Source organism: Colias philodice, chromosome 20 (assembly GCF_061535455.1).
Source record: "Colias philodice isolate Cphi_HAF_F1 chromosome 20, ilColPhil1 Martin Lab GWU primary, whole genome shotgun sequence".
Taxonomy (NCBI): Eukaryota; Metazoa; Arthropoda; class Insecta; order Lepidoptera; family Pieridae; genus Colias; species Colias philodice.
The window spans coordinates 8287597-8359685 of record NC_143105.1 but is presented as its reverse complement, the minus strand read 5'-3'; the positions used below and the strand labels follow the sequence as shown (position 1 = coordinate 8359685).

The 72089-nt window shown below is 31.9% G+C and overlaps 7 protein-coding genes across 8 annotated transcripts; 4 read left to right on the top strand and 3 right to left on the bottom strand.

Moving 5' to 3' along the window:
• Positions 1-8936: 8936 nt before the first annotated feature.
• LOC149479589 (uncharacterized) lies at positions 8937-11837 on the bottom strand. The gene is made up of 4 exons (XM_089708312.1): positions 11754-11837; positions 10306-10485; positions 9627-9741; positions 8937-9073 (listed from the first exon to the last, which is right to left on the bottom strand). The coding sequence occupies exons 1-4, from the start codon at positions 11835-11837 to the stop codon at positions 8937-8939; spliced, it is 516 nt and encodes a 171-aa protein (XP_089564438.1).
• A 1747-nt stretch (positions 11838-13584) lies between these two features.
• On the bottom strand, positions 13585-17209 carry LOC149479588 (B2 protein-like). Its single transcript, XM_089708297.1, has 4 exons — positions 17120-17209; positions 14994-15104; positions 14287-14401; positions 13585-13938 (listed from the first exon to the last, which is right to left on the bottom strand). The coding sequence occupies exons 1-4, from the start codon at positions 17162-17164 to the stop codon at positions 13808-13810; spliced, it is 402 nt and encodes a 133-aa protein (XP_089564423.1). The 5' UTR covers positions 17165-17209; the 3' UTR covers positions 13585-13807.
• An 8735-nt stretch (positions 17210-25944) lies between these two features.
• Positions 25945-28059, top strand: Teh3 (tipE homolog 3 phospholipid transfer protein). Its single transcript, XM_089707902.1, has 2 exons — positions 25945-26049; positions 26603-28059. Exon 2 carries the CDS (start codon positions 26749-26751, stop codon positions 28057-28059), a length of 1311 nt encoding a protein of 436 aa, XP_089564028.1. The 5' UTR covers positions 25945-26049; positions 26603-26748.
• A 576-nt stretch (positions 28060-28635) lies between these two features.
• Teh2 (tipE homolog 2 phospholipid transfer protein) lies at positions 28636-31164 on the top strand. Its single transcript, XM_089707903.1, has 2 exons — positions 28636-29402; positions 30197-31164. Exons 1-2 carry the CDS (start codon positions 28636-28638, stop codon positions 30246-30248), a joined length of 819 nt encoding a protein of 272 aa, XP_089564029.1. The 3' UTR covers positions 30249-31164.
• Positions 31165-52935: 21771 nt separating this feature from the next.
• tipE (temperature-induced paralytic E) lies at positions 52936-59282 on the top strand. Of its 2 annotated transcripts, XM_089707775.1 has the most exons (3): positions 52936-54013; positions 54303-54349; positions 55310-59282. In XM_089707775.1, the coding sequence occupies exons 1-2, from the start codon at positions 53046-53048 to the stop codon at positions 54328-54330; spliced, it is 996 nt and encodes a 331-aa protein (XP_089563901.1). In that variant the 5' UTR covers positions 52936-53045; the 3' UTR covers positions 54331-54349; positions 55310-59282. The 2 variants fall into 2 exon arrangements, with proteins under 2 accessions (XP_089563901.1, XP_089563902.1); XM_089707776.1 differs by lacking the exon at positions 54303-54349.
• A 1379-nt stretch (positions 59283-60661) lies between these two features.
• On the bottom strand, positions 60662-67741 carry Gas8 (Growth arrest specific protein 8). Its single transcript, XM_089708241.1, has 6 exons — positions 67066-67741; positions 66663-66850; positions 66380-66498; positions 65967-66078; positions 65485-65627; positions 60662-60746 (listed from the first exon to the last, which is right to left on the bottom strand). Exons 1-6 carry the CDS (start codon positions 67724-67726, stop codon positions 60662-60664), a joined length of 1308 nt encoding a protein of 435 aa, XP_089564367.1. The 5' UTR covers positions 67727-67741.
• Positions 67742-70079: 2338 nt separating this feature from the next.
• Positions 70080-71326, top strand: LOC149479583 (uncharacterized). The gene is made up of 4 exons (XM_089707771.1): positions 70080-70319; positions 70526-70642; positions 70817-70921; positions 71111-71326. Exons 1-4 carry the CDS (start codon positions 70080-70082, stop codon positions 71324-71326), a joined length of 678 nt encoding a protein of 225 aa, XP_089563897.1.
• The last annotated feature ends 763 nt before the right edge of the window (positions 71327-72089 follow it).

The window sequence follows — 72089 nt, the reverse complement described above, 5'->3', positions numbered from 1 at the left end:
AACACATGCTTTATAGAAATACTAATTTTGGCCCCGGGTTCGTCTGAGGGTGAAACCGCGCGGCACAGATATTATTAAGTCACTGATAGCCTATTTCACACTATTTGACATAGTACTATTGTGACATTTTTACAGACAAACTATAAATAACACATCCAAAAGTTATGACCTGTGGTTATGACAGTAATACAGATAACACATCCAATTAAAAACGGAAGTTCAACCCGTCTTTGTAAGCGAATTATCATCCACCTGTACAAAATTAATCACAAACAATAACATGGAGTTTGTCGTATTTTGCTGATAATGTGGTCTAATTATAAGTAATTGTTATATGCAAAGGTGGAGTGTAATTGCCGACGTTGAAGAACGCATGCCAAGTACGGTTTTTCATTACGAGGTGAAAATATTCATTGATCATTTGTTTGGGATCCTTGAGACGGTATTTTGTGCTGATAAACTTGGATTTGGACATGTAGGTACCTAATAATTGTACATGATTTATTTTGCGTTCTTGTTGTAATAATATTAATAACTAGCGGTCCGCCCCGCCTTCGCCCGTGGTACATATTACGCAATAAAAGGTAGCCTATGTTCATTCTTAGGGTCTAAACTCTAAAGATTGTCTCATGTCTGTGCCAAATTTCATCAAAATCGGTTGAGAGGTTTAAGTGGGAAAGCGTAACAGACAGACAGACAGAGTTACTTTCGCATTTATAATATTAGTAGGGATTGGTATGTTTTTATCTTGTTTTAATTTAGAACCATCTGAATTAAACAATTTTTATTTATTTATTTGGTTCTTCCTAATTAAGTGTACCTATATAATTATAAATTTTTAACAGTAGATAAATTGCTATTATTTCTACGCGGTTTTCACTTTCTCGATTATAATGTTTCAATGTTTTTAGAGTCACGTATCCATCCGCTAACATTTAAAGATTTTTAATATTTTAATTTTCATCGAAAAAAATATTTTATTTGAATAATTGACAATAGATTTAATAAATTTTCACGTATTACGTTAACTTTTTACGTTTTTAATTTTAAGCCATTACTGTTTTCCTTTTCGGAATTCACAACAAATTTTGATAAATTTCACGATAATCTATACCTATATTAGATGAAGTATGAAATTAGGTACCTAAAGGTAAGCGATGAAAATTAGAATGCACCTATGTACCTAATTAGAAATTCATACAAACCAAAATGCATCTAAGAAAGGAGTAAACCACAACACAAATCAAAAAATGATTATTAAAATGTACTGAACCTTTTTGCTTGTTTTCTTTATGCTCATGATTTCTCTCACCATTTAAGGTAAGGAATGGCTGGTGCGGTAATCACGCATGCTAATATTTCTCTGTATTGGATGACTCTCCATTTTAATTCTATTGAAAAACCATTGATATAGAATAATTATAACGGATAATTCATGGTCCGTGGTTTTATTGTTGAAATTTCTAGGAAAAGTTTCGTTTTTGTGTAGTTTTCTCTTGTATGTTGTATTTAAATATGTAGCATATTTATACATGTGGATGCAAATGGGTACTTTATGCTTTATTAGGTATGTCATGTTTACATTGCTTCCAGTGCTTCCACAATAAGTTTGTTATTTCGAACTTCCGTGATCTGCTTTCCAAAAAAATATATGTACATAGGTAGTTATGTGATAGGTATATAAAAATATATCACATACCTTGTTATATTATTATTTACATATTACTATAATATATTATGATGTTACATAATATGTAGTTTGTAAAATTGTAAAACTGACATGATTAAAAAGAGCAACTATGGAGTTTCTTGCCGATTCTTCTCCGTAGATACTGCTTTCCGAATCGGTGGTAAATGTTAAAAATATGTAGGTACCTAATGACGTTTCAAAAGTGCTTCTAGAAGAAGTCTAATTGAATAAATAAATGTTTGAGTTTGAGTTTGAGTTTGAGTTTAGGTGTACCTACTACCTACATCAAGCTATGTGATATATTTGGAACTGTTACCTACAGACTATATTAAGAGCTACTATACCTAGTTATTATTTTGTTTGTTTTCGTTTGTTTTATTGATAAATTGTAAATTATAAAAATGAGAAAATAATAACATATATAACAAGTTGGGAACATTCTTAAAAAAAACCAGCCAAGTGCGAGTCGGACTCGCGCACCGAGGGTTCCGTACAAACCTGCAAATTGCTGTTTCTTTTGATTGCGTTGACAACTTGACATAGAAGTTTGATTTTGTTACAGCTTAAAGGTATTATAGACCTGAGTATTTGGTATGAATTTCAATTTAATACCTCTACGCGTTTATGAGGAAATGGGTAGTAAGTTTAAAATTATTAAAAAAATATATATTATGTGATGTAACTAAAAATTTATGGTTTTCGTAATTTTTCCTTTATCTATGCTATAAGACGTTGCTTCGTACCAAATTTCAAGATTCTGAGTTCACGGGAAGCACCCTGTAGGTTTTGATTCCCTTGCAAGTGTCGAAAATTTGCGGCATAAACGGCTGTATCTTTTGATTGCGTTGGCTTAGAAGTTTGATTTTTTCACAGCTTCAAGGGACAGTAGACCTGAGTAATTGATATAAATTTCAGCTTCATACCTACACGCGTTCCTGAGAAAAAGGGTCTTGACAGACGGACGGACGGACGGACGGACAGACGGACAACAAAGTGATCCTATAAGGGTTCCGTTTTTTCCTTTTGAGGTACGGAACCCTAAAAAGGTAGTTTTTAAGTCCTCATTACTATGACTTGAATTGAAACTTAAAAATGGGTGGTCAACAGCATTGTATCCATATTGTATCAATAAAGATAGGTAACAACAAACAACCATAACCAATACATTAATGAGACGAAAATAATACAGATACGTATCGAAGTGTCAGCCAAACGTTTTAAATAACAGTTGAATTAATTCTTTTATCAATTATCATATCACCTTGCATTTATCGACAATCCTTATAAGGTAGGGTAGGGCGGGGCTAGTTGAGCATAGGGGCAAGTTGGGCAATCGAAATATCTCGCAAACTATTCACCATACGTATAGGCATCGTATGGCGGAAAGAAGGAGTCGCGGGAGGGGTAATCACCACGCGATCACTAGAGGCGGCTGGACGAACGAGTGAAGCGCCCGTGCGTTTTGTTTATTTTGTGCCCAAAAAGTAAAAACGTCGTTTATTGCAAGTTTTCGTCTATATTAATCAATTGTTGTCTGTTTTCAATCAGGTAAGTGTAAATCTTCCAGATAATTATTGTACTTTTGATATGTAGAGAGGTTCTGGGTATAACTCTTACGATTTTTTTATAACCTCACTTTTGTTCTAAAATTCCGGGTTGGGGTTAGTTGAGCTATAGTTGCTCAACTTACCCCACGACTCAAACAACTGAAGTAATTAATGTTTTATTTTTTGTTAGGATACGGACTTACAAGAGGAAGACTACAAGATGTTCTTACACTACTGAAGATTTAAAAAATGCTGCAAAGGCTGTCAATGATGTTGTTGTGTTAATGCCGCCGCTAAAGAATTTGGTATCAAACGGATGACTTTGACGAGATTTTTGAAGAAATTAAATGAAGGTGGTGATTCATCCATGGGCTGAAGTGAAGAAAGTGATGATAATGATTATTCCTGTCTGATTTGTTGCGAAGACTATGCTGAAAGTTTACCAGGAGAAAATTGGATCCAGTGTCAAGCTTGCAGGGAATGGGCACATACAAAATGTGTTCCAGGTGCTGGTCTTACTTTCGTTTGTGTCAATTGCAACAGTGACAATGACGATTAAGTTGCTAAGATCTTATTAATATATTTTTTTAAGATATTTAAGTCTGATTTTAAACAGAAAGACTGAATCTAATCCTAAAGTTAGTCTTAAGATACGTTGATGTTTTGTTTATTCTATTTTCAGTTAATTATCCAAAGAAAATTATTTTAAGTTTTGTTTTTCTGTCACTAAAAGACTATAAATAAAGAACTGATTGTCGAACACATATTTCACTTCTCTAGTCAACATTGAACCCATGGTTTGGTTAGACATTCTTAGTGCTCAACTTGCCCCATACCCTTGCTCAACTTACCTCACCTATGGGGTACATTGAGCGTACTTGACTTTCTGCATTTAAACAGCTGTAGCTCTTAAATTCGACTTGTTACAAAAAAATTACTATGGACACTTTTGCTAAGGGATAAATTACTAATCCATCAAGCCGCATAACGACTCATTGAGACTTATTATTGAGGAGCTATATCCGCTTAAGTGAAAAATTGCTCAACTAGCCCCGCCCTACCCTAAGGGCTCAATCAATAGAACAATTTGTGTCTTGTTATTATTTATACATTATTAATTTTTATTGCGTACAGTTGAATAATGTAAGAATGTTATTCGATTTGAAGAAATGTTGATTTTGAATGTATTGATCGTTAAATTACTAAGGAATGTTATTGTGTGGCTACACACTTACTTACCTATAGGTATGTATAATTGACACACAATTTTAACATTACAAATTGCGTAATAAATGTATTTTTCAAAATAAATATTAAATATATACTTAATGTAGGTACCTAGTAAAGGAGGTTTTCCCATTTCCGGATCTTTTTTTAGGTATTAGGTATTTCTTGGTATTTTTTCAAATTACCATTTGGTCGAAAATTAGCAATAGCATATAGGTAGGTAGGTAGGTAGGTACTTACCTAACTACTGTCCTTATTTGGCATGGAAAAACTTACTTAATCCGGGTAAAGTTGCGGAGCATTCCTACATTTTTATAGATCGTAAAATTTTACAGCAAATGTAACATTGTATCGTCTAAAGTCTAAACCAATTTAAATTCCACATTTCATACAAAATTTATTATCATTGCAAAAACGGTTAGCAAATGCAGCATCTCAATTTGTCCTCATAAAAAAGAGTTATTGTTGGTGAAATTGTAAACAACACAACAAGGTAAAAGTATAAAAATTAATTTGACAATCTGTATTCAGACTGGTGTCCTCAGTTGACCGTCGTTTGCAATATTAATGCCTACAGGACAACAGGAAGGATATACATACATAAAGTATGTAAAAAGCACTATCTAAAATCTAGATAAGGACGTAATTACACACACCGGGCTACGGAACGTTTTCAGAATTTAAAGTGTAAAAAACCACCGCCATTAAAACAACTTATAACCATTATGGGCATTTGGAAAAAACTGTATTAAAAATTATATCTGCGCTCCCGTGGAATAAGGACGCAAGTCGCAAGCTTTGACGAGCTGAATTGAACTGTAATGGCTTGAAAAAAGGGTTAAAGTTAAATAGCAGATAAATGGATAAAGCTAACAAATTTTACCAATAACGTAACGTAGAAAAACCGCGTTAGCAATAAACTTTCTGTAATCTCGTCTGTAATAATCTATGCGAACGAATGAGAGGGTTGACCCCGTGGGTGTAAAAGGGATAGATATATTTCGAAGATTACTCAGCAAGTTATGACCGGTAGCCAATCGGAAGGCCGTTAGGGCGGTGCCCACAAAGAAATAGGAATTCGATATTTGAAATGGTTGGAATTGGTTCGAATGTGCTATCATTTTGATCAGAAAAACGTTAGGATTTTTGATGTAATTTTTTAATTTGGATTTGGGATCGATAGATAGGACCTTTACAAGCCTGTGTGTGCAATTATGCTATTAGGTATACCGGGTTTCTACGAACGCAACGGTTTGAAACAATAGATATTTGAAAACCCTTTTCTACCTACGTGACGTCTAAAATTTTTGCTCTAATATTTATACCTAGTAGGTTTAATAGGTTGCCCCATTACGTTTTATAATAGGTAGGTATCTACCTAACCTCGAATTCGCTATTATTATCCAATTAGGTACCTAAGTATAATATTATTTTCCCCGCTCTACAAGAGCAGACAAAAGAGCTTTTTAAATATTATTTCACTGTTTGCAAGTTTAAAACCAATTAGATAGGTAGGTATCTGATTTTACATTAACATTTAGTTTTAATTTACTAATAAATCAATATACATATTTGATATTTCAGACTTCAGTATCTATAGTTACTTACCTACTTGCTTATCAGTTTCTTGAGGCTATTAAGTCTATATTGTGAAAATCTAAATCGTTTCATTATATTATACTGATTTATTTTACCAATTTTCATGTTTTCAAGAGGGATTTTGACTTAAAATTTTTGTTCAAAATAAGGCTAATTTAGTAATTAATACAGAAAGTATGTAAATGTTTGGCTGCAAAACAATAAAACGTTATTCCTAACTGGACAAGGTAGGTACCTATATACAATTTCATATTTGCTCAAAAATTTGTAGGTACTTATAGGTACCTACCTATGTCCTAAAATTCAAACGGCTTAGTAATTCCTAGGTAGGCTATACAACTGCTATACCTACAATGTACTATATCATAGTACAACAAGCAAGATACAATCAACAAAACAATCGTTCAATGAAAAGTAGGTAATTCCTCTAATTGCGGCAAAAATACGTAAAATGGCTGCTATTATCAACAACATGGTTAGTGCATTTCAAAAAGCATATTGTTACAGATTTTTGGCGCAGATTACCTGCATAATGACTGACCTAGTTGTGATAACTATAATAATGAGTTACAATTTATTTAATAATCCACAATTCTACTAACATTTAAATAGTTTTCCATGTGTGTATAATATGAAATAGGTTTTATGTAGTTGAATGCGGTAAAAATACCTACCTACTCTACTAATCATAAAGAACTGAATTCACACCGCAGCTAAGGCACTTATTTTAAATTGTAGATATCTACTTACTGTCTATCCATTACCTATATAAAAATCTCGCCTTGTATAGGCAGCTACTAAAAAAAAAATTATTTAGCAACCTAATCCGATCGTTGCTAATGCCGCCAATAAACGCAGTTTATCTCTGAAAAATTGCGAATAACAAGATATATTTTAAGATTACTTAAAGATAAATGTAATAACCAGATTGAAACATCCTTTTTACCTACACCGAATTCTGATATATCTAACCTTCTCACAAAGCCGGCAAACACAAAGTCGACGATAAAATAAAATAAAACAGCCATCAAAAACACCGTTAAAATTATACTCAAACTGAAATGTCACGGATCTTTATCAGTTGTTTATCGGCAAGAAAAATATATAGTTTCAGTTTATTTATCAAGAAATAACATTCAGTTAACTAATAACCAGTAATTAAAGGCTTTAATTGCAAGGGCTATAACGATAGAAGCAATAATTGACAAGTTTATGAAGTAATAATCGAAATGTCTATAATCCTGCTAAATAATTACAGGGCTGAACGCGTCATTTTTAATTAATTTTTTCGAACTCTATTAAACGGAGAATAAATACATAATAAATACCATGTTTTTATTTATTACGCTTTACTATTATTTTAATGCACTTTTATTGTGGATAAAACACGTTTATAAGACGGCGGTAATAAATTTGGTTTTTAATGAGTTTCAAGAGAATTGTTTCAATATTAACAGAACAACTAGGTAGGTAACAAGAACTAGAGAATTGCAAGATTCGTCCTCGTTCTTAGTTCTATTATCTAGGTTCAAAGCTACCTACTTATGTACTATGTATTATTATAATTTATAATATCTAGTAGGTATCTTAACTAGTTACTAGATACAGGTATTCATATTGTAAGCTGAATAAAATATAATAATTTCACGAAGTACTTTTTGGCATCTGCTTAAATTAAATGCATAGTTAGGACATAGCTGTGTAGTACCTACTCAAGAACCCACATACTCATTAGAGTAGGTTTAGAGTAGGTACGTATTACGTATTTATAACGTAGGTACGTATGGTACGTCCCGTATGTATTAACGTACTATGAACTATTTATTAAAGGTATGGTAACTATTTATTGAAGTAACATGAACATTTTCAAAATAATCGGTGTTAGTTATATGTACTTACATAGTTAGGTTATAATAATATTATCTATGTATTCAGAATACACGCTAGTAAATTTGAATTTTATCTGGTTCCTTCCGACTGCCATGTTTTTTTTTATTGTTGATAGTGGAGCGCTTGATCACAATCTCGCCTCTAAGATCTCGCCTGATGGACTAAGGTGGATGTTTTCATAATATTGTAATTATTGTACTTACTAGCCTATGAAATTCATTATAAAAATAGGTCTGTAGAGATACGTAGTAGGTACGTATGTAAATTACAAATGACGAATGTTTTCAGTTTTGATTTCAGATTCGAAATTTATCATCAATCTAATCGTGGTATTATCAAGGAAAAGTGATAACATTACTTTCTAGCTGGTAAATTTGTAAAAATGCAAAATTGTTGAAATTGAATTGTTGTCCTAATTTATATATTATTTATCAAAAAAGTATCGATCGATCTTTAAAAATATGCATGTAGTTGCATTCAAATACATAATATATTTTGTTTAAGCGCCATCTATTTATTGTTTACTGCAACAGAACGAGTTGCGGATTTGAAACAAGCGTATTGTTAACTTTTACATTAGTTCAAACTATATGAGATAGATGGCGCTTAAATTAAAATACTTTTAAAACAATGTTTACAAGTATAGTACGTAGTATAAATTATATTATTATTAGTCTGTGACAATGTCTAGCTATTCTCCAATTTTAATGATTACATATTAACTGATCGGGTGCGTATTTAAAGGGTTTATTTCAATAAAATAAATAATCGGGGAATACTTTTATTAATGTACGATATTATAATTATTTATATTATACATTTAGGAGATTTTAAATTTGATTAAGCGCCATCTAGGGATTATGTACTAAAATAAAAATAAAAAATTGTTCAGTAATTAATCCCTAGATGGCGCTTAATCAAAAAAAAAATAGTTTCAATAAGTTTAATAATTATTGTTTATGAAAATACTTTTATTATTGTTTTTAGATACCATGAATACGTCTGCTAAGCTTCTCATCTTTAACATGGAAGCAGTACAGGTAATGCCACGCAGTATCGATGGGGAGGTGAGCCATTTTGAATAGACATTTGTCTATTATCTTCAAAGCTGTGTCTCTTTCTGAAATATACAATGAACAAAATATATGCAATGAGGAATGAAAAGGACTGAATGAAGAAATTTTATAAACATTACTAGTAGGTAGGTATATAAGTATTTTCTTCTATCTCACAAAATTTACAATGAATGTAACATCACGTGTGTCACCAACGATGCGTAAGTTGGTCTTTGTGTGTAAACTGCTAAACCAATTATGATGAAACTTGAATTTCAGAATAGACTGTTATATAATTTGATAGCTTTATTTTAAATTTTACATAAAAAATGAAAATAAACATGTGAAAGCTCAAATCGCCATTTTCCGTTCCATGCAGAAAAAGCATGTGGAAAAATAGTTTTATAAAGAATATAAAAACGTTGTGTGGTTTTATGAAACCACGGTAAAAGTGAAACTGTTCGAACGGTTCCGAACACTGCTTTGTGTAGCGCATGTCGCGTGACGGTCGGCTGCCGAGTAGATACCTACTCGGCAGCCGCGATACGTACGCGACATGCGCTACACAGACCAAAAAGTTTGAGACGATGTAATAAAAGTTTCACTTTAATAACTTACCTTTATCCTTCATATTACTGAGGACCACATCTTGCCGCAACACTCCAGCCTCACTCATCATCTGCAATTTCTTCAGATAACAGAATGCCCAGTACTTAAGAGAAGTTGTTATTTTCTGAAAAAATAAATATTTTGTTGATAATAAAAACACCGGAAATGTATTTATTACTTTCTTTTCATTCATTTATTTTCTTTATTAGAAGCAATAATATAAATATCTAAGATTATTAATTTATCTACCTATTTCAGATGTTTTCCAGTTCCTAGATACCTAGTTAAATATTTTGTATTTTTCACCTCTTGGATAAGAATAATTGCAGCAGTTTCATAAACTACAAAAGAAAAAACGACTACCCGGCCGGAGCCAGGGCTAATCCTAGTGTCTACCTACGTAACTTATAAATGTATACCTACACAACTACTAGAACTCATTTCATTTTTTGTACAAAACCATTTTTTTAAAGATCGCTGATCTAAGCTCCCTGATCTTAGAGCGAGTTAGAGCGAATTAAGCGGTCTTATCGCTTAGATATATTATTATAGTTATTTGTTTGAATATTACTTTAAAGCAATAAAGAATTAATAAACTCAAACTCAAACATCTAATTCAATTAGACATCTTCTAGAAGCTCTTTTGAATCGTCATTACATATTTTTTATATTTAAATAAAATATTTACCGGTAAATTCCACCAATGCCCAGACTTCATTTTATTTATATACTTTTTATCCACCCTTGCTTCTCTAGCACACTCATCAATATAATCTGATTTTGTTTTGTGTTTTTTGATGCAAGAGTCAGGCGTCACAGGCGCGGATGTAGTTTCGTCGAGTAATCTAATGTCGTCGAATGAAAACGCCTGAAAGAACAAAAGTAAGAATTTTAACTACCTTTGTGTTATTATTGAAGATAAAAAATATAGCCGTTTTATGGTGCGCAAATTTTTTTCAATTTTATTGAGTTAAAGTATCACTACATAGTATAAAACAAAGTCACTTTTTCTGTCCGTCCCTTTGTATGCTTAAATCTTTAAAAATACGCAACGGATTCTGAAGTTTTTTTAATAGATAGAGTGATTTAAGAGGAGGGTTTTTGTATATATAATTTTTTAGGTTTCAGACAAAGCGGGCGAAGCCGCGGGCGGTAAGCTATAGTTTACTCATAAAATGTAGTTTAATAATATTTTTTTTTCTTCATAACTACATAGAATATAATATATTATTTAACTAAAAAGGCATCTACTGTTTCGTAAGCAATAATGAAAATTAGCAGTTTTGAATTCCTGTGCAATAAATTAGTGCTTTTTATCAATGTAGTAGAAATAACAGAAATCTGAAAAACCAAACCTGCACGTAAATAATAAATATGAAAAATACGAATAAAATAATTAATTTTCCTTTGCACTGCATTTTGCATGAATTCTCGTACAATAATGATCATTGATCACCTATATTTAAAATATTATATTAAACATGCATAGAATTGTATGAGGAACTTATATAAACATTTAGGCTTAGACAGTAGATTTCTGTGGTTCTCAAACTTTGTTTTATCTCTTTTAAATTTAATCATGGTAGAGCAAGTGTTTATCTACACTAATATTATAAAGAGGAAAACTTTGTTTGTTTGATTGTAATGAATAGGCTCATAAACTACTGGACCGATTTTAAAAATTCTTTCACCATTCGAAAGCTACATTATCCACGAGTAATATAGGCTATATTATATCATCATGCTAAGACCAACAGGAGAGGAGTAATGCGGGTGAAACCGCGCGGCACAGCTAGTTTATTTATAACACTTTATTGCACAAACTAAATTATGACAAAAATAACATTAATACAAAAAAGGCATAGTTTGTACAAGAGGCGGCCTTATTGCTAAGCAGCAATCTCTACCAGGCAACCTGAGTGTTCAACTGACGAGAAAAGAAAGGAAAATAAAGTGAACAATATATAATTTTCAGGTAGATTCAACAAAGTTCTTATGGAAAAACAATTTATAAATGAAAGAGGCTCTCATTTCGTACCGTTTAAAAGTAGTATTTTTTTTTATATAAGCTGGCAAACGAGCTTTCGCGTCACCGGACAGAAAGTGATGATTGGCGCCGCCAATGAACAAACAGACTCTGGAGTATTGTTTGTGGTTACGTTGCCGGCCTTTGAGGGAGGAGTACGCTCTCTTCTTAAATTTTGCATACAAACCACACATTATATTGTTATTTAGGTTTTTGTTTAAAAAAATCGTTACAAAATAAAATATTAATTGCCTCTAGGAGAAAAGTTTGAACACAAGCATTTATTTATAGTTCAAGCACTAAGAAATTTTTCAATATTAGAAGTAATAGAACTATTTAAAACAAATCTGATTCATTAGCTTGCATAACAATTGTATGTTTTTATTACCATTCTGACCTAGTTCAATTTATAATAGAGATTTCAAAGCAAAATATACTATGGATATTAATAATTATAATGGCGAAATTAATTGCGTGTTTTGTTCGTAGAAATGAGGGTTATAATACGTGATGGACTTCTTATGTCGGTCATATGACCTCATTATGTTATTTTGATAGGTCTGAGTATTGAGGTCGCGGAAGAATTCTAACCAATAGCGGCTCGACGGAACACAGTGGGGTTTTAGTCGGTAAGAATCCGACATAACCCACGGCTCCTTTCCCGGGGGCCGTGGGTATCTTTGGAAGATTTCCCCACTATAAAAAAAAAGGTCTGAGTATTGAAATGAAAAATACCTTAAGCCGAATTGAGCGAAAATTCTATTCCCTATTCTTTATTTTATTAGGACTTCTTTATCTATATTATATCATATGTATACCTACTAATATTATAAAGCTGAAGAGTTTGTTTGTTTGTTTGAACGCGCTAATCTCGGGAACTACTGGTCCGATTTGAAAAAAATCTTTCGGTGTTAGATAGCCCATTTATCGATGAAGGCTATAGGCTATAATATATCATCTCGCTAAGACTAACAGGATCGGAGTACTGTAGGTAAAACCGCGGAGCACAGCTAGTCTTTAATATGTCTTTACTCTTTCTGTTTATTTCAGCATTATTTATTCTTTCTGCACTTTAACTTATATAATACTAGCTTTCCGCCCGCGGCTTCGCCCGCGTTTTCAAAGAAAAACCCGTTCCCGTAGGATTTCCGGGATAAAACCTATCCTATGTCCTTTCTCGGATATCAAAATATCTCTATAACAAATTTCATGCAAATTGGTTCAGTAGTTAAGGCGTGATTGAGTAACAGACAGACAGACAGAGTTACTTTCGCATTTATAATATTAAGTATGGATACGCTAAAAAACGACGAATAAGAATCAAGTTATGTAATACAAAATTGAATGCTACTCTCGCTTCTATCAATATTAAGTTCAGGATGACAGATTCTAAATGATTGCGACTTTAAGTTAAATAACGACACAGGTTTGGCCATCGGCCACCATTGGGGATTATCTTATTTATCTGAAAATTTATTATACTATTATTCACGTAACCTTTGTGTATTTGTGTAGCTAAGATACTCTTCGTAGTTATCAAGTAAGGTAAGACAGACTATAATTATCTGTATTCTAATTGTGGTATATTTATAAGAAATGATGTATGAGGAATAAGTCCATTAATGCAAGTTGTCTCGTTCGCGTTGGCAACTAAAATGTTTAATTAAAAATTGTTATTTTTCTTTCTTTTGATCAAAAGATTGAATATTTTTTGGCTTCATAGGCAATCCAACAAATAGATGGTATGTTTGTCTTTTTACCGATGAATTGAAAACCTCTCATAAAGTAGAATTGATTCGATCTTTGAGGATTCCTAAATAATCTTGATGGTTCAATCGCTACAGAAGCAGTTGCGTATTTATATTATGAACTTTAAAACTAAGTTCTTATTGTAAATATTTTAGAACCGTGAATACACACATGAAATAAAACGAAAAAAAAGTAAATTAAAATTTATTATGACCGGACAGTAAATTCGTATCGGCACTTGATTTGATGAATAATGGTGTCACAAAGTTGGTGTTAAATTGTCCAATGTAACTAAAACCGTAGATGACCTGGCTTTTATCTTCTTAGTGGCCAAGTGAGGGTGGTTAATTGTCCAATATAACTAGAACCATTGATGGTCTAGCTATTCATGTTCTTGGGGGTCAAGGTATAGTGGTTATTGGAAGATGGAGTGTTTGGCATCCTTCTCGTGGTAGCATTTCGCGTAGTTCCATGCGGTCTGTTGTGGTGTGGTTCCCTTGTTGGCCAGGCAGGCGTCGATCAGCTTCTCTACTGCGGCTTTGTCAGCTGAAACAAGGTTAATTATAAATAATGACCTTGAAAATACATTTTAGTGTTCCTATGAATTTAATCTTGCCGATAATAATCTCTCAATTTAATTTAATTGGGTACAGGGCTCTTATTTCAACTATATTCAAGAGGCTATTTTGGTGTTTATTTTGAAAAATATATTCAAAAGATTAGCCTTATATATTAATTTCCTATAGGAAGAAATACTTAGGTATCTATACGTAACAACATTATTTACTTCAAACATAATAAAACTTACACAATACGTTCATTGGTCTACCACAATAAGAAACGAATCATCATTTTCTATTACCTACACTAGGAAGGTAAATAAAAACAAATTACCTGCGTTAGGGACCTTGGCTAGAGCGACATCTTTCTTGAATTTCCCGTCCTTAGTCATCAGCTCGGATTTCATCAGCATGCACAGGACATACTTCTTCAGAGGCTCGCTTTCAGTCTGGTGTAAGTATATTTAAATAATATTTTGTGCAAGTTATATAATATTATAAAACAATAGTAAAATGTAATATTTTATATGCTAATTGCAAGTTTGGGAAGGATTTAAAAATATTTATTATTTCTTTATATCGGTAACGTTAATGTAATGAAATGCTTAAGCATTAACTAGAATCATTTATTAGTTCTTTATATAATTTATCTTGTTCATACGCTTCTCAGAAAATGTTTCAAATAATATAGAAGAACTATTCTGCCCAAAAATTGGACTTTCGCTTAAATACCTTAAATATATCCAAACTCAAATTCAAAATAATGTTTAAATATAATATTTTCTAGTGTTTGATTTTACACGAGTATTATACATTTAGAAATTAAAGACTTATTAACGGATTTTAAACGCGATTTATTCATTATATTATTTTCCCGAAGTTTCGAACACTTTACAGCGAGCGAACGACCACCAAATATAATGAATAAATCGCGTTTAAAATCCGTTAAAGTCTTTAATTTCTAAATATATATATATATAACATGACATCTAGTTTTCTTGAATATTTGAACATCCTTTAAAATATGTAAGATGTACGAACCTTGAAGTCACCAGTTTTCAGCTTGTTGACCATCTGCTCGTCAGCCTTGGACTCGGCCAAGCACTCTGACTTGTGCTTCTTAAGCCTCTCCTTCTGCTCATCTGTTAGGGCCTGTAAGATAATAAATGTATGGATTTTTTGATGTTTTGTTGCACTTATTCCTAGTACCTATAGTATTGTATTATCTGTTCTAGAACGTTACAATAAATGTTGGTGTTACAATTGTGTGTCTAAAAAAATTGCTTTTATTTTATGCTACATTTAACTTGAAAATCTATTGTTAGAATACAAATCACAAGATGTTATCATTGCTATCAATTGTGGATTGAATAAAAGTTTAAAAAGTGGTAAACTGTAATGCTATGATCACAAAAGAATTTGAGAATTTATTCCTGTATACAAGAACAATTTAAATTTCAAATTCCTAATAAATATATCTTTGTATTCATATTTATTACTTTACTTTCTGTAACGTTGAAATATAATTTGGTTAGTAAATTTTTTTGCTTTTTAACTATCTATTCAGGTTGAGTATTAGTTTAGAAATCAAATCTATCCTGTACTATACTGTATAAGGATGCTCTATGAATAGGTTTCAATATTTGGACCCTTACCTGAACAGCCACCAAACACACAAAAAAGATAGCCAATACTTTCATTGTCACGACTGATTCGGGTCTGACACATTTGGCAAGTTAATCTTCCTTATATAGAATTTTTATGACTTTTTTTGGGTAATCGGTCAAGCGTGTTCGTTTATATACAAAAAATATAACCTTAATTAAGAACTCTCCTTGTATTGGTATAAAACATTATAATTATTTTTTTTGACATTACATCGATTTATAAGAAATTAGTGGTCCGCCCCGGCTTCGCCCGTGGTACATATTTCGCAATAAAAAGTAGCTTAAGTCCTTTCTCGGGTATCAAAATATCTCCATACCAAATTTCATGCAAATTGGTTCAGTAGTTTAGGCGTGATTGAGTAACAGACAGACAGACAGACAGAGTTACTTTCGCATTTATAATATTAGTATGGATATATGGGATAAGTTTAAAATTAAACAATGGTTCCATAATCATTGCATCCACTTCTGTGTGTTTTTTGTAGAGCACCATTGATATATTATAATAAAAAAAAACCTTGTTTAACCCACACACCTCGGTGTTTTTATGAAATCAATGTATGGCATTAAAATTCAATTTACACTAAAAAACGACTGCTCTGCAAAAAAAAAAAACGCAAAATATAACGTTAAATACTTTGACAAAATGTTGTTGTTCTTTTGAGAGTTTTTACTAAACCTACGGATCCCCAAAAGCCCTGACAATGACCTGATAATATAAACTTTGTATTTTAATTCAAAAAAAGCGGTTGTTGCCATGAAGGACGGGTCGAGTGGCTTTGTGTCAATATCATATGCATTTATAAACAAACATGAACAAAAAATAACTAGTTTTATGGGTACATAAATAATATCTTTTATTAGTAAACAAATTATTCAGGTTATAAAGTTTTATTAAGCCAAAAATGTTGAGATACAAAAATTTCCATGCACTTTTATGTGATCTTCATAAATGTCAAAAATTCTAGAAAATTCCCAAAGTGCAGTATAAATTCCAAATTTCAATGTGTTATTTAATCTTAATATTTATGGAAATTTTTATTTTTATTAAAGTTAAATTGATAAAAAATTAAGTATCAAGTATATTTGCAATGTTTATGTAATAGCACCAACCAAAAAGCATTTATTTAAAGTTTTGAAGGCATTTTTAATTTATTATGTACGAAGTTCTATTTTAAAACGATAGGGTAAGCACAAAAAATATTTAAACAAAAAAATACTATACATATTGACCGGTTCGATAATTATAATTTACAAGGTCTGCATCGAAAAAAAAAAAAACATTGAGACATCACTAACAGAATCTATTAGATCTACACATAATATTTCCTGCTCTACAAAATATTTGCGATTGTTAGTTAGTAGTAGTACTAGAATTATCATTAACATACTAAATAAATAAAAAATTGTATTGAAAAAAAAGGCCTATATTATATCCTTAGATTTAAATGATTTTGATGCAAACTAAAAAAAAATCAATAAATGAAAATAAAAAATTACCTGAACGGCCAAAACGCACACAGCCAATACAAACAGAGTCTTCATTATGTTCAACACAATACTACACCAGCAGCCTGGCCGGGTCTTATATACCCGCCCTGTGATGTTAATCTCGGTTTAATCAGTTAGCGATTTGTCCTACAGGGGTCGGTAACCTTTTCTATGCCTCATTTCATGTTGTTGTTATGTTTTTAACAATTTAGGTTAAAGATGCTTCACTAGCCGCAAAACAAGAGATACTGATTTCCGAATCGGTGATAAGTGTTATAAATATGTAGTGGCAATTCAAAAGTGCTTCTAGAAGAACTCTAATTGAATTAATAAATGTTTGAGTTTCATAAAAATGAAATAAAGTAACGATTATGTAACTAAGAATATAGCTTTCGAATGATGAAACAATTTTTTTATCCGTCACACTTTAGATATAGTATTGTTAATTAAAACATTTTATGGGTATAGTAAGTAATGATACAAAAAGTAACATAATTTAATATGGAAGATTTATGTTATAAAAAATTCTCAGTTCCTACTTAAGGCTGCAGTCTAGCAAAATTGCGTTTTCAACAAGTTATTTGACAATTTTTTCCCGGCTAATGAAATGATAAACTGATTTTTTTTTTTCTTGTTTATCAATTAGTGTTATATACGCAATGCGCATGAATTTTTTCACATTTATAAAGTTACTTTATGTTACCTTAATCAGGCCTTCAAGATAAGTCTCTTTCCCCCAAAATCATTTCGAGCTAAGTTTGTGCACTCACTACGTTGCAACCGATTACAATTTACATAATCTGATCAGCGCATTATTATCCTTATATAGTCGTTATTAAAAACTGCTGAATACAATTGCCGAAAAACTTATGATTTTCTTAATTAGAGCGTTATAAATTCATTAAATTTCCCATTTTTTGCCTTACAAAATCGATTGATAAATACTGCTAAAAGTTATTTTTTCCATTAATTTATTCGAGTTGGTTGAAGACCAATGAGTATTAATCCTTTAAAAAAATTTTTTTTTGAATTTTGATAATTCTTTAAATATTAAAAAAATATTTAAAATAATAAGGAAAAATCCTAGCGAATTTCTTTAGTCGCGCTCCTTGGGCCGGAGCGTTCTGACGTGTGCTCTACGCTCGATTTTCCTTCATACCGAAGTGAAAGTTGCTCTACTTCATTAAATTTAATATTTTTGTTAATTGATTATTTTTATCTTAGTTTTGTGCAAATATTCGTATTTTTAAACATTTGATTTCGATATGGAAAATAAACGAAAAAAATACGCGTGTAACTACTAGAAAAAAAATTATCTTCGAACATAAAGTTAATGAAACCAAATAGATTGCAAAGGTGATTGGCAACAATTTCTTTATTTTACGGGGTGTCAGTAAAGGGATGTATATTTCTTTAAAACTAAAGTAAGCTCATAAATTTTCTTATAATATAATTTTTTTGAAGTTCCAAAAATGTTTATTTTTCATTTGAGAAATACGAAATATAACATAAACTTGTATTGAGAACTTGAACTTCCCAAGTTCATCCGGGGAAATCCCCATACGGGGAAAATGATTTGTTTACTCCAAAATTGATCCGAGGTGTTTTAATTTTTTCTTCTAGTCATTTTCAACGTAGCGGCATGTTGTTTGATTATTAATTTTGTAACTTAAATACAGGATGTTGGTTTTATATTCTGATCTTACAGACGCGCTGACAAATTTAGTCCACCATTTCTAATTTAGTCTAACTACAAAACTACCAAAAAACTCTAAGTACCAATATTAAAACGAATGGATTATCATCACATCATCAAAATTCAGTGGGGTTGAGAACTAAACAAACAGAAGTAACAGAGACGCGAAGAATAAAAAAAGAGGACGAAAACGATAATTCGTTGATGCTTTCCCTTTTCGACGTATTGTTAGGGTACATCACCAATCTGCAAAAAACAAAACTGATGATTCCCAATTGCTGATTAAAAATGAAAAACAAATAATCGACAACAGTGGTGAAAATTTGCTGATCACAATGAAACATCCTTCAGTGGTAGCAGATTTACTCATTTAAAATGTATCGGTGAACAGCGTAAAGGAGAGGAGGACAGGAAAACATTATGAATGTGGATGGTGGATTGTATACAGGGTGTAATCGATAAGTATGTGCAGGCGATTATGACGTTATTATTGCAGGTATCAAAAAACTTAAAACTGATATCGAAATTACTTTACCTAATGAGCAAAATGACAATAATAACTTTTTAAAAGTATAACGAGAAATATCTAAAAAATTTACTTTATACACTCCCATATCAAAAAGGGAAAATGGGACTAGTAGAAGTTAAATGTCTAATTCCGGCAAAAGACATGAATGCGGAAGATGCGGATGATGCGAAAATTTAATATTTGAAATACAATGCAAAAAATAACACTTTTGTCATAGATAAGAATCATGACTATTTTTTCCAAATTCAGGGACAACTAAACGTTGCAGAAGCAGAAGTCTGCTTATTTGCTGTTGGGACTGGAGTGAATCATTCGTTAAAACTGGAATATATAAAATAGAATATATAAAAAAGTATGTAACGTTTAGGCAAAATAAAATTATGGACCATTATTGGATTTTACATAAATTACCTACTGTCAGAATTGATTGATTCGAGACTTCAGCATTCGATGCCCATCAAGGACCCATCCTATATCATTCAAGCGATTGAAAAAAAAGAGATAAATCCAGTGCAACCGATAAAGCATCAGAATGCTAGCAAAAGATTTATTAGGTTTATCAATATAAATCTATATATTATACATAATATAATAAATCTGTAGAAGACGCGAAGACTGACATCCGCGCGGACGGAGTCGCGGGCGGAAGCTAGTCAGAAATAAATATCTTTTGTTTTCATTTGCGTATTTTTCTATTTTATAATTTTTTAACACAAACATTACATTTTTTTTATTAAATACAAAATTTGTTTATCCGTTTTATTAGTTAAACTCAACAACTTTCACTAAGAAACTTAGGTCGAAAAAAATGTATTATAGAGTTATGCATTTTGTATGGAAAGCTTATTTTTTTATATTTCGTCCAAATTTCTTTGTAAAAGTTGATCAGTTATATAAACATGAAGTTGAAGATATCAATAGAAAGTATTCGCAAATTTTGTGTACTGATAAAAAAAAATCACCCGGTGTAATTTTCACGAAAATTGTTTCAAATTGTCATTTTTGGTACTTATTACGAATATTAAATTATGCATTCGTATGATTTAATTTTTTAAAATTAAGTGGAGCAACTTTCCCTTAGTACATTTGTATTATTTACATATAGGATGACAGGATGCATTTGTTTGCACTACTAGACCAAGCCCTTAACTTCGATAGATCACAGTTTTAAATATCGATTCAATTTTTTTCATACTAATTAATATGTTAAACGATCACTTCAGAAAATGTTATCTACTGAAGGGAATGCAGCATTAACTTTTTGTTCTTTATATATTTAAAAAAGGATAATAATATAACACAAAATTTGGCAAAGGTTGTGCACTCCTAATGCGCCTGCGTCCTGCGTAGGTCACTCTGGAAAGATCTGCGCCTATCTTGTATTATTCTTTTTGGACACAAACACACTACGTGTTTCTGAGAACGGTTTATTTTGAGACAACGAATATTTGAATGTACCTTTGGCCAATAGTGTATTTTAAAACTTAAAACGAACACATGAATATAAATTAATTATTTTGTAAATGCAATTTGTTTCAATACAAACAAAATCCGCTTAATGTCTGTATCTAATTTAGCTATCTTATTTATGTTTTACCTATGGCATTCTTGGTACAGTGGTTGACGCGTGAGCGTAGCACCGAAGGGTCCTGGGTTCGATTCCCGGTGGAAAAATGTCTTGGACACAGAAGGCTGATCACCTACTTGTCCTTAAAGAAAATCGATCAGTGAAACAGATTCTTTTACATCATTATTTGATAGGAACCGAAGTTTCATAATACATTTTTCGCTTTTCGCCTTCTTCCAAATATAGTCCAATACTGAAGTATTGCACTCTATGTAATTTTTTCTCAGAAAATGCTACGGTAATAAATTGCGCACATGAACCAAAGGTTTTCTTATGATAAAGTTTTTTAATATTTAATATCAATAATGAAATATTATAAGCAAGATTTATAGATAATATAATATAATATTATGGTATGGAGATATCCCATTTTAAGTCCCCAAGTTCATTTCAGTTGAACAGTGAAAGTAGGACGAAAATGTAAGTTTTGGCAACAAACTTTACTGTATCTTTTTTCGGCTTTTCTGTATCTTATCTACGACTACATCTAGAACTAGATAATTTTCCAATGAAACTCTGGCTCTACAAAGAAAAATATTTCCAAGGAGATTGAAAATGAATTTTCAGATATCGTATTTATTACGGTGTTTTCTGTATAATAAAATGTGTCAATGAAAACGAATTACCGTAATTAACGTGACCAAATGCTAATCACAGTAATTACTTTATTAACATTTGGTCACGTTAATTAATCAATTGGTTTTCTTTGGGTTTAAACTTTAAATATACATGAACATTGAACATGTAATTGCTGTTTCTACATAATTTCTTATTTAAATTAAATAAAAATCTGTTATTTTGAGAAAATATCGCCTTTAATTTTTTTGCCATTATATTTTATATCCTTCATAGTTTGGAGTACCTACTTTGATTCATTGTATAAACATTACCCAGATTTTCTTGTTGTTTCCCACGGTTTTACTTGTATTAGGTAATTAATAATCTTTGTATTAAAATAATAATTTATGTACATTCAGAGTAGGTATAGTATATGTACCAAATTTTTAATATGAAACCTGTAGAGGCGCACGTTCTGGCGCGGCGACGCATCGCAAAACTAATCAAAATTGAAATAATCAAAATCCGTTCACCCAGTCAACATTTCTGAGGTAAACATCAAAAACAAATTGAGAACCTCCTTTTATGAAGTCGGTTGCAAATAGTGCGTACATTAGATCACATAATGTAGTGCACGGCAACGACTCAAGTGATAAATTGGCGTAATCAATTTAACAATATAACATCTCATCGTACTTGATTTATTAATGTACGTTGACCCGCCTGACATTTGCCGAAATTGTTATTTTCATTGATTTAATTGAAAATGCTATAAATAATTGCAATAAATTCAATAGTTATTCTAATCCATAGAAAAGGTTGAAGGATTGTTATGAATTGCATTCGTTGTGAAAGTACGAAAAAGTTATAGCTTCAAAAGCATAGCTAATCTTGGAGATCTTAAAGTCAATTTAAAGTAAATAAAACCTTGTCATAGAGCTAGACCCAAATGAAAATTAGTCTATTAAAATATATCCTATTCCATGATCTCTTCTTCTATCAACATTTTTTCTTAATTCAATATCTTAATCACAACTGCTCCAATCGGCGAAGAAAAGCTTGAAAATCATTCTGCAGAAATCGGCATGTCAAAAAAAGGCAACCTGCCTTCCCCAAATTTGTTCAGCGAGGTGGATTATACCCTAACCCATTATAGGAGGCCTGTATCCCTGCATTGGGAACAAAGATACAAAGAAAAACAACCTAATAACAAATTAAACAATTCAAACATTTAGTGTAGGAGTTAATTCGATATTTGCTTGTTTTCTTATTGAGGCGAGGCCGATTGCTGATGGCCTAATCGTTGCAATTGTTAAAATTACTCCATTTATCATTTCCGCACTTAAAAACTGGGTTTATCTGGTTGTGTTTGTATCTAGATAAATACTAGTATAAAAAAGCAGCTAGTTTTTCTAGAACTCAGTCTAGAGCTGCTCATAGAGAGAATAGACGACGGATTTTCATTCAAAAGCATTTTTAAAAGCTAGCCAAAAATCATCTCCCTATTAAATACCATTTAATTTTGATATTCTTTTTACTGAGAAAATAGTTAGGTATTAAGTATTTAATATTAAATAAAGGTGTATTTTTGGAATATAGTTTTTTAATTGTTTTAAAATTTCTTTAATTCTTTATACCCCATCAAACTTTTTTCTCAAGAATGGTTTTACGAATTTACAGTTAATGTTTTTTTTTTTTCCGAAATAGTTTGATATTTGCCTTTTAATGTATAAATAAAATATAAACAAGATCATTATATATTGAATACCTGTAGATATAGTTTCTTGGACTATATTATCTATAATCTGTGAGCTATGAAACAAAGATCACATTTCAGTGAAAGTGTAATGAAAATGTAAGTTTTGGCAACAAACTTTACATGAAATTTTTGATCGGATAAGGATATTTTCTAACGAATCGCACATATAGAATAATATTTAACCAAGATTGAAGATGTAGAATTATTATTTTAATAATCTTCCACAATACTTTTTTTAAGTTTAATTATAAATACATATATTTTATTCTCAACGTTAAAAGCGACCTTTTGAAAAGTGTGTATAAATGTTTTTCATCAAATAAATGACTTGTTTCATTCCCTTAAGTCCAAAATCTAGATTTCCACAGGTTAGTTTCACAAGTACAGCTGCATTAACCAAAGGTCGATGAAAACGTTGCAAGTGTAAGAAACATTCTGTATTTGGCAGAACACGACGCATGCGCCTAGCGCGGAGTCAGACGAGAAATAAACATAGTCGTGTCAAAATATCCAGTTTGGTACATACTAACAATGTGAGTTTATAAGTTTCGATATGGAAGTTATCTTGTAAGTATTTGTTATAATTATTGTATTTATTATAATTAATGAGAGTAGTAATTAATAGTTAAGGGCTTTGTGGTAAAAAGTTTCATTGAATTTTTTAAATGTGTTCAAAAGTGGGAAGTGGCAATGACCTAAAGAATGTATTCAAATAATCTAAGTTCACTAATTTAAAATTTATTTCGTTGTAACTGTTTATAATAAAAGTACTATAATCTATATAATTATTAAAAGTAACAGAACAATGGTCTATTCTAAAGTGCTTCGCAACCAATTTTTCAAAATTAATGTCATTATTATTTTTCTTTCACTGCAGTTATATTATTGCAAATGACTCTACACTTCCCCGATCCAGCTTATTAAATAATTATTTCAATCATAGTTCCTTCCCCTTATAGATTATCTTCACAAAAGTTCTTACAGAACTTTGTGTCCCATTTCTAAAGTGAAATTCCTATCACGTGATATTATATGCTTTTCTTTTTTCTTACGGTTTAAACACAGCAACAATAACAAATTTAAAATAAAATAATAAAGATGTCAAAATGTGGTATTAGAGGTTTCGTATATATCAGAATAACCTTATTAACCTTACCTTATTAACACTAAGTACATTATAATCTATTAATTATTAACTATTAAAAATCACCAACATACTATTTTGTCGTATGTCTGAATTTATAGCGTTAGATGTATAAAAACCTACTTTATTCAGAGATTCATATGAGTTATATTTGCTTAAATACCAACTTAATGCGGATGAAGCCTGAATGAGAAGTTTACCTATATGTTATGGAAAAATTCTTGCGAGAAAGCGAATTCTTCATAATATGTAAATTTCAATTTCTAAATGAAGTAACAACAATAAATATCTGCTCTACTTAATGACTCTACTGTTAAAAAACAGTTTTATGAAAATGTAATAATGTTAGTTACCTACATTATAATGTATAGGAAAATCTACAAAGGAAAATTCCCAATTTTATAATTTACGAACGGGTATACAGGGTGTCCCGCTTTCGGTATACTAAGCGCGAAGGGACTTGTAGTTTTGCATACACTGATCACATAAAAAATACTTAAATAACAAAATTACGCGAAAAATTTTTTGCTAAATTTTTCCTTAAAATCCATGTATTCGTCTCTAGCTTCGCGCAGCCAGCATATACCGCTTCGCTAATGTGAGTATTTTGGGTATGAAAACATAATATTAAACGATAGCTCACATGCGGGTGGCAAAGTTGGGCGGTTTGCTTGTTGGGGGTGTACACATGGAATTTTAAGAATTCCTCTATTTTAAAAAAAAATGCGTCTGGAATTTTATAATTATTTTTTACGTACTCAGCGTATGCAAAACTACAAGTCCCTTTGCGCTTAGTATACCGAAAGCGGGACACCCTGTATAAATTATTAACTTGATGCACAAATAGGTTAGTAGCAGGAGATTATTTTAGATATCTTAAGAAGTTTGGAAAAATTGTTACCTACTACTTTATGTCTCTATCTGGCCTACAGATGCTGTAAGAACTAATATTTAGTTTATAGTGTTTAATATTACTTTAAACAGTGATCCGTTAAGTGAGTGAGCATATCATTAGGTATATACAAATATGTTTTACATACAACAGCAACAGTGTATATAATACGAGTAGAATTTTTACTCCAAACATCATATTGTTTTCAATTTTCTACGAGTAAAAAGATAAGCCCAACATAAACAATGACTCAAGTGAAAGTTGATTAAACCAATAATTTATTCCTAATCAAATGAAGCTATTACTTTATTTAGCATCATGAAGTTAGCTGATCAAGTTTGACATTCAAAAAATTCCTGGCATATGCGCGTTCCGTTGCGCAGTAGCTCGCAGCCAACTTCACACCGCACGATAGCAAAACACGGCAATATTCCCACTAAATGAAATTATTAAATACTTGCATTGATGCACATATAAATCGGATGATAGAAGCAATTATTCGTCGTATAAAACTGTGTTTTCATGCCATATTCTGGGATTTTCATTGGTGAGTGTATCATGTTTTGCAGAGTCGTGTTTCATTTGATATTTCCGTAATCGTTTTAAATTGGTAAGAGAGACGTTTGTGTGTGTTAATAAGCACTTAGTGTTGTGTTTTAAGTAAAGAAATAAAGTGGGTTTAGTTGAAAATGTAATACAGGAACGCGCCGGTTAATGTGGAGTTTTTTAAAGCAGTATATAAAGTGAATAGGAAGCTTTAATTAATTTATGTGTTTTGTATAGTGTTCATAATCTCTATTAATAATATATTTAGTGTGCACGTATAAGATTTAATCACTCAGTGTTATTCTCCTTGTTATAAATGAATGTAGAGTATGTATTTTAATTGTTTTTGCTACGCCTGTTCTGTTTTATTTTCTGTTTAGAAACAAATTAATGTCTCAAATATTCAATTATAAGATGTGTAGAATGAATATTTATTGTTATATAACATTAAAATAAAATATTGTTTTTTTATTTACTTTGAATGATGATAATACAAAAGTAGGTAGGGCAGTTTCCTAAAATTGTTATAATAAAACATAACATTCAATTCATACGAATACTACCTACAGAATACATTAAAACATTATATTTTAGAACAATAGGCTCTTTAAAAAACAACAGTAATCAACGTATCTACTTAAACATTTGTTCTAACATTAAAAACTCATATAAATGCAACAATTAAAACAAAAGAAAGTAATTAAGCGACATGACGTTAATAGCACTATATCATAATTGAAGATAGAATTGCGAGCATTGACATCAATTAAAAAATAGCGCACTAGGGTTGGTCTGCACTGCGCTGAATCGATCGGGCCACCGCGCAAGCGCTGTCAGCCTCGCTCACGTCAGTGGCCGCCGGTCGCGAGAGCCAGCAAGTCTCCACCATGCCGAAGACGAAACCTACACCCGTCGAAGACCTCATCATACCCCCGCAGGATCAAAAGATATGCGGGACCATCTGCGTCTGCCAAATGACAGCAGTGCTTAGCTGCGTGGCCATTGTCTACCTTACTGTAGCTATATACATGCCCTATACTAGAGCTATATCATCCGGAATCGACCCAACACCCATCATGTGTACCACAACAAGAGCTGTCAATAAAGAAAACTGTGACTGGGGATCTTGTGGCGAGTGGTGCTTGAGCAAAACATCAGGAGCGTGCATACAGATTTACGTAAACGTAAGGAAAAACGGATCGTCCTTGCTTTTGTCTGAATGTGGCAGCGCTGCAAACAAAACGTGCTACGGTATCGATCAAGAAAATGCAAAGAAGTATCACTGTATACGAGACGAATGTAAAAATTTAACTGGTACATTCAATTGTACTGAAGGAAAGTGTATAAACATAACTGACGCGTTTGAATGTGCGTTCCGGGATACAGATCCACCGTTAAAATGTTCAGGTAGAAGAGGAAAGATCACTTGTATCGACGTGCAAGGATTATATTACTGTAACAGAGGCACTTGTAGAAAAATAAGAACCCCATACAATTGTGATCGACGATGCGTTGACATCCCGACTCGAAACAAAAACGTTATAGTATTAAGTGGTGATCGAGTCTTCTTAGCACGCTGTACGAAGCTTGCTAAAGAAGACGGTGGTGAAATAGTCTGGACGGATTCAGGCGAAGAAGTCATAATGTTGTCATGTCATGCAGTGCACAATGGAAGTTCTGGCGTTGTAGCCGTTGATTGCATAAATGCTGCTTTACTTCCTCGCACAGAAATATCAGATTTGACCAACTTTACTCATTTACAATATTTGTATACTATTAAAGCAACGCCGAATCGTGTGATCGCACCACCTGAAGTCGATCTGACATTAGCCAACGATAGCAAACTAATGATTAATTTAGAAGGATGCGTGAATACTCTTGCTGATGAATGCAAGGATTTCCTCAAGACATATGGACGAGATGGCACTGACCACAATGCTAAGGCTAGATTCCCATGCTTCCACACAGAGAATAATCCAGAAACAGTTGTCGCGAGGTTCGATTTAGAGGCGACTTATCGGCAGTTCATTGTGGCATTGTTGTTGCCTACAGTTTTGGTTGTTGTTTCTTGTATAACCCTAATGTTGTGTCAAAGGACGGTGGAAGTTGGTGATGATGCTAAAATGCGTTTCAAAGTTTGCGGTGCTGGACAAGCCGAGATGCAAATGCATCCGAACGATCCTGTTTCTCCCCTCTGAGATCAGTCACGTGAGCTATTGTTTTATTTAAACATTACATTTATTCGTGTGCATATTCAAACATTAAAAAATAATGACAACTAAGACCCCATGTTAAATATTTACAAAAATATAACACAATCGCTTTAATAATCTCGTGCAAACCATTATTTTATGTCGTTAGAGCTCCTATTAAATATTAACGATTTATGTGTCCTTGGCATCACTGTGTGACGGCATAAAAATAATTCAGTCAGCTTGTTTCAGTCTTGTAATAAGCACGATAGCTTTCGTTTAACTTCGACATCACATTTTTGCGTAATACAAAGGTCTGATATGTTATGTAATGCTAATAAGTTTGAATAATGTGATCAATACGGATTGATATGACGTCATTTTTATGGACCTACTGGTCATGTTATAATTTCCCATGTAACTATTTAACACAAGAAACCAAATCCATAGATAGATTGATTGGAATAATGATTAACTTTTCCTATTTCTCTGTTTCAGGCGTTCCCCTCCTCTGCGAGGGCCCGGCTAGTTCACTAAGAGACGATTAATTGCTTACTGCGCTGCTAAACAAAAGCTCTCCTCATGTCGACTTTAAGTAGATCCCGGGCAACCCTGTCGCCTGCCACCTCCGAGAGATCAACACTTCCCATGGGAGCTACAGCTGAACAAGGGAGCCAAGATTTCACACCTCTAGAGCCGACACGGGAGCAGCTACTTGCACATTTCTTCGAGCGGTTCAAATTCTACACTTCCCTTTGTCTTGGCACATCAGCTATACTCGCCGTATTTGCGTTTCTCTTCCTAATCCCCTTTGTGGTCGAGCCAGCGATCCAAACGATTCTTGCCGAGTTTGCACCAGAAGCCGGAATTTGTAGTGTGTCAAGCCATGTTTATGCAGAAACGTTAACAAATTGTACCTGGGCATCGTGCAGAGAGGGTTGCACCACAACGCACACAAAATGTCACAAAATTCGAGTGAACCTAGCTAGAAGACCATTCTTCGGAAATGAAACGTTACCAATCGAGTGGGATGAGACTAATTTAAAGTTCTTGATCAATCCTGAAGGCTGCGGTTATCCTCCGAAAGTGAATTGCTCAGTATTTGCCAGTGAATATGCGGGATCAAGGTCACCGAAGATTTTCCCTTGCTTTTATAGTATGACGCGACCTGAGTTAGTTGTGGCGAGGTATTCCTGGGAGACGACAATACGAGGATTGATATTGGCTTTGGTTCTGCCGACGACAGTATTTGTGTTCAGTTTAAGTGTCCTCGCCTACTGGCATTGCCACTGTTGTGACAGGGCCTGTAATCGCCGAGTGCACGCTGAATCGTTTGCAAGCAAAGAAGAGTAAGTAGATTATATAACATTCTTTCTTATTAGACGTTATAGATGAATTGAATGATTTTATGTTAACGATGTTTATAGCGTAGTTCTAGAAGTTTCTTATCAGATTGATGTGGTATTACAGGATAAACAAATACCAGTTCAAGGAAGAACCTTCATAGTTTCAGCTATAGATGTTTAGCAACTATTTATTATTTGCAAGTACGTTTATGTTTTGTATTGAGCGGATTTATTTGAGCTCATAGTAATTATGGCCATAAATATTGATTAATCTTTGGTATTCAAATCGTTTACGTTATGAATAAGTAAGCTTTTTGTACATCAATGTTGAAATCAATTTCTTTTATTTAATTTATTCACTACATAACGTAGCTGAGTAATGTATTATGATATGCATCATTCATAGCTTTTTACGTAACATCAGCTTTGAAAAGGCTAGAAATTGATTACTTTTATTGAATGCCATTGTAGAATACTATGCTTTTAATGTATTCAATTAGTTCAATCATTTCTATTTATAGGACTACAGAAAATATCACATTTCTCAAAATTTTTTGGCTGTTTTTTCTTATAATGTTGATGTATAGATAAATTATGCTACTGATTAAATAGGAATTCTAATGAAAAATAATCAATAGGTAATTAAATCTTAGAACATATTGCATATTCTAAGTAAGAAAGAACTTAGATTTTAAGAAACCTTATAAAAAGCTCCAACTTGTTCAGTGAATACAAATAATATGACACTTCTAAAGTTTTTAATGCATAGATTAATCTTGTATCATTTTGAATTACAGCAGCAAGCTCCTCTGCGAACTAGACGATGACCCCAGTGACGACGTGTTCTGACGCCAAGCCACCACCTACCCCCGACGACGGACCTCACCAAGGAACAACGGATATACCCAACTGTAGACCAAATATATCATTAATACATTGTGCCTAAGGCGAAACGAATTTGTCGTACGATTTAAGATTGCTGGATTTATAAAAGTCCATTTATTGGAAATTGATGGTTGCGAGCAATGAAAGTCGAGTAATATATTATAATCTAGTTTCAAAGGGGCTCTTATTTCCTAATGATCTCATATTTTATTCAGTAAAATGTTCGCTTTGTTTATCAAAAGCTTTACGTGGTTCGTGATTCTTTTCTATACTGTAAATAAATGGATATATCTAAAAGAGTGGTCTTCTGAAGTATATGTGGGTTTTGATGTTTTAATCTTTCTCTGTGTATTTGGGAAGTTGTATTAATAGTATCAAATATTTGGCTCATGTTATTTATTGAATCTTTATCTGCATATTATTTGCTATGAATACGGCAGCCAAGCTTCAGCGAGGTTCAAGAATTTTGTGTAACAATTCGTCTCTTTCTAAATTTGAGCTAAGTCGGATAGTCTAAGTAATGTTAATATTCGCTAATGTTTTATTGTTTATAAATAAGTAGATAGTTAAATTCACTTTCAACGCAACAAATTTATAAACTGGGCCAATAAATGATGGCATTTTAAAAGGCTATCATATTGTCTCACTTGCACATTGGTTCTTTATTGCTGATATCGTGTGTATGAAAGAGATAGCTATCCAAAAATTATGTACAAATATAATGTCATCATTTATTGGCCCTGTTTATTTTGTATTTATTTCGTTTGAGTTTGTAAATATTATTTGAGTGTCTGTATTAGATTTTTTAATGTTTCGTATGTACAGAATTCTATATTCTACAAAGGTCGTAAATAGTTTTGTCAAATTACCTAACCTTAAATATGCAAAAATAATAAATGTAATAGTTTCAGAATTTATTTAGAAACATTAACAGTAGTTACATATTTCTGTACCTATAGATAGCTATTTCAAATAGTTCATAGTTATAGCAATGAAAAACTTTTATCTTACGCTGTATTTTCTGATGACATTTTTATACTGCTGTCAAAATTCACGTCTTCTTATCAGCCAAACACGAACGTTTATTCTAACAATTAGTTAAGAAAAATATTTTATGAAACGCTGTTTTTATTTTAATTTATAAGTTACAAAATATACCTACGTTTAATTATGTAATAAAAGAAAAGCACTGTCTAATTTAAATAATCATTTTGTGGTTTTTAAAATATTTCTAATACCTACATATTATTATAATTATTCGTAGGTACATAAGAGATGTCGTTACTGTTAATATTTTTGGAAGTTACGTTAAGTTACTTGCTTAATTTGAAGAATATTGTAAAAATCAAAGGTCACGTGTTTAAGAAAATATTTAAATAATTCTTCTGTAATTAATAGATATAATGGAAATTAAAGCCTTAGCCTTAAATTGTATCTGCCATTGTGTGATATTAATGCTTATATGCAAATTATCAATATAATAAAGTTTTATTTAAAGAATTAAAATCTCAATCTATTTATTAGGTTTCTAAGGTTATAAAGTAATATTACGTTTTGTCTATAAATATGTATAAAAGATTCCATATTAAATAATAAAAATGCGTGAAAATTGTAATAATAACGTAAATATTACATTTAGCTTTCTTTTTAAATTGTAGTTGTTTTTTCATGTGATTTTAAGTATTTTATGACGGCTTTAAACATGAAATATCAAAAACAAGTAAGTGATCGCGTTTTAAAACCGTTTTAATCTTGAATTGAAATATAAGTACATTAACGTTTGCATATGACGTGTATAATTACGTACCTTTATGATTATGTTAATTAAATAAATGTATTAGGTATAATAGATATAGCGGTTATAGAAACGCATATGGGATATATGGGATATAGGGATGTTACTGAGAAGAGTCTAACGGTGCATATTTTAGATCAAACGAACATAGAGCTAGAGCTAGACCATTCTTTCGTGATCTCGAAACTCGTATTCAGTGTTATTCAGTACTAGCGGTCCGCCCCGGCTTCGCCCGTGGTACATATATATATATGTTTTCTCTACGTAAGAACCATCCTGGTACTTCAAGGAATATAATAAAAAAAGAATTATCGAAATCGGTCCACCCGTTCTCGAGTTATGCGCTTACCAACACATTTTGCGATTCATTTTTATATATAAGATTAGAACATTGCATAGAATCGAACGCACTTAGAACAACGACAGAATTATTTATGCCTGTTTACACTAAAATAATTTGACATAGTGCAAGTGGGGTTAGAATGAGCATTCGCTCGTTTGATGTAAATGCACCGTTACAAGATTTTCTGATTTATTTCTAATTGTATTGTTACTATTTATTTTCTGATTGCAATAGCAATACTCACTCTATATACTTTATAAACTAGCTTCCCGCCTGCGGCTTCGATCTACTTTCAAGTTACTGCGTAATAGCCGTTTCTTATACCAAATGTTATTCGCATTTTCATTCCATTTATGTTATTTTGTCATAATTTTATAATAATACTAGCGGTCCGCCCCGGCTTCGCCCGTGGTACATATTTACGTTTTCTCTACATAAAAACCATCCTCGTACTTCAAGGAATATAATAAAAAAAGAATTATCGAAATCGGTTCAGCCGTTCTCGAGTTATGCGCTTACCAACACATTTTGCGATTCATTTTTATATATAAGATTATGTGTTATTTCTGTAAAATTTAATCTTAATATTCAAAGTTGTATAGACGTAAGAAAGAATGACAGACAGCCTTTTGCATTTATAATATTAAAGCCAGAATTGTTATAATATTATACAAAAAAAAAATCTGGGGTTTCAGGGGGTTCAACGCGAAGTTAAAAAATAATCATTGCAAATTTATGAAATTGTTGTACAAATATATTGAATAAACATGATATTTAAAAATGTTTCTAAGAAAATTGTATCTATCAGTATTAAAATGCTATTTTAGATTATAAAAATCTAAATGTTATCGTTTCAATTATCACGCAATTGTTAAAATTATGTAAATATCATTTAAATGTCGCTATGTAATGTAAATATATTTAATATTCTCCGATATTAACTATTACTAATTATTTATGTAGTTTTAATGCATGTAAGCATGACACAAAGTGTTACGACAAATAAATGCAAAGCTTTCTTATTTTTGTTTGACTAAAGTTTATTTTATGACTTACTAGCTTTCCGCCCGCGGCTTCGCCCGCTCAGTCAAAGAAAAACCCGCATAGTTCCCGTTCCCGTGGGATTTCCGGGATTGCTTCATTTTCCCGGGATAAAAAGTAGCCTATGTCCTTTCTCGGGTATCAAAATATCTCCATACCAAATTTCATGAAAATTGGTTCAGTAGTTTAGGCGTGATTGAGTAACAGACAGTCAGACAGAGTTACTTTCGCATTTATAATATTAAGTATGGATACTGGATAGGCCATTGAAAGTTTACATTGAAGGTTTTAGAGGACGCATTTTGCCGCTCTTGTTCCGCCATCTTGAAAAAAGGGTTTTCTGAGCTATCAAATGTTACATTTTATTAGACTTTATAGACATTAACCAATAAAAATATAGGAAAAATATGAAGTAACCAAATAAGAAACTCTGTCAACGTCCAAGGTCATTTAAAAAGGCAGAATTTTGGAGTTTTTTTATTGGTGCGTTGAGATTTATGACACACCTACAGAGCCGATCACGATAATTTTAAAAGCCTGTCTTTTTAAATAATATGACATAATTTTGGAACGAAGTTCCTTATTTATGACGATACATGCTGCAAGGTTGGCATTGATCGAATGTGTACCTACTGAATTGGATTAAAGCCAAAATAATATTAAATAATGAGATTTAACCACCACTGCCCTGGTTTAATAATAATTAATAATTTAATAATCAATCAGTGCTGATTTTACACCACTACACAACTTATTTTAATATGGAAAATAATAATGTAAGTACTTATAAAATAAAAGAAGTACTAGCAAATAAAAAAAAAATGGCCAATCGTATTTTCAGACTAATAAACTGTGGACGATTGAGTTATTAGGAACTATGATCGCATGCCAAACTGCCAATTTCGAGATATCAGGTAACTACCTGGTTTCACCCGTATTGCTCCGCTCCTGTTGGTCTTAGCGTGATGATATATAGCATATAGCTTTACTCGATAAATGGGCTATCTAACAACGAAAGAATTGTTCAAATCGGACCAGTAGTTCACGAGATTAGCGCGTTCAAACAAACTTTTCAGCTTTATAATATTAGTATAGATGAAGGTAGTAGGTACCTACATTTTCTTTATTCCAACCGCAAAAGACTGACATGCTGATAGAATCTGTGTTTCTGACGACTACAATATATGGGTCTTCAAGTGTAGATTGAACGGGTACGGTGAGCTTTAAGGGAAGCTGGTTCCATGATACATCTTAGCTTATCATCAGATTGTGGTCAAGCGCTTTACTATCGACAGTAAAAATAATATTTACCTCAGATCCTCAGATCCAGTCCCAGTTGATTCAGACGTATTATGAGACAATAATCGCTAAGAATAAGTTGGCCAGATAATTACTTGTATACGTAGTATATTATTATTAGTCTGTGCTTATATCTACCGTATTGCTTTGAAGACGCTTTAAAGCTCGTTATTCTGATGCTTCTCTTTTTATGGATATCAATAGATAATATAGAATACTTAGGATCAAAGTATGATAAAAAGCAGATCCTGTTGCACTCGATAATCTACATGGCATATATTATTATAAGTAAAAAGGATTGATTCTAATTGTGTATTGGACAAGAGATAAAATCTAAAACTAGGGAACTGATATTGAAAATTCTTGCACACATCTATTTACATATTATACAATACATCTACTTCTATGATTAATTAATGTCCTACGCTTAATTTTATTTTATATTTAACCGTAATAAACAGCTTAAGCCTACTTGAAATAAGTTCAATGAGATATATTTCGATCTGATTTATCCGCTTATCTTCCATGTTCAAATAATTATTGCTTATAAAGAGTCTCTTCATTTTTCTAACAAATACTCGCAACACGAAAGACGACCTTATCTATATTTAAAACTCAAAGGTGACTGATATAGTGATCTATCAACGCACAGCCCAAACCACTGAACGTATCAGGCTGAAATTTGGCGTGCAGGTAGATGTCATAACGTAGGCATCCCTTAAGAAAGGATTTTAGAAAATTCATACCATGAAAATTTATCTTTTCCACGCAAGCGAAGCTGCGGGCAACAGCTAGTAGCGTAATAAATGTCTAAAGATTATAGCACTGCACTCACGTATTATACTCATTATAAAATATGCTACAAAAGTTAATTATATTTCTTCTATTTCCTAATAATAATGCTGTAAATAATACGGCAATGCAGTAAACCGTGTCACGTGAGGTTGTTCAACCCTTTTAAATATTGAAAAGTTAATGACATTTTTAAAGCCTAGCGGAGCGAAGAGCGGCTATAAAACCTTTTTCATTGTATATATGTTCGCTGTAATTCAAGCAAAAAGAAAACTGATGTAAATGCAAATATGCGAGAGCATTGGAAGTTTACGAAACACTTTTATTATAAAAAAGCACAATATATCTGTATCTCGTTTTACTCGCAGTGTTCCGCTCCTTTTGGTCTATGATGATATGTAGCTTTCCTCAATAAATGGGCTAACTAACACTGAAATAATTTTTCAAATCGCACAAGTAGTTCCTGAGATTAGCGCGGTCAAGCAAACAAATAAACTCTTCAGATTTATAATATTAGGATTTAGGTTTAGGAATAAAGTGGTCAATAAGACCTAAATATTTAACAAAAAGCCGTATTTCATTGGGTCTATGATTTCTTAGCTCTTTACATAAATAATAACCATTAATCATACATATTTTTCTTTTTTATAGATTTTTCAAAATAACCATTAATTAGACAATTTTGTTTCAGAAATCGTTTCGCTTATGAACATGATAGCGCCCTAAAATAACTTAGGTAGTATTTAATTTTTTATCGATCTCTAGTTTAATGACGTTAGTTCAGGAAATAAAATCAATTCTGATGTGAAGTTACATTTACAGGGTTTAAGCTTAAAATAATTAATGTTAAGTATATTTTCTATTTGTATATGTCGTGGTCATATCGTAGATTTGCTCATTTCATGATATGATCGATCATTTCGTGAAATGGTCGCATTTCATGAAATGCTCGAATGTCTATTGGCCACATCATGATGTGGTTTGGGCAGATCAATGATAAGAAATCGTTTCTCGATATGGCCCACTAAACGCGCGGTTTTTTCATGAAATGATCAAAATTATTTGATCATATCGTAAAATAGTTACATTAATTATTGGTAGAGGCGCTGCAAGCGCTGTGTTTATGTGATAAGATGGCGGCCGCCGCGCTGGCGAAAATTTAATTATTCTCAGTTTAAAACTTCATAGTTCATTTTATTACAATATGAAGAAAGTCATAGCAAATAATTTACGACGAAGAGGTTCGAGTACTATGGAAAATGCGGATATCTTATATTGAGGAAAAAATGCGTCTAAAATCGTTTACATAAATATATTTATATATCCTATGTTATTATAATTGTTCCTTTTTTAAAAAGCGATTCGCTTCTGGCACTCGCCGGCCGCTACCGCGGCACGCTCGCTTTGCTCGCTCGGCTCGTGCGTTCTTTATTAAAGTCTAACCTAACCTAACCTAAATGTTTTCTATTGCAAAAACCATTCGCTTCTGGCATTCGCCGGCCACTGCCGTGGCACTAACTTATATGACAATAAACAAGTTCTAAAAATATTCAGAATTTTTTAATGTTTTATGGACTTTATATATTTTATACGATCTGGCCAAATGTGGATGACCATATCGTGAAACGTTGACGATTTAACGATCTGACCAAACCATGTTGGCCATTTCATGAAATGCGACCATTTCGTGAAATGGCCACTCATATCATGAAATGATCAAATCTACGATATGACCACGACATATACATAATATGTACGCCATTCGTACATTTTCTTTTTCTTATTTTATGTTTTTCTGTTTCTTTTAATAAATAAATATTGTTTAAACATTTAATGTTAGGTATTTACTTAACGTTTATTTGATTATAGGTTTACACTTTACTAGTATTCCGCCCTCGGCTTCGCCTACGTAGCTCCTACTCGCGTGCGATTTTCAAAATAAAAGTTATTCTATTCTCTTCGCTGGTCTCAAGCTATTTCTGTACTAAATTTCATGCAAAATCGATTCATTGGTTAAGAAGTAAAGTAGAGACAGTCTGTCTTTCTCTACAGATAGAGTTATTTTCTACTAGCAGAAAAATTTAAATCTATAATTTTATGTGTCCGTCAATAAAATTGACGGAATTTCATACAACCTTGCGCCCCCTATATAATTTGTTGTTTATTATTTTGAAAATATTATAAATAATGAAATAAGATATAATGAGTTTTACGTTGTTGCTTAATTTCATAATACGTATTAGTTATATGTACAAGGACCATTATCCATTACTACCTAGGACAAAACAAACTCACATGAAATAAAAAAAAAAACATACTACACCTAACAAAAACATTTTAAAGAACACTGGCTTTCATATTTAAGAATAAAAACAAATAGCTGAGAATAAAGAACGCTCCAATTACGATTTTCAGTGTCTCGTCTCAAAGAGAAAGCTCTAATGTCTAAGATCTAGACAGATATAGGTCATAGCTGTGCCGTGATTAGCGTTTGTTCTCAATGCTGGAATAAGTTACTATGTTATAGGAACTATTGTTGTAGTAAAACTAGCTAAGCATGCTAGAAAAATGTTGTTCTGCCTTCACTCACTTAGGGGTATGAAAAATAGATGTTAGATGGCACACAAAATTTCATAAAAATCGGTCCACACGTTTCAGAGGAGAATGTTATCTAACATTGTGACACGAGAATTTTATAGAATAAATAAATAAATATAAAAAGATGTACACACTACACAGGGTGCAATCGTTAAGTATGCACAGGCGAATTCCGTAAAAACTTTAAACTGATATTGAAAGTACTATACCTAAAAAGTAAAATGACAACAATAACTTTTTCTAAATAAAACGAGAAATATCCAAAAAAATTGAACAAATAAATATTTGAGTTTTGAGTTTGATAATAATATAAGGAGAAAACCAAACAATACCTTAATAAATAATATAACATTATTTGTATAATTTGTTATGTGACTGCTACATTCAGTCTGCAATAATTAGACTGTTTAAACTGTGTTAGAGCTTTTAAGCTGATTATTACTGAACGTAGAGTTTAACTGTGATTCATTTAGAAATGTCAATAATATTATGTATTTAATTTCCGCATCTAAATTGTTTGAAACTTATGTAAACGCGATAATGTAAAAAATATAATGTAGATCTGAAAGAATATATTTTTTTGTATGTATAAACGCAATCTGTTCTAGGAGAGCATTCAGCACTTGGTTATGAATGTATTGAGACATGCAGGGCGGGCGATTTAGTAGTTTCTAACTAATAAAAATAAGTCTATTCTTCACAAGTGGGCTTTCAATATTAGTTTACAGTGTTAATGATTAATTTTTTTCTGTCGTTCTGCATATATTATTATAGGTAGAATCACAACTATTGTAGTTAACAGGCTAGGTATGTGTTTAAATAAAGGATAAAAAAATATTTATCTATTTTTACCTATTAAAACTTTATGATAGGTAAAAATGTTTGTTTGACTTTTAAATACGAATTAAATTGAGTGTTGGAAATTATGAAATATTCAGGCCAGCAGTTAAGGGTTAGTACTTAGTACTATTAGCGCCCTCTATTGCCTAACATTTGATTTACAATCATATTATTATTATATAGGCAATTATTAATTCGTTATATTGCTCTTTATTAAAAGGTTGTAAACATTAAATTGCTTCGTTAACTTTCATAATGTTTGATCCATATTTGGCAAATTTTCTAGAAAAATCTGGCAAAAACATTTGGAACGTTAAACTCCATGGAAGGTTTTTCAATTCACCTGGCGTTAGGCCAAATGTGATATCCGGCAGTTTCGATTTCAAGCCCCAATAGCGGCTTAACACCTTAGTGCTAAAAATCGAATTATTCTAAATTGCGCAAAGCATGAAAACGCTTCCAGTTCGAGAGGCTAAAGTTCATAATCGTTTAATCAAAGAAGACGAACGTCATGACATTCGTCGTACGTTTCCCTTTAAATATGCGGGGGAAACTAATCCAAAACACACTAAGTGTTAGATATGTAAAGCAAGAAAGACTGTCTGCCGCCACACAGTCGAGCACACGACACGGCTTTATCGATTCGCCGTACCGACGCGCGCACTCAAATAAAACGATGTTTTTAAATGGAATAATACATTTTTAAATTTAAATCACCAATAAAATGGAATTCGAATTGAATGTACAATTCCTTTTTTGAATAATTTTTGCGTTCCATTTTTTTAATTTCGAAAATTGATTCCTTCAAATTCGATCTGTTCAAATTTCGAATTCTGTGTTTAAATTTTGGAAAAATTTAAAATTCGAATTTTGAATGTTATTAGCTAAAGTTAATTCTTTGTTTTTTAATAGCTTAAAATTGTACGTAGCTTTCTAGTGCCAATACGGTTACGATAAAGCCTGCGCCCAGTTGTAACCGACCCGCGGACTCGTGCCGACGTCTGCGTGTCGTAGACGTCAAAAATAGAACAATATAGATTTTTATTTTCCACAAAGGACAATGGTTTAGTGTTCACGATTAGTGTATAGTTTATTAAGAAGTTTTCAATCCGAGTGTTTTTGGTAAAGTGCGTATATCGTGTCTGTTTTATAAAGGCTATCAAATTTGACCCTACACGTATTTGTATTGACCATATATTTGTATAAGAATACATTCTAATGTATGAAAGTCGACGTTTGTATAATCACGTCTGCAATATGTCAAATTACGTGAAAGGTCCGCTACAGCTACGGTCTGGCATGTCTGTTCGTTTATTTATCCTTGGTATATCTTTACGAGGTTAAACGTAATGACTCCTTGGGATTTACTACAATAGTTATTAACATAAATAGTTTATCAACCTAATTTATTAATTATATTAATGTATTGGAACTAACAATTATTTGACAATGTATGCCAAGGATACACGGATATTTTTTCAGCCAAAAATGTTCAGTGCATAATAATATGGAGCTGTCATTTATATAAGAAAATCCTGTTCCTTACGGACAATTTAGTTTAAGCACAGTTGCAGTACCTACATGCCTAATTTACGACAAAATTCAATTGTCTATAAGGAAGACGAATATTTGTGAGTTACGTTAATAACGGTCACAAGGTTCCTTAAATTCATTCAGTTATTTAACGTCTTTATAAGGAAATATTACATTTCAGGACGATAAATTTTATAATGGGTTACTAATGTTGTAGATGGTTGTAATACTACGTTTTATGTGGTTTTATTGTCAGGATAATATCTACGTAATTCAGAAAAATTGTCACTATTAAGTTTACAATGTTACATAATATTGATCACATAACCAGGTTAAAACATAAATCATGAACCTACCAGCTAGAACAAATATTAAATAAGATTTTCATTACTTATACCTATAATACATAAAAATACTCTACATTTTCCAAAAATATACATTTCAGTATAAAAAGTATAGATAATTTAATATACCTATGCAATATTATATTTCGATACTAAACTTTATATACTAGCTGACTATACTATAGAATTGGTCACCACTCTAGACAGTAGTTAAACCTATTGTCTAATCAAGCATACAGGAGGAGGACATAGGACAAGCGAGCAAAGGAGACAATGTTTTTGAAGTGAAACTTCTTGAGGCGCTTTGAGAGTAAAATTTCAAAAAGTTCTCATCAAAATCCGTTGCGTAGTTTTACAAATTTAAGCATACATTCTAATATATCATTCTAATATACCAGCTTTATATTCAGGTTATACCTATCTGTATTCAGAAATTCATCCGCTTTGCTACAGTACTTTTTACGTAATCAATCAATTTACAAACACAGAAACAATACTCTTTATTACTTGTATTCGTAGTCAATAAACATGTTATGTAAATCTATATTTTATATAGGTAATATCAATAAATCTTTTACGACACAACAATTGAACTCTTGCCAATTCAATCAAAAAACAAAAGCAAATCTATACATCTGTCAGAAATCCTTCAATAAATAATGTAAGTACGTAACAAACAAATAGTATAAATAGTTTAGTTTCAATATTGCTTACCAGTTTTGCTTTTATACGACTAGATGGCGTTCTATGAAACCTAGGCATTTTCATTCAATATTTTGTAGGCTCTGAACTTAATTTGTTCGAGGAATCACTTCATAGTTTAAAACAAAGTCGCTTTCTTTGTCCGTATGTATGCTTAAATTTGTAAAACTACGCAACGGATTTTGATGAGAACTTTTTGAAATTTTACTCTCAAAGCGCCTCAAGAAGTTTCACTTCAAAATTATTGTCTCCTTTGCTCGCTTGTCCTATGTCCTCCTCCTGTATGCTTGATTAGACAATAGGTTTAACTACTGTCTAGAGTGGTGACCAATTCCTACAATTATTGTTCTCAAACTTGGCTTCTATATGAATTACCCATTGGCAATGACCCATCAATAAACTGACCGCACCTAACATTGCTTAACCTTCGGATTATTAAATCGTGCGACAGTATTAGTTAATTAAGCATATTTGAAATAAGTAGTATAAGCTCAATAAATTTTGTAGAAATCAGTATTGAAAATAGCATTTTATTCCTATAATCAATAACCTATTTATTGCTGTAGTGACAGATAAATACACAAAGGTCAGGGGTTCGACCCAAGCCCCTTATCATTTATGTAGTTGTAACTTTAATATTAGAAGAGTATATTTTTACGTTGACTGTTTTTTTATAACTATTTAAATATTCAATAGTTGTAAAAAAACAATTCGCTTTCTTAATCCAATCTTTTTTTTACATTTCACATGAATACGGACACACACACAAACACAAGTAGGTACCTCTTAGATTTTGTTTCACTTCTAATTGTATTTTATCTCTTGTTTATAAAAAATGTTGCATGTTTACATATTATATCAAAAACTAATGAAATATTATATTATATCAATTGCTTTTAATGGAATAAATTTTTATAAAATAGCTCTACAATAGCTGTACAATATTTTTTTAAAACTGAAAAATATGTAATTTTCAATCCCTTGATCTAGAAGTAAAATATAATAGTATGGTAAAAACTTAACCCTTAATTGTATATATTTTAATTAACCATAAGCTTGTTACATAAATTAAAATTAAAAATCTGTAACTAAAATTCAATTTTGTTACTGTCTTTTCATTATATTAGGGCCGCATTCTATCATAATTCATACAAAAATAATTGTTCCTTCAGACGGAACTCAAGAACGAGTCCTTTAAGGGTATTTGCTAAATAATATACAGAAAGAAACATAAGCAAGGCACTTTTGTCGCAAAAATAAATTTTGCAGAGGGTGAAATAGGAGATAGTAATTTATAACGGGAACGGTTGTCGTTCGTTTTCTGTAGCTGGGAAAGCTTTATAATATTAAATACTAGCTTTCCGCCCGCGGCTTGGCCCGCGTTTTCAAAGAAAAACCCGCATAGTACCCGTTCCAGTGGGAATTCTGGGATAAAACCTATCCCATGTGTTAATTCAAGTTACCTTATATCTGTGTGCTAAATATCATTGTAATCGGTTCAGTAGTATTTGCGTGAAAGAAAAACATACATACATACACATACATCCATCCTCACAAACTTTTGCATTGCATTTATAATACTATTAGTAGGATAGGATAGGATAGGATCATAACAGATAAATATCAGATTTATATAGGAAATATAACACGTCATTTCTGTCTTAAAAGTATATTAAAACAAAGTGTTTTACTACTTGCAAATTACAGTCTAATTTTATCACACATTATCTTTTCAATTGCTTTGTAATTGTGCTATACAAATTATTTATCTCTACATAAAGACGTCGTTAATTCTCACATAAATTTAGGAGTCTTTTAGTAATAAATCTATACTAATATTGTAAAGCTGAAGAGTTTGTTTGTTTGTTTGTTTAAACGCGCTAATCTCAGGAACTACTGGTCCGATTTGAAAAATTATTTCGGTGTTAGATAGCCCATTTTTCCAGGAAGGCTATAGGCTATATATCATCACGCTTAGACCAACAGGAGCGGAGCAATGCGGGTGAAACAGCGGGGAACAGCTAGTCTGTTATGAAAAGATATGCCACAGTGTTTAGACGCGAACAAGAGCTCGTCGCATTACTTATTTTTATTTCTGTCAGAAAAATGCTACTATAAAAGAAAATAAAACAATAAAAAACAGAGGCAGGGTCGGGGCGTGGGTTTAGTATAATAAACATTGTATAAACAGCTTCACACAAAGTCAATCACTTTTCATCCATATACATAGCTATAGTTTCATATAATCATAGTGCCTACAAAGTATTAATTTTCTTTGTGGAGCTTAGTTATTTTGCGAACTCGACCAGCAATGATTAATTAAATAGTCTTGTTACAATCAATGTTTGACGTCATCTTATTGTTACGTAAGGGAAGACGTATAAGGTTAGATACTATTTACATGCAAAGGGAAGCCCTTTTAATGGACGAAACAGAAGGTGTTTAAGATTGAAGTTGTAAGCCGATTTGTTGAGCTTTATGATGTTGTAGCTTCTGATTGGATTAGGCTTGATCTAAATCAGTTTTGTGTTGTTGAAATATCTGTAATATAAGTCAGTTTATACTTTTGTGTACATCTTTTAAACTGACATTATTGTCTGCCTTCTCAAGATAGTGATCGAAATTATTGTTTTCTTCTATTTACGTTATTTATTAAGAGCTTCTATAACGTAATTAACACCATGATACATTATTTTAAAGAATATACTTACAATTAGATCCCTAGATTTTTTTAAATTTTAAAATTACAACATTACAACTGCCTACTGCCGACGGTCCCGGGTTCGATCCCCGGTCAGGGCAAATATTTGTGTGATGAACTCAATTATTTGTTCTTGGGTCTGGGTGTTATTATCTATATATATATGTATTTATTAAATATTATATTTATCGTCGCCTAGTACCCACAACACAAGCCTTAATTGAGCTTACTGTGGGAGTAGGTCGATTTGTGTAATAATGTCCTATAATATTTATTTATTTATTTATTTTAGATTATATGTCATTTTCTAATAGGTAACTATTAGATAATTTCAAAATTTAAACCTTAGTTAAAGCACCTTTCTGCCGCACTTAAACACTAGATTTACTTTATTTTTTCCAATATTACCTGATAACAATAGATGAGCAAACATAATATTAGTCTAAGACTTACCTCATCATGTTAATCACCAACCATACTATATTCAACATAAGAACTGCGTTTATAAATGGCTCTATGTATGCTCTACCAAGCAGCTTAACTTCAGAGCTTCAAAGGTAAGCAGTAAAAATAACACAGATGTTCCTTACTGATAATTATTGAAATTAGTATTTTTAAGCCAGCGCAGGTCAAATTGCATAAACAGGCAGTAAATTTTCTTGACCTACTCAACAAGGAATTTATATTTTCTAATTAGTAAGCAGTTCTTTTTATTCAGGCCGCTTGTTTCTACTACGTATGGATTTACTCGAGGAAAAAATAGCCTTTGTTATAAAGAATTTTACAATTCACTTATTCTAACGTTTTATAATAATATTATTGACAAAAAAATATGATTAATTGATTTTGAAACGTTCTAATCTTATATATAAAATTCTCGTGTCACAATGTTAGTCTGCATACTCCTCCGAAACGGGTGGACCGATTCTCATGAAATTTTCTGTGCATATCGAGTAAGTCTGAGAATCGGCCAACATCTATTTTTCATATGTACCACGGGCGAAGCCGGGGCGGGCCGCTAGTAATAAATAATTACTCCTTATTTTTAATCTCCATTCATTTACAACCATTGATTTACTCTCGTCTAAAGTTTTTAAAACGTTTAATGTTCAACTTTTCAAAAAAATTGTTACCTATATGCATTTTAGACGCGTTAGGCAAACATACATTTTAGTATTGCCTCTTTAGATTCAACTTATCAAATACCTAAACCACATAATAATTAACATAACAAAGTATAGTAAGTAGCCTACACAGTACATTCCAGCAGATCGTATTTTCATTTAAAAACCCTGCATAAAGCCCAATTAAAAAAATTACCACATGCAATTTTCTGTTTTTAAATTCGTGCATTTCGCATACAATTAAAGTTTCGCTTTAAGCACTAGGTACTCAATTTGACAAACACGCACTGTTCCCTCGACCTCCTTGCCCTACTGCGCACTAGGGTTATACTGTGGTTATACATAGTAACCGTTTCCAACCAAGGTCGTGGCTAAATGCGGTTAACTCTATTAAACTTTCTTTGTGAGAATTGTTGATAATACAGTAAGAATCATAATAGTATCGAATATTTTGTGTTGTATTCATTGGTATTATTGTTCGTAGAGCTTCATTGAGTTTTCGCTTTGGTAGCTAGAAATTAGCGTAAAGCAGTCTTGTTTATACTAGGTATCTTAAATATTGCATGATATTATTTAATCTTTCTTCAAATCCAAATGTCTATTGCCATACTTGATAAAAACTTAAGAAGCTTAATGTGAACTACGAAAACATAATACATCACATGCATATTTTTGCTATAAGTGGAATACAATATTTTAACACTGCCAATTACTTTAATGATATTTTTCTTTAAAAGACCTTTACACCGTTCATGTTTAAACAAAAGCAATCACAATTGGCGACAGTAATATTTACACAAAAAAATGTGTACGTGTACTAGTGTACACTTTACTATTTATGCAACTTTACAGAAATACATACACGCGTGATTCGACGTATTTCTGTAAAGTTGCATATATGCTATATGATGCTGCTGCTATATGATTCGACGTATTTCTGTAAAGTTGCATTACAGAAATATGTCAAATCACGCGTGGTAGGGATAAGAAAAAGATGGCGCGTAACGGAAAAATGTAACGCGTAACGAAAAAATGTTACACTAAATTTTTTTCCAACCCCGATAAAGAAGTTTCACTTCAAAAAATAGAGCTTGTTATTTTTTAAAACAATTTAACCTAAATAATCCCCTATATAAAGGTAACCTCATCAACACTAAAACAGGATACTTACTCCCAAGAAAATATAACAAAAGTTCTCTCAATAATGAAACTACAAGATATCTTATTTATAGACCACGTCACTCCACCTTGCTTCCGACCTGATTGCTTCAACGAGAATAGCCACGCTACGTAGCTGTATGTATCGAGTTTATGTACCGTAAATCATTTTATGCAATAACTAGCTGTGCCCTGCGGTTTTACCCGCAGTGCTCCACTCCTGTTGGTCTTAGCGTGATGATATATAGCCTATAGCCTTCCTCGATAAATGGGCTATCTAACACCGAAATAATTTTTCAAATCGGACCAGTAGTTCCTGAGATTAGCGCGTTCAAACAAACAAACAAACTGTTCAGCTTTATAATATTAGTATAGATATAATTTAATAGATAACTAGCTAGAGCGGCTTCGCAAACTTTGTCTAAGGCGCGGGACATATACAAGCGGCGCGGCGCGCATCGGGCGCACCGCGGGCGCACTGCCGGCGCGCCTCGGGCGCGCTGTTGGCGTCCGAAAATGATATTTATATAGAGTGGTTAAATGCATTTTCTTCATGCATAATTTAGTAAAATTATGTTTTTTGTGCTAAAAGAGATTAACATTAATTTGAAAGTAACGATTTTGTTTTGATAATTCCTTGTAAGTAAATAGCGAGGATAACCCCACGATTGCAAATATATCTTTGTTGGAAATGTTGGAATTTACTTGGAAAATTCTATAGTACTTTTAAAGTAATTTTAAAGTAGTACTGGTGTAATGATGGAAGAAAAGAAGGTTAAAATAACACAAAATTTATATTGTACTAGCGGTCCGCCCCGGCTTCGCCCGTGGTACATATTTCGCAATAAAAGGTAGCCTATGTTCTTTCTCAGGGTCTAAAGATTATCTGTGCCAAATTTCATCAAAATCGGTCCAGTACCTAGTTTATGCGTGAAAACCATACATACATACATACATACATACATACATACATACATACATACATACATACATACATACAAACCTTTCCTCTTTATAATATTAGTATAGATAAAATATGGTTTTCAAACACAGGTTTACATTTAAACCATATAAATCTTATCATTAAAATCTCAGTTCAAAAGTATTTACAGTACTGATCATTCCACAATAGTATTACAATTACAAATAAATAAAAAACACAATCAAAATCAGGATTATCTTTATTTCTGACATTGTAAATACATGGGAACTTTCATTATGCTCTTCTTCATTTTCACTTTCCCTACTGCCATCACCTGTGTAAATCATTTCATCGATTAATTCAATTCACATTTAAAAACAAAACGAAGAAGGGTATGTAATAGCAGCTCTATATAATTCCACACAGAGAGAACACATTTTTGACTGACAGGCTACCGTCTCCTACCACCCGATTTGTTTTTGATTGTGTATGACCGTGAATTGACCTCTATTTGGATGCGATGGGGGAAGCGCGCCTGCGGTACGCCTGCGGTACGCCCGCGGCGCAACCGTGGCGTGCCGCCTCGACGCCTGTCCAAAATTCTTTCATACAAAATGTATAAGAAGGACGTGGTGCAAAACAGATTCAAGAGGTGCGCTTATGGCACGCCCGCGCCCGCGCCGCTTGTGTTTGACCCGCGCCTTAAAGATCAAAGCATTCATAGGAATGGAGAGACAGTTATAGCGAATTTGTTTAAATACTACTATAGCTTCCGCCCACGACTTTGTACGTGCATCCCCATTTTTCCCCGTTCCCGCAAGAATTTGGGGAAATCCTTTCTTAGCGGATGCCTACGTCCTAACATCTACCTGCATGCCAAATTTCAGCCCGATACGTCCAGTGGTTTGGGCTGTGCTTTGATAGATCACTATATCAGTCACCTTTGAGTTTTATATACATATATATAGATGTAGTGATAAGCTGGAAGTTGGAACCCGCGGTTCCGCTTGCGTGATATCCCAATAAAAAATATTATATGCTAATCCAGACAACAACCTATTTCTGTACCAAATTTTATACAGATCCGACCAGCTGTTTTTGCGTTAAAGCGCAGCAAACATACTATAGATTCTTACAAACTTTTGCGATAATATTGTAGGAGTCAACATATTTGGGTATCATTTATTGGTTTCTAGCGACCCGCCCCGCTTTGCGGCTGCAATGCTGATGTATTACGTATAAACCTTCCTCTTGAACCACTCTATCTATTATCTCTATCTATTAAAAAATCGCATCAAAATTCGTTGCGTAGTTTTCGACAGATCGCATACAGTAGGACAGACGGCGGATATCCGCTTTGTTTTATACGATGTACGTTTTTTTGTTTGTTATATTTGAAGATTTTGTAGAGACGTTTAAGTGTATGAGATCGATGATATTATGAAGTGGCAAACAATTCAAAAGGGCCATTAGCACTGAAGTTGTTATTCATAAGAAGGGCGATTAAATCCCCTTGAAAAGAAAAGCTTTTCAAGCCTTCTTCAAGCAGATCAAAATGTTTGTATCGATTTCTCTCTACAAAACTTGTTCTATTCATTTTATTTATAATTAGATCAAAAGTTGAATTTTTCTTTTTCGTTGTTTGACAGATTCTTTGTTATTCTTTTCTAACGTCGAAATTTAACTCCAGAAGAATAGTTTTATTGGTTGTTCCATTTCTAACTATTTTATACAAAGGCTTTAGGTTTTATATAAAGCAGGTTCTTATTTATTTATTTATTTATACTCTTTATTGTGCTGCCAAAATACATAAAATACAAAAAAAACTTATTCTCAAAGAAAAACAGCACAGAAGGCGGCCTTATCACTTAAGAGTGATCTCTTCCAGGCAGGTTCTTATTAAATTAGACTTGAGCTGTTATATTCAGTCGGTTTTGAAAACTAAATATAAACCATTTATGAATTTATGTATTTATTCCTCTATTGTACCAAAGATTGTCTGGAAGAAATCGCTCTAAGCGATAAGACCGCCAATTGTACTTAGTGTAAGTTATATTTAAGTGTTTGTATTTCTTGTTTTGTTACCTTTAAGTGCAATAAAGTAAGTATTTATAAATAAATAAATAAAAATATAAACACTTTGATCATTAATCACAAAGTCAATAAATGATCGAAGTGTAAATATGTTTATCCATTCTTACTTTGCAGAATTACCATAGAAGCCATTAATACTAAGGACATTACTTACTTCCATTTTATCTTTTATTTTCTGTTTTGCATATTAAACCAATATTATGTTAACTTATCTAACTGTTGCTGTTTAAATTATAGCCAATTTATTGTTACACATTACTGACAAAAAGTAAAAAGATTTGTTCACTACAAAAACACCTTTACGTAAATATCTATTTGAATTTTTTTCTACATTACCTTTAATTATGTTAAGTACATATTCATTACTAGCTGCTCCGCGCGGTTTCACCCCCGTGGCTCCACTCCTGTTGCCCGTAGCGTGATGAAATATAGCCTATAACCTTCCTCGATAAATGGGCTATCTAACACCGAAAGAATTTTTCAAATCGGACCAGTAGTTCCCGAGATTATAGTGCGTTCAAACAAACAAACTCTTCATCTTTATAATATTAAGTAGTATAGATTATTACATACCAATTACATTTCACGTAGATAATTGACCAAAAAACAAAAAGATCTACTAAATGAAACAAAAACACCTTTACGTTAATATCTAGTATTTTTCTTCTCTATTACCTTTCGTCATGATATGCATAAGTAGCTTATGGTAAACAGATTACAAGGGCTCAGAATTCCTGTATATGTACGGTATTTAGATTGTAAGCATGTAGCTGTGGTCAATACGACTTACCTTAAACGACTTCTTACCCTTGAGTTGTTTAGGTGTTAATATGTTCATTAGATCTTACGCTATGTGTGTAATCCCTGAAATGCATTCTTTTCAAATTAAGTATGTTTTTCTTGTGTAAAATTATTGATGGTAGAACGTTGTGTAATGAACGTAGAGAATGTAGTTTATTCCAAGCAATACATAAGTAAACTTTTTTTATGATAGCAGTTAAAATGAAGAGGTATGTCTGAATTGTAATTCCTTACTTATAATAAATAAATAAAATGTTTCAGGACAATTTTCACACACGGCACGATCTGATTCCATACTAAGCTTTCACTTGAGTTATGGAAACCAGAAGGCTGATATACATACATATATAACTTTAAATAAATACTCATATAGATAATTAACACCCAGTTCATCACACAAATATTTGCCCCGGGTGGGAATCGAACCCACCACGACCTCTGGCTTGGAAGGCAGGGCCACTAGCAACCAAGCCAACCGGTCAGTCGATTCTTATGTATTATCTACACTTATATTTACTCTACACTCTATAAACAAATTTTGACGTATATATCCTTAATTTATTATAGTAGTGTGGTTTTGTTTCCAGTTGTACATTAGCACAAAAAAGTGATTCTCAGCCTATTATTTAAATTTAATTCTGTATACTATAAATTAATTATCTATCTCAGACCTCTCTTTGCGTTCCCCTGGGATAAATTTTTGTATAAGTTTAGTGTCTTTAAAATCCTTGCCTAAGATTTCATACAATTAGTTTAAACCAAGGACACAATATGAAACAACTAAGGAAACATTCATGTGTACAAAATATAGTGCCTTGTGTCAAACGTAACAAAAATATTTTGATATTTTCACAATAAAAAGTGGAACATAAAGAACGTAACATATAATGAGTTATTTAAAAGAGTCTGCAAAAAGCTTTGGTTAGTTTCAAATTAAAAACGTTTGAGCTGTTTGAAATAAAACTCTTTAATATTGACATGAAGATAATATAAAAAGGATGGACTATTAAAGAGTAAAAGTTGGAGTTAATAAGGCTATTTTTCTATGAATAGTGCATTAAAGTTATTTTTAGTAATGAAGTACCTAATCACGAAGAATATACCTACTTTTGTTATTGTAAATATATTTTGGTATATTTAGGTACTGATCATGTTGGTAGAAATTATATTTATTTTTGTACGATTTATGATCCCCAAAACGCATGACAACTATTTTTCATTGCGTTTTTTTTCTAATACAGTGCAATTTATGTATATTATGAAATTAATATTAGCTCTAGGCTCTACATCATATTCAGGATCACATTAAATTCAATTGACATTGTATTGTATGCGCTGAACACGATTCATCTCAACGTTATTTCATAAATTAATTTACATTTGAATCTATTTATTATTGAATTTGTATCCATTTCAATTCAACAAGTACATGTTACCTATTTAAATTGAGTGAGTATTTAAATCGCTAATCGTTTTATAAAAAGTTTATACAATATGCTCTTTCCAGATAGAGCTCTATACACTTTTCGTAACATCTCTTCTCACCATACATATTACTATATTTACTTACTTACAATAACTTACAGTCAATATTCGTCCTAAATAGTAAATACTTACAGTAGAATATTACAATAATACAGTATTACAATATTATTTCCTATTGTAATACTGTGGTAACACTGTAAGTATTTAGAAAAAAGCAAAAGCAGAACAGAATAGCAATTCCAACAAGAGCTTACATAACCCATCAAATGGAACACTTTTAACCAAATATTCTTGCCAGAAATATCTGACGGCTGGTGGTCGAATCGATACGCTCGGTAGACAGGCAGGCGTCGGCTTGTACCTAACATTCCATTGGACATATTTTATAGGTACTTATATCACTATAGTTATAGTAGGTATAGTGATTAATGATGCATTATATCATGTTTGTCCTTCCTGATATTGACATTTTGTCAAGATTCAACGTCCTTTTACTGTGGGTTTTGTTTTTGGATATTATATAGTCATATTACAAGCGTGATTCTGTGATATTTAGATACAAAAATTAGAAAAAAACTGGCCTTCAAGATAGTAAGTTTATCAGTAGTTTGAATATTTAGGGTCTACAAGTGAAATAGGTGTTTATTTGGGAGATATTTTATTATTAACTAAGTACATAATAAAGATATATAAACTGAATTAGAATTATTATATAGTTTCATTGAAGGTTCCAATTATTGTATTTAAAAATGTTAAACGATTTTTAAGAGTTTTATAACCAGCAGCATCTTATTATGTAAATCAATGATTTAGGGGACGTATCGAACAATGTAATAATTGATGAATTCATGAACATTTAACGAAGCAATATTTATTTAAATTATCGTGATCCATTATTCAAATATGGAAATGAACATAAACATGAAGTTGTTTAAAAATGACGAACTTATTTAGCAAATGATTCAACATTGCTCTATAATAGGAGTATAAACAATCGAACAGATATGAAATTATCAATAATTACAAGCTAGCCTTTATAAAACATGCACGCTAAAAATGTAAATACGACGTTTTTAATAAAAGTATACAACTCGTTTAAAGTGTTAACTCATTAAGACTGATAAAGCTTGAAATGATACAGCCGAGCTGAAACAAGCGCTATGATCGCTTCTAGCGAGCTCACGCCAACATGGCCGACGAAGAAGAAAAACTGCCGATACCTCCCACATTCCTCGAGAAACTTCTGTTCTACACGACAGCTACGTTCGTCCTTCTCGCGATATTCAGCCTGTTCGCCTTCCTCTTCTTAGTACCGTTCGTGATAGAGCCAGCCTTCACCACCATATTCATGCAGTTTGATCCCGTCGGCGCGTTATGTGTCACGGCTGAAGTGAAGCATTTGGTCGGCGCGAGCAACTGCTCCTGGGCGTCCTGCAGGGAAGGTTGTACCAAAGACCTCTTCGAATGCACTCAGATACGAGTTAACTACAAACTTGGCTACCCTCCGAATATATCAGCCACCGATTACGAAGCTCTCATCAGAGCTGAAAGATCTCTGAGGAAAGATTACGATTACGAAAACTACGAATCACCGTTGGATAAAATAGACACCGAAATGGAAGATTTAGAATTGCCCGAAGTTATTCCAACAGGATTGCAAGGCAACGACTCAGAATGGTATTTCACTGGTGCTAGGTTATTCCCGAACGTTAAGGGATGCGGTTATCCACCTATTTTAAATTGTACTATATTTTATGGCAAATATAGACCACTGGGCAACAATTATACTTGTTATTATAGTCGCGTTGACCCCGGATTAGTGATCACGGAATTGGACATGTGGCAGAATACGCTCAATTTAGTTTACGCCATGGCCATTCCGATTCCATCCTTTTTTATTTCGGTGATATACCTAACAATTGCGTACTTTAAAATTTACAATACTGAGGAGGAATCTGAACAAGCGCCTCTGCAAAGTGATGCTGAGGCCATGGCAACAGGAGACGATGGAAAACCAACGACTCCTGGGTCCGATACATTTAGGGAAGATTTAGCTTGTTTTGGCCACCAATTAAAGTTGCAGTTAGCTAACGATAAACCAAAGGAGGGCTTTGAATCAAATAGTCCTCCTATTTCCAACTCTGCGTCACTGTCTGGGTAAGTAGAAGAAAGATTTAATTTAATTATATTTGTTTGATGGTGGAAATAGTTGTAGAGAGTAGAATATTTCATAAACATGTAGATTTGTGTAAAAATTTTACCTAAATATTGATGTGAAATAAATATTTTAACAATGTAGTAACGCATGAATGTAGTTTAGTATCTGGAAGAACTATTCTTATTGGAAAGGAGTAAATTATGTAGGGAAAACTAATCAAATCAGATGAATCTCATACAAAAATTTTAGTAACTCATAACATAAATTGTGAATAAATTTCTTCGACAGGACCAAATCATCTTTCGTGAACGCCTAATGAAACTAGAGTTACAAAGGTATGGTGAATGAAATTTCGAATTCAAACTGAAAAGGTAGCTTTCCAATGATTTGCATTCATACTTTCTTCTTTTGCTTTATGATTTCGAGCACATTTGCAATTGCAAGATTCACGAAAAGATTTAAAAGTGAAACAAAATTGCGTTTATAATTTGTATGACTATTCACCTTTTTAATTCCAGCAAGTAGGTTCGTCGATATATAAATTTCAGATAAGCTTTTGAATTGGTTAGTGATGCAAATTTATGCATAGAGCATGTTAATTGGAGTAATTGGATTAAATAACCAAGCAGCTTAGGAAACAGTATTTTACCTGGATTGTCTGCCTGCTTTTTTTTGAACTAACTTGATGTTCTTTTTTATGTTATGCTACTTGCTTTACCATTTACAGTTTACACGTTTTGATCTACAATTGGTACACAATTTGATTTAATACCATTTAATGTACCTATGCTTTTTTATGTTCTCGTGGCACGAAAAATTGCTTGCATTTTTATTATAAGATATTTATATTTGAATTTAATATGATTTTGTGCATGTGTACCTAATCCTTAAATATCAATTTTAAAGAGTACCATTAGATAATGAAAAAAGATATTAAGTGGTTACACAGCAAGAATATAAATATCAAATTATAATTCACAACCTTACTCGTGAATTCGTGATGTCCAATCCCAACTAAAACAACTCAAGAGAAAAATGTGTTTCAAAGTGGTACCTAACAAATTTTATTTTCCTTTCAATAAATTTACATTTCAATTTACTCTCAGTAAATAGTGTCATGGTTTCATCGAAAATTTAGTTAATACGTTTGAAGAGACAAAAGTAATGAAATCTTGATAATACGATCGAAAAGTCAATTTCTCATCAACTACGATTGAAGAGACAAGTTCTAATAAGAGTTATAAAATCTTGATAAATACTATTGACAAGTCTCAACTTCTAAACTTTGCTTTCAGATGACACGGCTCCTGAAAATGCTTTGGATACAAAGTGCATCATGAATTGAACATTTCAATGGACTTGTAATCTCTCGCCTGCGTGCTTTCGCTTCGAGTGAAGTGCTTGTGTTGTGACATTCCGTGACAGCTGACGAACGAATCAAATTCGTTTTTAATAATGTAACGGAAACGGTACCAAAAGATTTAGCAATGTAACGGGATCGGTACCAAGAGATTTTAGCAATGTAATGGGAACGGTACCAAGAGATTTTAGCATCGTAACAAAAAAGGTACCGAGAGATTTTAGCAATGCAACGGGAACGGTACCAAGATATTTTAAGTTATTAGTGAGTTAACGATGACGTCGCTTATTAGCTAGTTCATTTAGTAACGAAATTTAGATTAATTTTATGTTTTAGTTATCGAAAATTGTGATCAATCGTTGTCACGGAAGATTTAGGAATTTTTCAAGTGTGGTCGTATGATGTATGTGTCAAATGCACGCGTGCTAAACAATGAAATATTATAGCAAAACGCTGGTAAATCCATTTAAACTGAGGTTAGTGTAAATAATTACATGAACAAGGTTATAAGTAAGAGTATGTAATAATCGAACGATTAAACACAGCTTAAACGGTCGTTATTTTGAATGTAACTTTCATTAATTTCTCGTAGATAGGATAAGATAATTTAACATCAAATGAATATTGTAATTAATTCAATCTTATTTTAAAGTGTTGCGCTATTTAATTATTTTTAAAATTTATATTTTATACCATTTACCATTCGTAATTCTAAACAAATGATTCACGAGTCGTCCCTGCCAGTAGCAAGTATTGATTCTTCCGTCCCGAGCCTAAACTTTTTAAAAATTCAACGATATTTATTGTCCATTATAGTGATCCGTACCGACTATCCAACCAAAAACAAAAGATGTTATTTGGTATGTGGCGTCTATCGATCGAACGTGCTTTTCCAATCATAACTGCTGTACTAAAAGTAATACTCCGTCTAATAATGCTCAAAAATAAACCGTTTTGGAAACTTTAATTGGTTTATTTAGGTGGCTTAAGGCTTTTCGCTGATAAATTTACACTTTCAACTCGAATTTCTTCAATCTTAGATGAGCTAAGACATTTAACGATAACATCATTTTCATGTGAAAACTTTGTTGCTAAAATGCATTTCTTTTCATAAAATGAATTATAATAACGAAAGATTTTTCTTTGCTTTTTGAATACTACTAAAATTTCATTTATTCTCTAAATAGACAATTTTAACTGTGTCACTCAAAGTTTTTTTTATCTCAATAAAATTATAACTACCCTGCTTACTTATGTGTGTAATAAAATAGAAATAAAAGCTTCTAGAAGCCGCTAGAAAAGAAAGCCTTTTCCATGTTGTGTGTCATTGTTATTTTATGTGTAAAATAAATACTTATAATATAAAAAAGACGACTGTGTTATTCCGAATACGCTCGGATTAATATAAAATGTATCTTATTATAAACGTTTTGGAATTCGCTTGATATTGTTACACGAAATAAAATTGATAATACTTATTGTTTTTATACATGTTTTCCTTTTATATTTCTATAATTTAATAATATTGTAATGTTGTAATAATGCTTTTAATGTTACTCTGACGGTTGATATGAATATCATAATTGTTTGTCATATGAATTATAAGTTAGAAGGCTTGTGTATAAACGTAAGCATACACTATTTATATTTATACAATAATATTACGTAACAACTGTACTGTATTGACGAGAAATCTATGGTTTACCTTATACTTAAAAATTAAATCATTGATAAATATTTATTTTTCACCACGAAATATAGCTATATAATTTGGATATACATGTTTATTAGGAAGAAATGTTGAAATTTATAGATTATTAATTAATAATTCAATAATTAAGATTGTAATAAGGACGCTTAGAATATTTTTAGAATATCGCAAAGTACCCACGCGCACATTTAGTATGTAAAAAAGAAAAAAAAATACTAAACATAATAATTTATTGTACGCTTGTTTAACTTTATTAATTGTAATTAATTATAATAATTACTTGGTGATGTTATTATAATGTTTTCAGTTATACAGGGTGTCCCACTTTTTGTATACTAAGCTCAAAGGAGGTTATAGTTTTGCATACGCTGAGTACGTAAAAAAATACTAATAAAATTCCAGACGCATTTTTTTTCGGATAGATGAATTCTTAAAACTCTATGTGTACACCCCTAACAAGCAACACGCCCAAATTTGCCACCCGCACATGAGATATCGTTTAAGATTATGTTTTCATAGACAAAATGCTCACATTAGAGAAGCGGTATATGCCGGCTGCGCGGAGCTAGAGAAGAAAACATAGATTTTCAGGAAAAGTTTTGACGTGATTTTGTTGTTTAAATATTTTTTACGTGATCAGTGTATGCAAAACTACAAGTTCCTTCGCGCTTAGTATACCAATAGAAGGACACCTTGTATTATAATTCGTCTCGAAAAGCAATCACAAAATATCAAGTTGTGAATTAATGTCAAATTATTTTAGGTAAAGCCCATGTAAAGCTTTTCACAGAGATCCGAACTACGCTAAAATAATCTAAGAGAAATGTTGAAACTTATATTATCGTATTTTATTAAGTTTATACTATATAGAATTGATATCATTTATTTACATGTTCCTTTTGTAATCTGTAAGTTTGTGAATATTTGCTTCGATGTGATAACGCTTATTGTGATGGAATAACAATAGGTAATATTATATTATGTATAGCATTAACCAATCAAAACAGTATAATAATATGCGAAAATTAATATAAGGCTTCACATTTCCACAGTGCACTTAAGTTGTTTAGATGTAGATCAAATAATGCAGATATCTAAATGTGTATTTTGTTTTTTTGAATTTAAAAAATTTGAAGTGATTGCCTGTTTATTATGGTTGTTTGCGAATGATGCTGGTTTAATAGTGCATTATGTGGGTTCAACGATGAGTTAAAATTACATAGTTAAAACACAAAAAATAATGTCTAGTTTTTTTGGTGTGGTGTCTCTCAATGTTAGCCAGAAGGGCTTCTACATTTTAACGCGGACGTGTGAACTGAAGGTTCACCCTGGTAGCGACATGCGCAAGGGCGTCCCCCCTTGACGGGAACTTGAACCTGGGCTTGGGCTGTCGCTTGAGTGGAGGAGCCATAGCCATAATAGCCACAATAGCCAAAATAAACAGGCAAATTACGTCTCTAACTGACCGAAATATTAATAGTTGGCACTCAAATTAATATTTAATACATTGTCGTTAACCACAGTCACTGCCAAAATGTGGTCTCACCGAACGCTTTCTAACAGAAACCTGTCCAGAATTAAATATAAGAAAAAACCGCTTTTATATTCATTTATAAGCTTCCAAACTTTGTTGTAAATATTTCCCTGATTATATACAATTCTTGAAATTCTGCACACATAGTGTGTACATTATAATATTATTTGGAGAAAAGTCTGGCACATTTAAGCTGCACTTGACAGTCAAAGATCAACTATAAAGCAATGTGTTAAGAATCAAAATGTATTGTTAATTTAACAAACTAATGTATGACTGAGTACAGTCTTTAATTTCAAGCCAATAATCAGATATTTCAAAAAAATTTTTTTATGATATTCCTTGTAATACGGTATTGAAAGATGTTATAAAAATGGCTTTAATTTTGAATTTAATAAATTAATATAATTTATGTTGCAAATATGCCTAGCAATCGCTTAAGTAAATACGGGCACAATTAAAATAATATTGCTTCGAGTCTGGTTTGATAATTTCAGGGCGTTTTGGAATGTTATCATATTCAATTACTTCGCTTCTAATAGCAAATAATTTAACCGAATGGGTTTTCTTTTAAATATGCAAATTTAAATCAACACAATGTTTAATTATAAAATAATAACGCAATGCCCAATTTGCTAAAAATACTTTTAATTTTTTTGACAAGAAAAACTATATGCATAATAACAAAATATTATCAATAAATGTATTTATAAAATTAATTTAAATATATGAAATACGCTGGTTCCGTACTTTGGTTGTTATAAAACAATAATTTATTGTATTAATTTAATTTTAATTAATATTCCTATATAAGCACGTCATTTTTTACAAATTTAAATGTAAGCTTATTAGCTAACACCACTGAATGTAAATTTGTTGAAACTTTAGAATTTAGATATAATTTAAGCAATTTAGTTTGTAAGTGCAAGTAGGATAGAAACAAAGAGTTTTCATGTGTGTTCAATAATTTCTTCCTGAATTTTTTATAATTTTCAAGCTCTTTATTTTATGAGATATTATACTTACCGTAATTGTTACATTGTGTGGAAAGAATTGGTAGTTTTAAATATAAAATATGTAAATTCAAATAATATATTTTAGTTCAACTTCAAATATGTTAAATATTTGTATTTATTAATAATTTATTAAAGTAAAAGTAGAGCACACACGAAAACTTATTAATTGGCGCATTTTTTCTCGCTAATAAATTTAAAAATTTCATCGTAAATGCATTTTTCATTAATTTTGAACTGTTGCCTTATGATCGTTTTGTACATAAATATATAAATGATGGAATCTAGTAGTAAATATAATATTTATTGGCTTCAATGGTGTTTCATTTATTGTGACCTTTACGTGTCTAATTTTGTCTTTGATATTGTAAATGGTCGAAAAATAATTGGTTCGAAAGGTCGGTATAAATAACTGAAGAATTAAGAAAACTTTTCATAATATATTGGCAATTAAAATACTGATAATATCGAGTATTGTGGAAGCTAAACGACCATTTCAGATATATTATTACTGATTGCTCTGAGCTGACACGCTAAAAGCCGTATTTACAGATTAATTTAAAAATATTTTTGTATAAAATTTATTTAGAAACATCGTGACAGTAATAATTATTCCTGTGGTCGGAATAATACAATAATACCTACATTTTAATAATTTAAGCGCATGGTTTATGAGATAGTAGATATTATGGTATCCTTTTTTTTTTAATAATAATTACACTTCAAAGTTCTAATATTTGCTACTTAAAATGCCTTTTAACGTTCAATAGGGTTTAAGAAGTAGCCATCTGCCATTACAAAAATTAATATTTTTTTAATTTCGAACGTACATATATTGTAATTGGTTATAGCGCCATCTTTTGACTAGTAGAAAATTTAGCATACCAGAATGCAAAGCTTCGTAAGTTACATACTTTTAACATAGATGGCGCTTATACAAAAAATTGCTTTTCAAAACAATAATAATTTTTAATTAATAGACCGTATATATAAATCAAAACAATTATAAACAATCGTAAAGTTAATAATTTATATTTGATCCTTTGTAACTAAACCAGCTGGACCTTGACCAATTATAGGAGAGAGACCTGCTACGGCAACCGCTTTCAAAGGTCTGAAAAATAAAAACAGATAATTTTTAAACATAATAATTCTCTATAATAATAGGAAAGGTTTAATCTATTACTTTAATTTATAATATTTGTTATAGTAACTTAGATATTTTATTTATTTTTTTACGATTATCAAGAGAGCGTTTTCAAAAAAAAGTGTACCCCTCACTTTCGGCCTGTCCCCTGTGTTTCAAGTCGAATAACAAGTAAAATTTATATGATGGCTAATTATATAATGCTTGAAAAGTATTAAATACATCATAATTTGATAAATGCAAACAATTAATTCACGGAAACATTGCGTAATATTTTTTAAATAATCATTTTTAAAACTAAAGTGTCAGTTTTTGGCGTGTCCCCATCCAAGTTCTTCGATGTTAGAGAAGCGATTCTAAAAAGTTTTATACCAAGGTACCATAAGTTTTAGTGTCATCTAAAAGTACATTTATTTGCGAATCGTCGCATGTAGTTCATAATTAAGGCCTTATAATCGTTTAAAAGCAATTTGATTTCCAAAAATATCTTAAAAAGTGGTACCGACCGGACATGTCGGGTTTATCACGGCTAATAATGCCACTTACAAATTTTAGATTACTATTTGAATTTTATAAATGGCAAAATTATCGTTTACTTTCACCGTCCGCTAATTTAAAAAAGCTTATTTTCAAATACAGTTCGAGTAAAACAGAAGTGTTTTGTGAGTGCAACGGCCGTTGCAATTTCTACTGTCTGGTTTGAGACATATTATTACTTGATATAGGTATATTAAGAAGAGCTGGAACGTCAACACATTTACACATTGCACATGTTAGGCCGGGAGATACTGACACAAAATTTCGGGTCATTTGTAACAGGATGGCGGTCTAGAGGGGTCTTAGTACGCAATGACAAAAAGAAAAATGATGGTCAGAACGCTGGTACTGGCGGACTAGTCGCGTGGGTGTTAGTCACACTCGTCGGATAAATAGCGAAAGTCCAACGATTTGTAACACAAAAATTTTAGAATTTACCGATAGCCCTTAAAAAAGATGTAGGCGGTAGTGTCATGCCATACAGTTACGATGTGACTTACAGTCCGCCATACCGACGTGAATGCGTTGATTTAAAAAAAACAATTCAACCATTTGTACCGGGCTCACTTTTGCACAGGTAACCATCGTGCAGCCATTTACTAAAATCGCCATGCCATACTTTTCGGACGATTCCAAATGGTCGCCATACCGCGGAAAATCTGCAAATTTTTGAATTTTTTTTTCTCGCCAAACGATTTGTACCACCCTACATTTTTTTTTCAACAACTCCTGAATGATTATAAATAGAAGTGTGATAATGCCATACCTGTGGGAGGTGGCGAATGTGTATAAGATTTTTTTCTTATTGTAAGATTTTATTCGTAGTTTGAACGATTTGTAGCAGTATGGCACTAATTTTTCCCTCTATTAAAAGTATGGCAAATATAATAATGGTCACGTTGCATCATATACTTTCCAAAAATGCCGTACTGGTACAAATCGCCAATTCTTTTCATTTTTTTTTACGTCTTGGCTTAAGTCTTACAATCATCCGCCCCATGTTTGCAATCTGCGATATTTTTTTCTAGGTAGAATAATTGTATACAAACAAACAGAATATAATGATCCCATACTGTAAAAAATTATTTTACGTATTGTACAGTCGTATTTTTGAAACGTGACGAATAAATTAATTTTCAAGTATGGCAGCACTTTTTCCCCCTACTAGAAGTATGGCAAATATAATAATGGTCACATTTTATCAAATACTCTCCAAAAATCCAAATGCAATACTGGTACAAATTGTTTGGCGAAAAAAAATTTTTTTTTGCAGATTTTCGGCGGTATGGTGGCCATTTGGAATCGTCCGAAAAGTATGGCATGGCGATTTTCGTAAATGTCTGCACGATGATGATTACCTGTGCAAAAGTTAGCCTGGTACAAATGTTTGAATTGTTTTTTTTTTAATCAACGCATCGCGTCGGTATGGGGGGCTGTAAGTTACACCGGAAAAGTATGGCATGACACTACCGCCTACATCTTTTTTATGGGCTATCGGTGAATTCTAAAATTTTTGTGTTACAAATTGTTTGACTTTCGCTATTTATCCGACGAGTTCGACTAACGCCCACGCGACTAGTCCGCCGGTACCAGCGTTCTGAGTTCTGACCATCATTTTTCTTTTAGTCATTGCGTAATAAGACCTCTGTAGAACCGCCATTCTGTTACAAATGACCCGAAATTTTGTGTCAGTATCTCCCGGCCTATGTATGTGTCATATTTTGCAATTGTTTATAAATACAGGGTGATGTAATTGGTGTAGTACGAATATCTAAAAATCTATGAAGAATTTTGTGATACAGTAAATGGAAGAATTATAGACTATTTTACAGTATTTAATAAAATCATTTAAATTTTTGTTCATTTTCATTAGAAATGTCAATTTTTCTCACCAAGGTGGAAATTTGGATGATAAGGATCTTGTTAGAAAAATATAAATTTTGACTAAAATCGGCATTTTTTTTTTCAAAAATCAAATTACTAATTAATAATCAGAGTTATCACATTATTAAAAAAAATAAGCCAAACTATACACAATTTTTACCTACTTGATGCAATCCTCAAAGATCATGGACATAGTGTATTGCGCCTTCCACCATACCATCCAGAACTCAACCCAATAGAGTTACTATGGGGCATAATTAAAGGGAAAGTAGCATCACAAAATGTGAACTTTAACTTGAAAACTGTGGAAGAATTATTTAGAAAGGAAGCAAATGCTATTAGTCTGGATATGTTTAGTGACGTTTGGAGAAAGACGCGAGAACATGAGGAAAAATATATTCAATTAGAACCAAAAGTAGATAATTACACTGACTCATTTATAATAACATTAAGAAATTCCGACAACGAAACATCGAGTTCTTCGAACGATGAAAGTTACAGTGAAGTAGAAGATTACGATTATGATTAAATAGATTCTTCTTCTTCTCTATAGATACTGCTTTCTGAATTGGTGGTAATTGTTAAAACTGTTAAACTGTTATGACGATTCAAAAGTGCTTCTAGAAGAAGTCTAATTGTATAAATGTTTGAGTTTGAGTTTAAAACCAATAGTGTGAAAATTATACAATAAACATGTAACACATATTTGTTAGCGCGTATTGGTAGGTATTACGTACTTACTACAAATATAATATTTCTTAGATATCTTTACTCGACCAAAGTCAGGAATTTAATTATTATTTGATAATTGAATGATTATTAATACTTTTATCCAATTGATTATTATTAGAATAAATAATTAACTTCATCAATTGATTTACTTTTAAATTATAATTTTACAGGTAAATTATGAGAGCTTTCATAAGTAATTATATTTGCATATATATATATTATCTACAACGCACCCATTTTACAATTCAAGTCTAAAATGAAACTAGAGTCGCATTTATTTTTGAACATACTGTAAGTGAAATTGCATAAGTGTGAGTACTGTGAACATGCCAGCTTTCCCTAATTGACCGATACAGGGAAGTAAACATCGTTTAAATACTTTCAGAAGATGAGCAATATATTCATTAACCGTTATTTACATTTGATAATCAGTGTAGGCACATTTTTTCGTCAGAATATAATTTTGACTAAAAACTGAAAAGAAAACGTCACGTCAGTTTTGCAACATTTTGCTTCGTGACCTATAGGCTGACAAGAAAAGTCGCAAAACTGCAGCATAAAGCCAAGTCTAGATTGTCATTGTAATATTCTTCATAATTTTTATAATTTTTTCATATTTTTAGGTTTCACTGATCTCGGGACCAAAAAGGACATGTATAATTTGCAAAAAATGGTATTGCAATGAATGCGTTGGTCAGCAGGTATACCCTGAATACATAATATGTGATACATGTATGGAAAGTTAAAAGGTGTAGGTAGTGTAACTCTGAGTTTTACCCTAAAATTGATACTGTGTCAAACTATGTGTTGGTGTATTTTTTTTATGAGACTTAAATAAAATTTTTGTAAACATATTCTCGGTTTTATTTTAACCATGTTAATTGGATTCAATATAAACCTAGCCTTATGAAAAATGGTCTATCGGTTTTGCGACAGTCCCCCGTTTTGCGACAAGAAAAATTTTAGTTTTTACATTTTTTTATTATACGAGACACAAATAATTTGATTTCAATATTTAAAATGGTTTTACTGTTCCGAAATAAAATAACCACTTTGCCGATTTTAATCGAAATGTATTAAGTATCGTAAAAGTAACGGCTACTTTGGCATCAGCTGTGGCAAAACAGAACTTAAAGCTCGTTTAATAGGAATTTTATTAATTTGTCGACTTCAATTTTCTATTTTTTAAATAATGTATGTTATAATCTTCGTAACACAATCAAAATATTTTGCGTCTTTCTTCGTAGTTAATAGTTACATGAGCATTAATGACTGTCGCAAAACTGACACTTTTTTTCACAGTCCCAATTTATTTTGATGATTTCTCGTAAAACAAATTAATCTGCAAGAAATTAAATACAATTTCACTTACTATGATGTATATTTAAAATTTCTAAATCAAAATTTCATTAAAAATGCAACATTTAAAATTTATCCATAAATTCAGGCATGGTACACTTTTTTTTGAAAACGCTCAAGAGCATTAGCATCAACCATAATTTCGGAAACTATGTTAGTTCACGTCGAATCTACTAGATGGCGCTAAACTTACTTGAACCCTAGTTCTTCAGCTGGTACCCCAAGTTTGGCCAATTTCGCTTCATACGTAGCCAGAAGGTCATCATGAGCTTTCCTGAGCCTTGCTGCTTCATACCGGAGATCTTCTACTTGTGTGTCTTTTAGTCTCAATAGTTCCTACGGTCATTTTTGAAAGAAGCATACATTAAGGGCCGATTTTTCAATTCTTGGATAAAACTTATCCGTCCAATAAAGTATTACACGATAATATTAAAATGTCACGTAAACTGTCAAATACGGGCAATTAGAATACGTTTTTAAAATTGTAGTTTTATAAATTATTCGACGAATAAGTTTTATCCAAGCATTGAAAAATCGGCCCTTAATAAAATTATATTTAGTCAGGTAATAAATCAACATCTAAAATCAAAAATTAGTATCTATTGGTTTTATCATTTACGTGAGTAATAAATTTATACGAAGAAATAGATATTATAAAATTAATTAAAAACTTACATGCATTTCCCTTGGACCAAGATCTCTTCCCTCCATATTTTTCAATTTCGCTTCCAAAAGCGCAGTTTTCAAAGACGCTCGCTGTTGAACTTCAAGGACTGCTCTCGAAAATCTATAATCATAATTTATTTATATTACTATTAATGCGTTAAACGTTTAATTTTGCGTTTAAAGAAAATGCGAAAACATAGCGGCCATATAAGGGGAGCGAAGATAAAGCAACGTCTGTCGGGTCAGCTAGCTTATAATAATAATTATTTATACATTTATTTTGCTGTGTCATTTTTCTGAAACAGAAACAAAGTTATGATATTTCTACAGCTTATCGATTATGATTTTGCGTTGATTAAAACAATAACCTATAAACCCGTATGATGTATGAAAATATTTTAGAAAAGAAATGTTATAATTACCTTGCTTTTAATTCATCCCTTTCAGCTAGAATTCTATCGAAACGAACTTGTAACACCTCATATTCCCATTTCAATACTTCAAACTGTTTTTCCAATGATGCCAGTTGTTTTGTTTTAGCCTGAAATTAACAATTATAATTTAAACTGACAGGGAAATTAATTGCTATACTGTAATTATTATTAATAGCGTAATTATTATTAATAATAACACTTCATTCTAAATATTTTTAACCGACTTCAAAAAAAAGGAGGAGGTTATCATTTATTTATTCTAATAACTCACCGCCAGCGCCGCTTTATCTCGATCATAGTTAGACATCTGCCGTTTCAACTCCTTGTTATCAATTATCGCAGCCTCCAACGGTTCTCTTAGACTCTTAGTTTCAGCCACAGCATCTCTTGCAATTTTCTCAGCCCTTTCTTTTACTTTTTGCATATCTTCCATCTGTTGTTTTAGACTGCTGATTAATCCTGAAAGATTATTACATTTTATAGAAATAATTTAATACACGTAATTTATATGTCACCGATCTTTAGTCATTCAATTAAATATCGTCATTTAATGAAGGCGAATTTGATTACGAAATATTATATTATGTATATATCTTAGATGTATTAGAAATGTTGGATGGTACAATTCTTTAACGAAACTAGTTTCGGATTATTTGAGTGTCTCAATTACTTACCCAAGTTATTCAACGTTATATCATTATAATAGTTCTTCAAATCCGAAAATGCTCTTTCATGATGTGCAATCAGTTCAGACAATTGTTTATTCTTTCTATCCTCAACCTCAGCTATCTCCGTTCTATGTTTTACTGTTAATTCCACTTTTGTCTCCTGCAGTTTCTTCTCTGCTTTATCTTCAATCTGTCTTGCTCTTTCTTCAAACGTAGACCTTGTATTTGATAGTTCTTCAGCATGAATTAATTTTGCGCGACGCAATTCGTCTTGCGCTGCTAGCATCTTCTCTCTCATTTCTTGGCGTAATGCACGTTTGTCATTTAGCAATTCTAATTCTTGTTCTGTGTGTTCTTCTTTGGCTGCTTTTAATGCTACTAAATTTTCAGCACGTAAAGCGGCTGAAGCAGCTTGCTGTTCGTACTTTAAATGTTTTATTTTTTGTTTTTCTGTTTCCAATAGCGCTTCATTTTCTTCCTGCGCCTCTTCGGTAGCTCTTTCCTTGTTCCTTAGTTCTGCTTTCGCTTCTTCTAGTTGCTGTCGTGTAATTTCCCAGAATGTTCTTATTTTGTCTCTTTCCAACTGGAAGTAATTTCTTTCTTCTCTCTCTTTATCTAGTTCTTCTTTTACTCTGAGCGTGAATTGCTCGAGCTTTTCCCGCGTCATCTCGGAAGTATCCACTCCATCGATTACGATTGCTGATAACAAAAATCAATATAAAAGTTAATATTAAAATTTTATGTACTATTAATAATTGATTCAATTTACTATGGCATTATTTACATACCTGGGGCTTTCTTCGCTCCACCTTTTCCTCCTTTTGGTGGCTGAAAAATAAGTTAATCAATAAATTTATAATTGACTGAAATCTTTAGTAGATACAGTGTTACTAAAATATTGCATTGCAATTAAATATGGATGATATTGGTTTATTATTAAATATTTAAATGTTTTAATTATAAAAACTATAATTACCATTTTTGAAAATATACAAAGCTCAACACGAATACAAAAACCTGGTTAGAGCCGACTTGCTACAAATGGTTGACTCTGTCAACAGCATAATCAAATTCGTTTCTATAGCAACTGTTTTCAGTATTTGGTTGCCATTATAACAAGATTATAACAACAGTATAATTATTATAATGGAATATTTATACGTGATTTATAGGTACCTATTTAACATTACAAAACTATGCGCTAGGTGAGATAATTATTTTCAAACACTATAAATAGATTTATATATTACAACTTAATAAATTTCTGCTTCCAAATATCTATGTTTTGTTATAACTTATAGCTGTTAACAGTTACTCACAAGAAGCTTATATCTAATACACTGGAGATTGCACTATGACCATTAACTTGTCACAAGAAAATATAACCTTGAATGACGTCAGTGTTGTTTTTTGTCTCTTTCTGTGGGTGACCACACTGGTTTGTATATTCAGGATTTTTCGAAATAAAAAAAACAAGAAATCATGGTCTATAAATAATAACGACATATATTTTTAACAGTATTTATATTATAATATTACTGGTCAACTTACATGAATAATTATCATCTTTATAGGTACATACCATTTTAATTGGTAGAGAATGATAGTTTTAAATAACGCTTGATAACTTTTGATCTCATACTACGATTTTTTAATTAAAATGAGTGCTACATACATTAAAACATCGTTTTGGTTACTCAAGCTTCAGTCTAAAACTTTTCAATATTCCAAAGGGAGAGTTGCATCGCTAGTGTTGATGTGTGGTAACGATATTACAGTTCTCAGAAATTCGTATGTCTTTCAGGAGCTGTACTTACGGTTACTAATGGTTTCATTCGAGACGCAGTAACAAGAATGTGGTAAATAAAAAGGTATAGCACTTTTCAAAAGGTATTTTTTTTCTGGACCGTAATCCTCAGGCTTAAAATGCAAACTGCATATTCTGGCATGTTGATAAATTTTACCCTTGATAGGCACTATGGACAGCCATTTATTTCTTTTTATTTCATTTTTGGAAAGCTGAAATACGTAAAAAAGAACATACCACAATATGTGAGTGCAATACCGATGTCGTGTGTTGTTTCATTACTAGTATAAAAAATTTTAAAATGGTGTTCTAAATGTTCATCATAATATTGTTTAGCAATATATTATCGTCGCTATCCGTAAAAAACCATCATCATGGTTACCTTACTTGTTAAATCTGTTTGTTGAAAACTTGTTGAAAAATGATGAAAGTATTAGGAAAAGAACTTATTTAACATGATTGCTTAGTAAAATGATGATTAATTTGACGATTTTTGCCATTAAAATGATTCTAAACAGGTAAATGCATGAGTATTGAGGAATATTGTAAATAACGTAAATATACACTTGCCTGTGAAATTATAGGCCAGAATTTGGTGTCCAAAAACTTCTGCAATTTTTCACAATGCAATACATTATTAATATTCGGAAAATATTTATTAAATACGCAACAATATTAACTTAAATATTCGAAGCGACGCAATTTTTTTGACACTCTTATGTCATATTGTCAAAGTGAGAGTTGCTACAATTTTATTATGGTAACTACCCATAATCAGGGAATATCGCTTTTTAATAATTGGTTCAGATACTTATTTTATTTAGCATAAATAATAATTGTCTCATCCAACAATGCTTCTGAATGACGTTGTTGGCAATTTATCAACAAACTCATGTACAAAAACTAACCTTTTGCACAGAATATTACAGCATACAGCCTTGGGAAAACTTCGTATTAACAGTGGCAATACCAAGTTAGGTGTGAAAGTGATAGAACACAACAATTTTCTTGTTACACGTCAAATGTTCATACCGAAATCTCCAGTGTATTAGATATAAGCTTCTTGGTTACTCATCAATTACTGAACTGTATTCAACTGTATTAGGTACGTCATTTCAAATATTGACAATGAAATCTTTCGTGAATTTCTAAGAAATAATTTTATCATGTAAATTAGTAGTATCATTATCCCCGTTATCCAAATTCTTCTAAAATGCTTCCTGAGCTTGTTAGCGTTGCTTTGTATTGTTTTAGCTTTGTCAGTCTGTTCCTCATTGACTACTTACTGGGTAACGGATTTGTGGATATGTTTCAAAAGTTGTTGTGCAAAATTGTCTGCTTTGTTAGGAAGTCGATACGGGAGGAGAAATTGTCGGATATGACGGGAAATGATAATGTTATAAGTATACCATTTATTGTTACTGAAATTGTTTTCTTGGGCTTGACTATTGCTGTAAGTAAATGCTGGAAATGTAAAATGAATAGAAGTCATGTGATTTATTCTTATAGAACTATAGAAGGGTTTCTGTGAATAGAAATTGTATATGAAAAATTTTGTGCAAAACGACATCCGTTCGTGCACAGTAAATAATTATGAATAGTTACATAATTTATAATTTCTCAAGGGAATGTCACTCAGAACGTTGTTATTGTTTTCAGTTTTTAAACAAATACAAACAAATTCGTGCTAAAGATAGATTGGATGAACTCCTGCAAGATAGTCGGGCTGCTTTACAGCAAACCAATGAATTTTTAGAAAAATGGCGACTACGAAGGGTATGCTAAATCTAGAACATGATATTATATGTAGAAATAAAAATAAATTCTGTATGAAAGAGAAGAAATAATAAATAAAATATTACAATTAGATTATAATAATTTCGTGTAAACCTTATAAAACAGATTAAGATGACGTTTATAAAAAAATCTAAATATTTATTAATTTTGTAGCTCACTTGGCAGGTAAAGACTGAGCATTCTTACCTAGATGAAGAGCCACAAGAGATCAAACCGTTTAAGTTGGAAGTGCCAATATTGCACATGGCAATAATTGATGTAAGTAAATTACATGCTAAATTTACCATTATTCTCCTGTAAGCATTACAATAAGTAAGTCCGGAGATCGAGACCAGGCGTATAATTTATCTGCGCATGTTGATAACATCATCAGCTAGAACAGTGAAGGAAAACATTGTGAAGAAACGGACATGCCGAAAAAATATTTTGGAATTCAATTTTTTTCAGACTCTTGGAACAACCAGAAGTCGACCAGAGCGAGGTGACGCTGGTGACACAATAAACATCACAGATTCGACCCTCCTATCAGTGACGTCACTGCTAGATGAAGACGATGCAATCCCTGAACCAATCAGCGATGAGAAATTTGACGATTCTATGGAAAAGTGCATCACGGAGTTCAAGAATCGGTATCTTTGGGACGTGGTGGAAGAAGATGACTGATGGATTTTTGAAATAAATGTTTTGAATATTGGTTTTCTTTGTTTGTACTATGTAATGCGAACTTTTGATGACTCGTCAAGCTAGAATGATTTACTTTAGGTGAAAATTTGGCACATATTTACATCAAAAGTTGGCACATATTGCAGTGCCAAATTTATTATTCAGGAGTATATCTATAATTTACCCTGGTAGCTGTCTTCATGTAAATTAAAGAAATGTATTAAACTCTTCACTATCATATTATCAGTAACGTTGTTTATGAAGAGAATAATAAAGATTAAGATGAAGAAATCTCCAGCAGAGTCGATGCTGATTCAAATCAGAACAAGATGTTAGATTGTTGTAGATGTTCTGGTACCTAATAAATGTACCATGTTCTCTTGAACTAAATTACGACCACGTGCCAGCAAAAAGTGCAGTGGTGGTACAAAGCCGCAGAGTATAATATACGTCATAAATACACGTCATCTATTCATAAGTACCGGTAATCCTACAAAGCGTCCGCACACTTTTAGTGTCAATTCGCAAATACCCATAATCCCTCTGATATTAATTTAACGCCCTGCTTCATCTACTTTTTCAGCTTTATTTCCAACCTTATAGCTATCAATATAAAGGCGATAATCTGGTGCATGTTCAGCTTGCTTTGATGTGATTAAGACGGCAGGGTGTCTAATAAGATCGGATATAATTAAAACATAAGTAGGTGAAAATTGACGACTAATCTTTACGCTACTTCAACACTCTTACATAGTTATAATCT

Coding starts and splice junctions, on each gene's coding strand:
- LOC149479589 (XM_089708312.1), bottom strand. CDS start 11,837: ATGTGTGGTTTGTATGCAAAATTTAAGAAGAGAGCGTACTCCTCCCTC. Junction 10,486..11,753: donor ACCACAAACAATACTCCAGA/GTCTGTTTGTTC, acceptor TTGTTCTTTCAG/GCGTTTTCATTCGACGACAT. Junction 9,074..9,626: donor CAGTAATATGAAGGATAAAG/GTAAGTTATTAA, acceptor TGTATATTTCAG/AAAGAGACACAGCTTTGAAG.
- LOC149479588 (XM_089708297.1), bottom strand. CDS start 17,164: ATGAAGACTCTGTTTGTATTGGCTGTGTGCGTTTTGGCCGTTCAG. Junction 15,105..17,119: donor TGTGCGTTTTGGCCGTTCAG/GTAATTTTTTAT, acceptor ATTATCTTACAG/GCCCTAACAGATGAGCAGAA. Junction 13,939..14,286: donor AGCCAAGGTCCCTAACGCAG/GTAATTTGTTTT, acceptor ACCTTGTTTCAG/CTGACAAAGCCGCAGTAGAG.
- Teh3 (XM_089707902.1), top strand. CDS start 26,749: ATGCCGAAGACGAAACCTACACCCGTCGAAGACCTCATCATACCCCCG.
- Teh2 (XM_089707903.1), top strand. CDS start 28,636: ATGTCGACTTTAAGTAGATCCCGGGCAACCCTGTCGCCTGCCACCTCC. Junction 29,403..30,196: donor TCGTTTGCAAGCAAAGAAGA/GTAAGTAGATTA, acceptor TTTGAATTACAG/CAGCAAGCTCCTCTGCGAAC.
- tipE (XM_089707775.1), top strand. CDS start 53,046: ATGGCCGACGAAGAAGAAAAACTGCCGATACCTCCCACATTCCTCGAG. Junction 54,014..54,302: donor AACTCTGCGTCACTGTCTGG/GTAAGTAGAAGA, acceptor TTTCTTCGACAG/GACCAAATCATCTTTCGTGA.
- Gas8 (XM_089708241.1), bottom strand. CDS start 67,726: ATGACGCGGGAAAAGCTCGAGCAATTCACGCTCAGAGTAAAAGAAGAA. Junction 66,851..67,065: donor TATAACGTTGAATAACTTGG/GTAAGTAATTGA, acceptor ATAATCTTTCAG/GATTAATCAGCAGTCTAAAA. Junction 66,499..66,662: donor GAGATAAAGCGGCGCTGGCG/GTGAGTTATTAG, acceptor TGTTAATTTCAG/GCTAAAACAAAACAACTGGC.
- LOC149479583 (XM_089707771.1), top strand. CDS start 70,080: ATGCTTCCTGAGCTTGTTAGCGTTGCTTTGTATTGTTTTAGCTTTGTC. Junction 70,320..70,525: donor TCTTGGGCTTGACTATTGCT/GTAAGTAAATGC, acceptor TATTGTTTTCAG/TTTTTAAACAAATACAAACA. Junction 70,643..70,816: donor AAAAATGGCGACTACGAAGG/GTATGCTAAATC, acceptor TTAATTTTGTAG/CTCACTTGGCAGGTAAAGAC.